General features: G+C 38.2%; 2 protein-coding genes across 2 annotated transcripts; one reads left to right on the forward strand and one right to left on the reverse strand.

Moving 5' to 3' along the window:
- The first annotated feature begins 29,994 nt into the window (after positions 1 to 29,994).
- On the forward strand, positions 29,995 to 56,153 carry LOC117291799 (transportin-3-like). The gene is made up of 21 exons (XM_033773715.1): positions 29,995 to 30,174; positions 33,912 to 34,001; positions 34,855 to 35,042; positions 35,838 to 35,994; positions 36,526 to 36,669; positions 38,014 to 38,189; positions 38,972 to 39,047; positions 40,434 to 40,643; positions 41,702 to 41,809; positions 43,543 to 43,640; positions 45,174 to 45,313; positions 45,936 to 46,127; positions 47,154 to 47,245; positions 47,520 to 47,602; positions 48,170 to 48,371; positions 48,716 to 48,832; positions 50,318 to 50,412; positions 51,310 to 51,466; positions 51,629 to 51,796; positions 53,791 to 53,903; positions 54,573 to 56,153. Exons 1-21 carry the CDS (start codon positions 30,058 to 30,060, stop codon positions 54,631 to 54,633), a joined length of 2,784 nt encoding a protein of 927 aa, XP_033629606.1. The 5' UTR covers positions 29,995 to 30,057; the 3' UTR covers positions 54,634 to 56,153.
- A 7,993-nt stretch (positions 56,154 to 64,146) lies between these two features.
- LOC117291360 (ras-related and estrogen-regulated growth inhibitor-like) lies at positions 64,147 to 68,571 on the reverse strand. The gene is made up of 4 exons (XM_033773008.1): positions 68,379 to 68,571; positions 66,514 to 66,570; positions 65,770 to 65,846; positions 64,147 to 64,712 (listed from the first exon to the last, which is right to left on the reverse strand). Exons 1-4 carry the CDS (start codon positions 68,569 to 68,571, stop codon positions 64,278 to 64,280), a joined length of 762 nt encoding a protein of 253 aa, XP_033628899.1. The 3' UTR covers positions 64,147 to 64,277.
- Between the last annotated feature and the right edge of the window lie 3,518 nt (positions 68,572 to 72,089).

The raw sequence follows: 72,089 nt of genomic DNA on the forward strand, positions 1-72,089 counted from the left end.
CCAGTGCTTTAAAGTCCGAGTACTTTCACTGGAGACGGTTTTTGCTCGGAGAAAAAAGAAGAACAAGAAAAAAAGGCCCAACTCAAAGACTCCCTCCGGACGAGTGGAGAGCGCGGGAAAATAACTAGGGTACTTCAAGTCCGAGGGCTCTCCAGCTCTGAATAAGATAGTCTAGTGTGACTGGCTGATCTTTTAAGCCGATGCGACTGTGTCTTAAGACATGTAAACAAGTCTCTTCCCAAAACACAAGATGAGGGAAGGAGCAAAGAAAGTGTAGCCCGAGGAATATGAGTTGTTTTATTTTGATGTGAAACAAAATCCTTGAGGGTCTTTGGGTTTTTTTGGACAGTGCGCGGATGAGAGTGATTAATGGTTTATTCCTTATTTCAAAAATATCAAAAGACTTCTATACACAGTCAGAGGATTCAATTGCGTTCAGGCAATACAATACTTGCAAAAAATCATAAGAAATTTACAACAAGCTTAAAGAACACAAAGCGATTAATGAAATACGTGGATACACTTATAAAAGACACTTACGTACACTAAATTACACAAGTCAGTAAAAGACAAGGAAAATTTAAAAAATTGAATCGAAGAATTATATAGCGCCCATGTCTACCAAACGAGGTACTCATGGCGCTGAGTTTATTCAAACTTTCAGGAGGATAGGTTATTGCAGTGATGACATGGACATAAAGGCTGATCAAAGGAAAGGCAGGAGAAGCAGGGAAGCTAAAAGCCACGATGAATGGCTAAAGGGTGAAGGGTACTACCCGCATTGAGAGATTATCTCAAATGTATTCCTTGTTGGAGCCTCCTTATTGTTCAGCCTCCACTTTTTTTCTTTCTGGTAATAGTTCAAAGACATGGATTGAAATCAAGGCTGGAAAGAGAAATGTCAGCCCATAGCTGTCACCATTCATGCACGAGAGTCCAAATTCTCACAGATTTGTGATTGTATGCATGTTGTGCGACACATCAAGTGAGAATACTGGTCTTTGACAATTACCAACCCGCGTGCCCAGTGCCTTTGAATGACAGCTCTCCAGTGTATACTAGTGCACTGTGCACTGCTGCCAACGATTCATCAACCAGTGATCCCACTCTGAGAGTACAACTCTACAACTTTATTTATGTAAGGATGTAAGGCACAAACATCATCATATAGTACCAACCTCATGTCTTTCACCGTCACCAAATGAATTCAACCTATAACTGTTTCTGCAATTGGGGGGGGGGGGGGGTGGCTTGTCTCGTTAGTGTGTAAGGTTTGCTATCAACAAGCAGGGAACTAGACGGTAAATAGCATGTTATAACATCATTGGTAGGTGGCAGGGTCATCAGATCGGCTTAACACGTCAACCGATGTGAATCTTTCCGACTGTAGGCGCGTATGAATTAAATTTAAGACTTCATTAGGTGTCCTACATCCCATAATCTGCTTAAGAAATCACCTTAGTTAATAATACAGAAAGTCAAAGTCAGTCAATATTAACTACATTTACTCTCACTCGATGTTAATCAGTGACGAAGTGTGTCACTTTGTGGTATAAGTAATTTCTTTTTTATCAATGTTTGTACATCAGACTCGTAAAGGCACATACCCTCAGTAAATAACAAAGACCAGTTTTCTCACTTGGTGTATCCCAACATGCATAACAAAAACTGTGGAATTTGAACTCAATTGGCAAATAAAGTCGCAAAAGAAAAATGATAGAAGAACAACCTTACTGCACGAATATGTTTGGTTAGAAATGACCTCTTTCCCCAAAAAAGATGTTACTTCAGAGGGAGCCGTTACTCAAAATGAGTTCTAAAAAGCTCTCAATTATTCATTACCGACTTATTTTGTCATGCTAACAATAACTGTATTTCCAACAAATTATCTCTGTATTTTAAACCCAGTTCAGCTTGTAGCTGCGATGTTTGAGTGTGTTTTTATAAACCAATAGTAATAATAATGATAATAATAACAATAAAAATGCCAGTGCCTTTAATGGTTATCCACTTTACTATTTTTGCAGTCACTCCACGGCTTTATGTTTCTATCGAATAGGGCAATCACCCTTCGTACTATATACCTGCCAAACGAATAATGGCATCGGTGTAGACCCACACGTAGAAATCACATCCCTAGGCATACTAATATAGCGAAATGATGTGCTGTGAATACTGCACCTGACTAGTAAAGACGCTTCTTTCATATCACATAGAGGAATGAAGACACAAGTCTCCTCAATATTGGCTGATGCGTTGACGTATTTGTGTTTGACACCCCCCCCCCCTTTCCGTTCGTCTCACAAGTGACGTACAAATAACACCGCGCTAATTAAATGATTTTGACATAATAATACAACTCGCATGGGTTGTATATACAAAAACACAACGGCTCGCTCACTCCCTCTGCGTGCACACACGTACACTCTTGACCCCTGCAAGTCAGGTTATATGGACGAGGTTGTTGTAGTTTTATTAGATTTGTTTCAATTTGCCCGGGTCGCAGCGGTGAAAGGAAAGAGGAAACAAAATAGAGAAAAGCTTTCTGTTATTTTCTGTCCACGGATTCAGATCTTCCCAGTGGGTAAATTTTACGAGGAAGACGGACAAATAAATGTGTTTTTTTGTTCACAATGCTGTCTGGTGTAGTCGGTAACAAATTTGAAAATTTAATTATGATAATTCAGAAGACTGTCCTGTTTGATACATATAATTTACAGCATTGATCTAGGTATTTCAGGCCATTGTGTTATATATTTGTTTGTTTTGAAAAGAAATACTATTTAGGTATCAGTCACAGTTGCTGATGACAGACATAATCGAAATAAGGTCCATTCAGGGGAACTTTGCTTCTTATTAGGTGTGTAAAAATGAAGCTTTTAAAAAGACAAACACATTTCAGAAAAAAATCACAATTGGGTGTTTTGTTTGGTTGAAACAGCGTTATGGTGTTATGGCGAGGTTTTAAACACTGCACATTGCGTTTTATACAATAAGAAACAAATACGCTATATATATCGACGGTATCTAATGGTACTACATACACTATTCTGATGCCGCTGATTCCCCTAACATTGAATGTTTTATGGATAATTCATTATTTTAATTTTTAAGACAAATAACCATATTAAGTAAAAACAGCCGTTGAGCTTTGGATTGTATCCTGTTAAAAGATATACTGTATAAATAAAATAAAATACATTTCTAGCAAGTGGTGTTTAAAAATGGCAAACTCATCCTAACACCAATGTGTCATCATCAAATACTCAAAATCCCTCTCGAAAATTTAAGTAAACAACTTAGCTCCTTTTCAAAAAACTAAATCCTATAGGGGCTCACCAACCACCACACACAAACACTCACATAGTCCAAATAGACCATGATCACGTGTTATTTGATCCAATAGTTAGGGCTGACAGTGTTTCCCAGATTGATCTTTTTGATTGACTTTCGGAAAATGTCATTCCAGCATGAGCTGACCCATGAATGCATTGGTGCCCGTCCCTCTCTGTCAAATACACCCTCTCCTCATGCCCTTTCCAAAAAGGTAGAGGAAAAAAAAGTATCGACTCTATCAATCGATCTTTTCTTCCCTGTCCGTGGGGGAACCTGCTTAAGTTTCCAGGCAACAAAGGCCTTCCAGAGTCTAAGGCCTGTCAAGCCTTCTCCTTGGTTATGTGGCTTTGTTCAAGAGATAAATATATTTTTCTTAAATGAAAGCCTCAAAGATAATGATGCTTCGATGAGGCTTGGAGACAATTACACAAAAGGTCAACGGAGGTATAATCCCCAGTTAACCTCATTTCACATCCCTACTACCTTCTTCAAGGAATGTCAAGCCTTCTCCTCAGTGCAGTTTTGTTCCAGAGATATTTTGTATATATTTTTCTATGAGGCATGTATTGGCAAATGAAAGCATCACGATAACGATGCTTCGATGAGGCTTGAAGACAATTACACAAAAGGTCAACATAGTTATCATCCTCAGTTAACCTCATTTCATATCCCCACTACCTTCTTCATAGAACATCAAGCCTTCTCCTCGGATGTGCAGTTTTGTTCCTGAGATAATGTTTGTATATATTTATCTTTAACGAACAGTGGAGAATGAAAGCCTCGAGATAATGATGTTCAATAAGGCTTGGGGAACAAATGACATAAAAAGGTCAAACGGAGGTATCATAACCTATTAAGTTAACCTTATTTTAAATCCCAACTAAACATTATATTCAAGGAGTGTCATGCCTTCTCCTTGGTTATGCAGTTTTGTTCATGAGATATATATTTTTCTTTTACGAATAATGTCAAATGAAAGCATCAAAATAACGATGTGTCAACGAGCACAAAAGGTCAACCGCGTATTATATCCACAGTTAACCTCAATTCATATACTCACTTTATACAATATAGTCAGGGAATGTCACGACTTATCAGTGCAGTTTTGTTCCTGAGAAAAGTGTTATGTATAGTTTTCTTTTACGCATACAAACGGTGGAGAATAAATTCCTCAAGATAATGATGTTTCAATGAGGTTTAGAGACAATTACATTAAAGGTCAACGGATGTATCATCATCAGCAAACCCCATATTATGTCCACAGTGCCTTATCCTCAAACAAAAACCCCAAGGTACTCAAAAGAAATATCACCAACGAGCGATCCTTATACAGCACGGAGTAACCACGTACACCTTGTGTGTACGATTCAAACTCAACGGTCGGCGCCCAAAACTTCAATGTATGAAATACTACACCAGCAGATCGATAAGGTCGTATAAAGGGCGGATTACTATAGGAAACGTTTGACCATCAGAAAACTTTCGGATTATCATATGAAGAACTTGCGATTCGAAGTTCAGAGGGGATTTTTTTTTTTACCTTCGGGGTAAGTGTTGATTATTCAAAGGGTTACGTTACCAATAATGTAAAGTGTAGATATATCCTTTTAAACTTGTATATGCTTCAGCTACCAAAACTAAAAATGTATATATGTGTAATTATATTTATATGAAGTCTTTACAAAAATGGATTGCACATGACGTCATTGACCGCCATCTTGAAAACAAAAACAAAGAACAAGTGCACGCTTTTACACACTTCCACGCGTGCACGTTTCATCAAAGGTAGCGGTCAGTTAAAGGGGTCCATTCCATGATATACAGCCGGCCGCAATCTGTTTTATGTTGTGAACAACTTCCATCCTCAAAAAAGTCCTCATTTCTTTTTTCAAGGATTCCCTTTTTTCGAATCGATTTAGAAGAAACAAAATTTCCTATTGAAAAGCACCACGACATTAGCAATTTTGTGTACAGAATTTGTTTTAATTGCCAGTTGACCACATGCCATCTTTAATCATGACGTCACCATAATGTTGCGTACCTTTCATAATTCCTGAAACAAACTGCACATTGAATGGTACTAGACAGACCCCTTGAGGTATAAAGCACCATCACTGTCTAGGGAATGGATCAGTTTAATATATATCTTCCATTACAGGTCTTATACTACCGCCAACCGATGCACTTTTCTTTTGTAACATATTTCTCTACTCATCCCCTGCTCTCTAATGAAAGTTAAACCAATCCGGTTCTCATATGGCCTCCGCGCTAACCGTATACAATGACGACTCGTATAGTTTCACAATAAAAATTACCTTGTGCGGCAAGCATCAGAGTTAAAGAATTCATTTTTTTCTCAGGAGATTTTTTACCCGAGAGTTCATCAGACACGAATACAATTGGCCATAAGAGACAGAGAGTCAGTGCTAAGGGATGGCTTGAATGAGAAATGCAATCTCCCTTGTCGCAGGGTCTTAGACCGTATTTACGCGGCTTACTTGAATACAGATCCATAGTGTTCAAGCTCAATGGAAGGTTGCGTGCAAGCCTTTGCCGAAGGGGGAGAATGATTATTTAGTCCGGCCGTAATACAACGTTATATATACAACATATGTTTTCATATGAAATGGAATAGCCTATACTTTTTAATAAGGTGTATTGGTTCAATTTCAATATTAAGGATATTAAGCTCTTTGCTGAGATACCGAGTCGAGGAGTTTGGAATCAGGGATGCGGTTTAATTGAACTGCTCATAAAACTGATATGCACATGCTTATTGTTTTTTCAATTTTGTTCTTCGCATTGTTTGTATTCCTTGTAATGCGCAGTATATTTAATATAGGTAACTGCGCAATATAAATGTCCGTTCTATTTGTGATTTATTATTATAAATTCAGCAATTTGATGTTGAATGCTGCCTTCTTTTCTTTGTCCAAAATTATCTGATATTTATTCCACATTTTCCACTTGAAACCTCAGAAGGAAGTCCAGTTTGGATCGAATCAGGTAGTTTGGAATCAGGGCTGTGGTTCAATTGAAGTGCTCATGAAGCCAATGCGTGCGCGCTCAAATAAAATGCAGCCATTTTAGGCTTCTTCTATCATGTTTTAATAATGCTACCTTCTTTTCTTTGTAAATATTATCTGAAATTTATTCCATATTTTCCAGTTGCTCATGCATCTGAAGAAGGTCCGGTTTGGATCGAAAGCGAATGCCATCCATCCTACTCATTTTATAGTATTAAAACATGCAAACATATCCACACAGAAGACAGGTTTTCAGATTGACATGGTATTACCGATATGCCAGTCGCAGTGTGTCCTTCCCAACCTGTCGTTACCTGTTTAGAGTAACGGGAATGTATTGATGTATACTTCAACCTCTGAGAAGTCAAGTTACTCTCTGAACTGAACTGAAATGCATCGACCGTTAGACTTTCTAAGGACTTTCATTCTCTCAAGAGGCTTTTCTCCACCACACTAAAAGGTTACAGGGCATGTACTCTTCACGTGCATGGTGCCTTGTAATATTACACGTAATGGGCAAACATGGCAGCTGAGCTAGACTCGCTCCAAGCTCCAAACTCACTTTAGACTTGCGTATTTGTGTACCTCGAGTTCAAACTTCAAGAGAACACACATTTTTGTGTGCATTTAATATGTGGAGACATCTTGTGTTCTTCCCTTTGTCCCTGTAGTTAAAGACACTGGACACTATCGGTTATTGTCAAAGACCAGTCTTCTCACTTGTTGTATCTCAACATATGCCTACAAAAATAAACCTGTGAAAATTTGAGCTCAGTTGGTCATCAAGGTTGCGAGATAATAATGAAAGAACAAAACACCCTTGTCACACGAAGTTGTGTGTATTCAGATGCTTGATTTCGAGAGCTCAAATTCTAAATCTGAGGTCTCGAAATTAAATTCGTGGAAAATTACTTCTTTCTCGAAAACTACGTTACTTCAGAGGGAGCCGTTTCTCACAATGTTTTATACTATCAACCTCTGATTCCCATTACTCGTTACCAAGTAAGGTTTTATGCTAATAATTGTTTTGTGTAATTACCAATAGTGTCCACTGCCTTTAAGAACGACCCATAGACTTCGAACATAAACTTCTTTGTGGAGCACTGCATTGTCTTACCCATTGTTTTCCCTTTTCTGGTTTGTTCTTGGTCCCAATAAGGTATAATAGATATAAAAACGCCATCCCCTGCAAGGCATTTTTCATGATATTACAAACTCGGTTCCATTTGGCTCGGCTTAATGTCTGTAAGTGTCTCAAAAAGAACATAATATACCTGGCAAGTGTCACGGCAAACCAAAAATGTATTGATACATCACCAAGTAAAAGCCTCAAATCCCATAAACTTCAAGCTAGATTTAGTTTTCTCTTTCCCACTTCCAGCTGACACAAGTCCACTAATCATTCTCATCTAAAGAACTATTCCCAAGTGAGCCATGGATCTAACTTCTTACAGACCCTCCTCGACGCAAGCGAGCCCATCGCCCATCAACCATTTTGCATGTAGCATGTTGGATTTTCAACAAAATAATCACGTCTAGTTTGTTATCTCTTCCAGACTTGGCAAGTCCTCGTTTTCTAGCGAGCCTCGCTTGCGACAAGTTTTTGAAAATGGGCGCCAAATAAATTATATGTTCCTTTAGGCCTCGTTCCTTCAACCCGACCAAGTTTTTGTTGCAGAGTATTGTATAGCATGCCTTAAAGGCACTGGACACCTTTGGTTATTACTGAAAATAAGTGTAGCGTAAACAAAACTTGGTAACGAGTAACGGGAGCTGAATAATACAAACTTTGTGAGAAACGACTCACTCTGAAAAAAAAGGATAATAAAAAAAAAAAAGGTTCTTACTCAATTAATACTATTCTTATAAAAAGCTACAGGTCTGAAGTATTTTTATATTTGATAGGCATCTGCTGGAAGCACACATTTTTGTGCAGCAAGGGTGATTTTTTTTGTATTACTTATGACCAATTGCGTAAAAATTTCCACAGATTTGTTTTTTATGCATTGTTGGGATACACCAAGCGAGTACTGGTCTTCGACAGTTACCAAAGGTACCCATCATTGCCCCTAAACATCAATTTGCGTCAGTTTGAGATGTAGTTGGTTTGGATTTTTCTCCATTTATTTATACAACTTGTCTTCTGTGTACTTTATTTCTTTATCTGAAAGGGGGGGGGGGTAATGAAATTATCATAATTTTCACTGATGCGATTACTGACGCAGGGAGTTTCCTCCATCGGTCAGATAAAATTGTTACTATATACCTTAATAATGAAATTATGAATCTTACTTCACTGCACTGCAGATATTTTGACCCCTATAATAATGTTGATGAATTATTATTACATTCTTTTCGATGAACACGCTCGGGTTCAAACTTTGTTCAAGGTTCAAAATTGGCACAATGTACTTTCATTTCAATGAAAGGCAACTGCGAAATATTTATAATAAGGGAATCAATGGGTGGTGAAGAGGTTTTCAACTGGTGGTTTAAACCCGCCGAGGCCTGGTTCTTTACCGAGACGAAGTCGAGGTAAATTATCAAGAACCAGGCCTCGGCGGGTTTAAACCACTAGTTGAAAACCGATTCAAAACACTTTGATTCCCATTTATAAATGCCTTTTAGGTCAAAAGACATCAACACTTTTGGGTCAAAAAGTAAAATAAATGCAAACAAATATAACTGTTCAATGATTTCTTTCAACACAACACCCCTCGAGCTATGAAATGGTAAGGCCCTCGGGTAAACAACTCCTTATAAGGGAATGCTGTGCGCGTATCGCGTGATGTGGCACAACTGTCTCGGCCGTTGCTCTCGGCCAATAGGAATGAAGAAGCTGTCTTATAAGCACAGGTGCAAGCTCGCGTGTCACGCCCATGTTATATCATCCGTTCAAACAACCCCTCGTGATGCCCTCTCGATCAATCAGAATGGATAAACTGTCTTAGTGTTTCAATATTGCATAGAATTCTTCAAATATTAAAACGCAATTCATGAAATGACATTATATTACTGTGCTAAGGTCTGTATAGTCCGCAGAGGGATAGAGTTCAAACCTGGTTTTGTCCCTGACACGGAAGGAAACTGAATGATCCGTACACTTGATTTTTTGTTTTTGTAAATAATGTGGGGCTAAGTGTTGTATACTATTACTTAGGTTAACCTCAAAAAGTTATACATCGCTCTTTAAAGATTACAAATTTGGTAGATAAAAACCGAAATGGTTGTATAGTTAACGACGTAATTGTGAAGTGATTACCCATTATTTAACTTCCTTTAATACTACACACCATTGTTTCCTTCTGTTTGTAATTGTCTCAATATGAATACGCACTATAATTTCGACGTAGGCCTACCAGATGTTAATTTTTTTTGTTTTGATTTATAACAATCAGCGCACTTGACGTGGATTTATTGCAAACACTTACTGTACATTATTGGTTGATAAATAGGTTTTTACATGTTTTATTTTGTTCGAATGTGCAGAAGTATAATACAGATGAATGTAGCCCTTATCACGGTATTCTCATGAAATGAAATCTGCATTTCATCATGTATGACCATATTCAGCCATATGTCGATAACCAGTTTTATGCGTATCGTATTTAAAGTAGATTTATGTGCAATAAAAACCAATGCAGAATCAGCATTTTTATTTTACTGAAATACCAACATATCAACGGCCTATACATAAAAATAACCAACAATGACAATCCCAATCTCACGTACCTAGAAATGAAGGTACCATTTTACCATAATTTCATAATTTAGTTGTTATGGCAGTGGTAATTATGAACTGTCTTAGCGCTAAACATTTTAGTCAGTTGTTGTCTCCGACAAAGACCATGCTCTAGGATTGAAAGGTCTGGCCACGAACTATGTTTTTGCATTTAAAGATGCTATGTCAGATTTTTGCCCGATTTGACAAAATCTAATTTAAAATTTAATAGGTGTTTTGATGGGGGTCGAGAAAGTTACAAGCTTTCATTTGAGCCATTGCTCGAAAAAGTCCGCCAATTATTAGAAGCAGTGAAATAAAGTGCTCAAAATTAGTTTTTGTATATCACGTGACCAATTCTTATGTGTTTTATAAGAAACGTTTTAAATTTTTGTCATGGTTCTTGACCATTAAAAGTAAAAGTTAAAAAAAAATTCGTTAGAGCGGGTGATACTCTTTCATATACCGTTCACTCAAAAAAAAAAATCTATTTTTTAATGTTTGGGGCAACAAATCTGACATAGCATCTTTAAACCATGTGCTCTTTTAGTAAGTTGTTTGCAACAGCTAATTCTATTTTCTACAGCATTTTATCTCGTCAGCTATACGCATAATTTGGCGGGAGCCGCGGGTTATAACATGAACTATTTCAGCGTTTAACACTTAAACCACTTTTTAACCTTCAAAACTGGGTTGAAACGTCTGCTTATTAACTGTATTTTTGCATTTATAGAATTGTGTTCTTTTAGTGAGCGGTTGCAACAGCTACTTCTATTTTGTTTTTACAGTCTGATTTTTGTCTGGTCTGCTAGATGCATAATTTGGCGGGAAATGCGGGTTATCTAAATATCAATGTACAGCGGCACCTGAATCAACATTTACGCAGGTCACCAGTGAAGAGATGATTCCTCGAGTGGATGTGTTATTATTGGAAATTGTCTGCTTTTGTGCATATTTAAAGGAGATAGAGGGGTGGAGAAAGAGGTAAAGTTGAGCACAGATATAAATAGACTCTTCAGTCTATCTGGTGATGTATGATGCACTGTGATTATTGTGTGTTTGAATGCTACAAACCATTTGAGCTGGTTTCAACTGATATGCAGTTTTATCATTTTGTTTGAAAAGTGGTTTCATATATTTTGTTTAAGAATAAAAGGAACCCTACAGGATTGGTAAGAACGAAATCGTAATATCACAGATTTAGGCTACATAAACTTACACGGTCTACTACCTAATGATGATGATGGTAGAAAACTTTCTTTGAAATATATCTGTATGAAATGTCATATTTGATGAGAAATAAATAATAATAATTTCCCGTTTGGAGTTTATCGCGAGTGTTTTATTCGTTTTTTGTTTTAACATCTCGTGACCCACGGGCCGATCGATCTCAAACTTCTACAGGTTCGTCAGTTTGTATAAGGTGGATTACGTAAAGTGCTAACACTACCAGCAACTGTTTGTTAGCAACAACCAACATATTCCTTTAAAATCTTAACATTCTTTTTACCGTGTGGTTACTGAGAGTGGGGTAAAAAAACCTATACACCATGATAATGGATTGATATTCGCTATCACTCATTTTAACATAAATATCTTCCTTTGTTATGCATGATTAAAAATGCAGTAATTTCGAAAAGACAATAAACAACCATTGTTTTGTTTGGGCCGAATGTTGAGCAGACGGATTTCTTATCAGCGCTCAATGCACGACCACTAATGACTTTTCTAAAAATAAATTTAAACAAGAAACAGCCGACGCGAATGTTTAGAGTGTTTCGCAAGGACATCGTCGGATGGGGAAGAATTGTGTTTTGATTTATGGAATAGTGACGTCCGGCTTCGAATATAAAATTTGAAATTTCCTTTGTGATAAAAGACACTCACTTGAATTTTTTTCTCTTGTTCTTTTCTCAAGAATCAAATAATATCTTTATCAGTGACGTCCTTTTAGTTATTAAATTATACTCTTATTAAATACAGCACAATAATTTCACCGGAGATAAAGATTGAGTTCATTGTGGTTTTCGAGTCCCTCTGATCCTAAATCCATTGGCTGTCTGGCTATAAGGTAAATTTATTGGAGTTCTCCCAAGCTTTGACAGTCTAAAAACCGAACTGGAATTGCTGAGTCGTAAGTAGACGACTCTCAAACTGTTTTTTTTTCTCTGTGTTGTCCTTTATCAACTTAAAAGGCTATAAGCGGTGTATACTTTTGGTCAAATACAAGTTTCACAACTTGTGTAACCAATCAATGCACTATTGTAAGAATGGTCATCGAAATTGCAAGAAAATAATAATTTAGAGTACAAAAAAAAAACACATTGTTGCATACATTATGTGCTTTCAGATGCCTGAGAAAGGCTTCGTGCTTGAAGACTGTCTCAGATTTAAATGTGCTGATGAAAATGTACATCCTCCTCTAAAACTGCATTACTTCAAAGGGGTTGTTTCTAACATTGTATCATGGTAGTTAGGCCAAGTCTCCCCATCCCATTATTTCGTGTGCAGTGGTAACAACAATTAGTAACATTACAACATTGACCAGAAAAAAATGTGTAAGATCACAGATTTACATAAAATTTACACGGTTTAATGATGATGGTAGCGGGAAACATCACTTGAAAAATTCCTGTCAGAAAAGTTATATTTGATGAGACATAAATAAAACTAAGTTCCTGTTTGGCGTTTATCGCCCAGTGAGCGTTTTATTAAAAACAAATTTGAATCGATGTCATGCATAATGTGTAATCGGTTTTTCACTATTTTCTCGTGACCCAGATGGCCGATCGATCTCAATACGTCTACAGGTTTGTCAGCTTATGTAAATGATGGATTACATTAGTGCTTACACTGCCAGCAACTATTTAGTTAACTAAAAGGCAACTATGAAAATATCTTGGGAAAGGCGTAATTACAACATTTGTTTTATGATCCTGTTATGGGCGGTAAACACAATATACTGGTACCTCTTGATGAGTTCACACAAAAAAATGTGCATGACTTTGGAGATATCTGTTGTTCTTTCCATTGTCCTTGTAGTTAAGATTTTCCAATACAATTCCTCGTGGATAACCCCGATCTTTAGAATTTCTCTTTTTTAGTTTTTCCTTGGTCTCCAGAAGATACAGGATATGAGCACATTCTTCATTAACATTGAAGTGTCGTGTGTTAAGAGCACCGAAATCAAACTCTGGTGTTTCTGATCAGCAGAGTGTGGGGTCGAATCCCCAGCCGTGACACTTGTTTCCTTAAGCAAGACACTTAGCCATTGCTTCGTCATTCGGATGGGACGTTAAGCCGTTGGTCCCATATGTTGTGTAACGCATGTAAAAGAACCCAGTGCACTTTTCGAAAAGAGAAGGGGTTCGCCCTAGTGTTCCTGGCTGTGGCTGCTGTATGCGCCGGAGCACCTTGTAAACCCTTATAAGGTGCTTAATAATTTGGTCTCAGAATTCACCACTTCAATAACCTATCGTTCTGAAAGTTTGTAGATACTCAGCGCCTTGAGTACCTTGTTTGGTAGATACGTACGCTATATAAGACTTCGATATTATTATTATTATTATAAACATACTATCATCAATTCTCTATGAATTGTTTTTACTAAAACGTCTAGCTCACTCTAAAATCATCTTGATCAGAATTAACTCGAATCCTTGGCACTTGGGGCCTGACTCTTTTTGGGTCAGATGATCTGGACTCTGACACAGTTGGTGCGAGTTACAAACCCACTTGTCAACCACTATCCGGGTCAGCTCGACCCAGATATGGGTCAGGACCCCTGACATATATATGAGTTTTAAGACTGTAGACAGAATGTCTGGGTCAGAATTCTGTGGTCTGACTCATTTCGGGTCAGATTCCCTGAATTATGTGTCAAAATGAACAGGAAATGGGTCAGAGTTACAATGGTACCCCCACTTTCCCACGACTGTCCGTGTCAGCTTGACGCGGATATTGGTCAAGACTCCTGACATGTCTGGGGGTCTTTAAAGAGACAGATGTGAAACCTTTCCACATGCGATAATATTTGCCTTATTTGCTACTGTTTGTACAAAGGCTAGCAGTATGTGTACATTCCCAAGTCTGCAGGCACACTCACTGCAGACTTTGGGCATAATATACACACATTATTGATCCAATCTATCCGGAGATTATTATTGGTACTTTACCTCAAATAAAACTGTGTCAGCTTAGCCCGCCTACTGGATGGAAAATAGATTTCCCTCGAGAGACAGGCTGGTAGAAATTTGTTTTGTAGATATCGAAGAGTTATTTTATAGGGGGAAAAACAAAACAATTAAAATACCCCCATCTACTTAGTATTGATTCCCTCTACCTTTAGTTTTCAATTTACAGTTCCTAATTCAACATTGAATTTAATTTTTCAATCTGAAAACGTCTGCTCTGGAATTTCTATAACTGTAGCTGCGCAAGCTCCGGCTTATTGAGGTTCTTCTTTTTGCTCATTTTCCCTTCAGTTTGCCTCCTCATTTTCCTGTTTCCCTCTCCCAGGCTCACTCAACCCCATCCCCTTTCCCCAACCCCATCCCCTTTCCCCAACCCCATTCCTTCCCCTTTAATTGTGGTAGAAAGATTCTTGAATGTACTGGCAAAGTATACATTTGGTTTTTTAAACCGTTCGAATGGTTCAATCCAGGCCTCTTTATAAATATAATAAGCAATAAAACTTACCATGAAAATTTCATTTTTTGGTCGCGTTTTTGAGATATCGACAGAAATCTGAAGCGAGTACTGCAGGAGAAAAAATAATCCCCATTCTGAATACACAGGCTCAAAAGCGTTACCGCGGTAACGCACCTTCTTTTCATTTTTAAAAAGGACGAAAAGTAATATCTTTTTCCATAACCACACATCTTCGAAATGTCACTAAAAATGAATTATACTATACCAAAGCTGCTTTTTCCACGTTAGTTGTTATTACCCTCAAGAGTCAATAAACGTAAACAGACCTTTAAAGTTATTTTCGGTTTATAATACCCTGGTTAGACCTTCGGAATCGCTATATATGTCCGCAACAAAACATTTTGAATTCATCCATAAAAATTGCTGCCTCGAAAAAAACTTAAACAAAACTGCTGACGTAAACGAAGTAAATTGAGTCCCCTGAAATTGACTGATCTACTTCTGTGTTTTGAAATAGACACTCATGCCCCTGCACAAAACTGTCTTGATTATTCATGATTCCAGCGGCATGACGGTTCTATAATGAGTAGCTACTTCATCAGTTTGTTTTCTATCAATGCCTAATCCCCACCCCCCCCCCCCTTCCTTCATAAATAATGTATTATAGCGAGCAAAGAACAGAGGCACCAATCCGAGAAAGATCAAGAGTAGATCATGGCGCAGCAACTCTTTTGAAACAAACATTTTGGCGCGAAGGGGTGAGCTGACGACAAAATCCGTATTCCCGCCAAAATATGAAGGGGATATTTAATCCGCGATTGCCCGTTGGTTACATCCACAATGCGGATTCGCGCCCGGGGTGTCCTAAGGGCGTCGATTTTCAGTTCATCTGGTGTCATAATCTTAACCCCCCCCCCCCGCCACTGCCACCCCCTCCTCTTCTCAGTCAAGGACTTTCCTAGCCTCAGAAGGATAAGGAAGAAACACAAGGGGTTGGGGTCTTGGGGGACTGGGAGAAAGATGACGTGATTAGAAATATCAGAGCAGTGTTCAGAGAGACGGTCATTCGTAGTGAGCGTTCGTCTTTGTGTTTCTTAGATACACATTATTGCCGAAGGGGGTCAAGGGGATTCCTTTGAATCCAGGAATGATCATGTTGCTTTGTGGGCATCTTGGGAATATTATTATTGACTTTGTACATACGACAGCGCTTTATTAGACTGTTATTATCAAGTCTTCGTTATTGCATGTTTCTCTGCGGGGTATGCGTGGTTCTTGGAATAACTTAGCAAAACAAAAAATCTGGACTATACATGCATGTTTTTCTTTTAAAAATGTGCACATGAAGTTGTTACTAATCCTCGTCGATACACGGGTCTTAACATCCAAATCCGCAGATGAACAACAAGAGCTTTGCCTCTTTTCCACATTGCCCATAATAGACGTACCGGAGTGTACGCAAACACACTGCATGTTGGTCAAGTCGACCTTAGTCAACAATGTCATGGCGCGCACTGGCGCCTATTTATATTGAAATACATTCAAGACGATCGCAGGTAGTTACTAGTGTTGTCCAAGGAGAAAATTGGGTTAGAAAGAATACTGCATTTTCCAAATCGAAGAACAGAACGGACATTTGGGAAATATAGGTTAAGTGCTCTGCTGTTGCCGTGTGCAATGATGCAAAAGCCTACAAATAAAATAGGCCTATATAAGTAATTACAGCAAATAACAAATTTGTTATCATCAGATCGTTGTAGCCTATAACTTTAAAGGCACTGGACATCTTTGGTAATAATAAATATTGTCAAAGACCAGTATTCTCACTAACTTGGTGTAGGCCTATCCCAACATGCATAAATAACAAATCTGTGAAAATTTGGACTCAATTGGTAAGAAGTTGGAAGAGAATAATGGAAGGAAAACATTCTTGTGCAAAAAAAAAAAAATGTGTGTGCTTTAAGACGCATAATAAAAAGCTTCAGGCCCGAAGTCTTTTAGATTATTTGAGTGAGAAGTTACCCCCTTTCTCAAACGTTATGTCATACGGAAACGGTTGTCACAATCAACAGCTCTCCGTTGCTCGTTACCAAGTAAGTTTTTAAACTCACAATTATTTTGAAGTCCATCAGTGCCTTTAAAGAGACAAGCAAAACTCACCGTAAGCTCTCTCTTGTGCCGTCCACTCCTCCCACAGTTACCTAAAAAAAAAAATTATTTATCCAGTATTTTGCTTTTTGTACTTTTATTTCATGCCGCCCCTTCAGAAATGAGCGGCAAAAATGGGAAAACTTTGTTTGGCCCTCAACAGGCTATGAACCTAAAAATGAATCGAGTTTTTACACCGAGTTCTGTCTGTGACGTGATACTCAGAATAACGCCCTCATTTGAATATTAATTCGAGTAAATAAATTTACCTTGTAAAAACTAACACACTAAGTCAGCTCCAACATAAATACAGCCCCCTAAATTAACTCATTATCAGAGTGAAGAGGCTAGAAACGAGGTTAAGTGGCAGAGGAGTTTGTTGAGGAGCAAATCCACTCGAGACATGAGAGGGAATTGAACCCTGGACCCGTCGCTTGCGTCATAATTTAGAAACAGGTTTAAAGAGATCGGCACATGTCATTTGTTGAGCACCGCTCTTGTTATAATACTATGATCATCCTCAAATGGAAGGTACACGTTTGGGAATTGTCAAAGACCAATCTTCTCACTAAGGTGTATCCTATCATAAGCATAAAGTAACAAGCCTGTGAAAATTTGAGCTCAATCGGTCATCGAAGTTGTGAGAAAATTATGAAAAAAATAACACCCTTGTTGGACGAATTAGTGTGCTTTCAGACAGGAATAAAAAACTTCTAGCTAGAAGTCTTTTATTAGTTTAGTGAGAAATTACTTCTTTCTCAAAAACTACGTTACTTCAGAGGGAGTTGTTTCCAATTATGTTTTATACTACCAACAGCTCTCCAATCATGCTCGTTACTAAGTCAGCGTTTAAGTTAATATTTGTTTTGAGTAACTACCAAACGTGTACCTTCCCTTTAAACTTGTCTAGCGCTGAAATCTGCTCAAGGCGCTTCAAATAGGTACAATTCAAAAGCTATGGCCAACAGAAAATTGTCTATAATAAACCGAAGTAGTCTACAAGAACTCTAAAACAACATCTAAGATCGTAATCAACTAATTAAACAGTTTTAAAAACATCCCCCAAAACCTTGGGGCCAATTTCATAGAGCTATTAATTAGCACAACAAAGAAGCTACGCACAAGAAAATTGAGCTTATCAGAGCAGGGTTACCAGCCGAAGCAGCTAATAGCAGAAGCAAACTCTGAGCAAGGAAGTTTGTGTACTCATTCGCACTTACAAGTAATGGCAAATTTATACGATAATCCTGTCACATCGATAATACGGCGTGTTTCATGTCAACTCAGATCCGAGGGACAGCTTGGCGCGCCCTACCTAAAATCGGGATTCCGTAATTGTATTTTTCCATCAGATTCCTGTTATTTTAACAGGAATCTTGGTCTGTGTGGCCTCTTAAAAACCTGATTCTGGGTCGTTTTTGAGCCGGAATATTTCAGATTAAAGGTACAAATCGGTTTCCACACAACTAAAAAAAGAGCATCCAAATTTCAAGTTATAGAACAGCCCTTTGGTGATTTCAAGCTTTGATTTGTTGACCTATATCTGAGTTATAGTTGAGGTTTTTTTTTGAGCCCCAAAGTCTTATCATTCATCTGTATAATGACATTTTCTTTCGATGCATGATGTACTTGCAGCCTGGCTTGCTTGCATGTACCTCAAGGCTCCCCCGAACGGATTCGCGCCAAACCGTAATTGCATGTAATTGCAAAATGCTGACTCGCTTCAGAAGAAGAGGCAGAAGACAAAATACCTTGGACAAGATGAGTGTGATCATTTCACGGCCCGGTGGCTTTATACGGCTCTTGTTGAAGGCTGACCAAGCTGTGTGGAATTTGCAGCCTAAAGTCCCTTTCACACGAGAGCAATTTAGCAAGGGTCCCATGCTAAATTGTAACACGGTTGTAAAATTTTACAAAATGTACATCGTGTGAAAAGACAACAATTTGTTTTGGAGTGCTCCTGTTGAAGGCTGACCAAGATGTGTGGAATTTGAAGCCTAGGACGAAAAGCTGTCTTGAGAGGTGTAGCTAGATCCTGTCATCAAAATTATTAACTCGGCCGAATGAATATCGGCCGTTGCAGTTATGCAACACCGAAATAATGCATGTGGTTTGCGGTAACACCATGTGTATCTAATATCTAACCCTTGTTGGATGGATTACGTTCTTTTGAGAACTTGTCTTGCTGGGTAAAATTTGTCTATGTAAAATTTTAATCTTTGTACACAGATTGTGTATCCAGTAAGGGCTAATTCTTCTAAGTGGATATGATTATTCGCACCGGATTTTTGGCAATACCTACAGACTTTAAAAAAGAAAAAAAAAAAAAAAAAAACTTGACTCATAACACCAATAAATACAGTTTTTATGTTAATAACAGTTTTTGACGACAGTAGTATGAATTTGACATCATACGTTTCCATGCATAGCTTACCTTAAAATGAAATTGCTTCTGCGTCAGCCATTACTATGGGGTGCACTAATGTATGGACACTTATTTGTTGGGTTTCGCATTTATATCAAAATATGAATTCTGTATTGAACACCATAAAAGTGTCCATTCATGTGTAGCTTGCGTTAAAGTGGAATTGCTTCTGCGCCAGTCATTGCAAAGGGGTGCGCTATTCGCAAACGGACTTATCACGTAATGGACACTTACTAAAAAGACCGGTTTTTGGTTTCGCATTCATTTAAAAAATGATTTCTGGTTTTGACACATAATAGTGTCCACCCAGACATGGCTTACGTTTAAAGGGACATTGTTTCTGCGTAAGCCATTTGTAAAAAGGGATGCACTATTCGCACAACGGAGTTTGAAATGTATCTGGACACTAATTCATAAGAGTAGTGTTGGGGTACGTTCGCATTGATTTTCAAAATATTAATTCTGATTTGGACACAATTAAAGTGTCCATCCATACATTACGTTAAAAGGATAATGCTTCTGCGTCAGCCATTGCTAAAGGGGATGCACCATTTGCAAACGAGTTCGACGTACTTCGACGCTCACTTAAAAGAACCTTTGGTTTGGCATTGATTTCAAGATACCCACCTTCGGGTTGCGTTCGGGTTAGCACAACCCGTGAACTTGCAGTGTAACTCTACCGGGGGTGCTCCTGTTCTAATGACCGACCAAAAGGTAGGGCTAACCCCGGTCATGTTAAGGTTGAGAGTTTTATCTCAGCACACCGTGGGATGGGGGAGAGGTAGGATCAAAGGATACCGTCATCTTGATAAAATAATGTCTTGGGGCATTTCAGAATGGGAGTTGTAAATCCTTCCCGCCAAAGGTGCAAATAGAGCTTTATAGTGCTACGACATGCGCATGACACTTCGTGTGTAGAGAACTGTACATGACGCTGATATCTATTATGCAGAGGCATAAATAGGTAATTGCGAGTTGCTTTTAATACGACCCGAAAAGGGAAAAAAAAACTGATTTCTGAAATCGGTGTTGACAACCTGTTTCGCTTCACCTATCACCAACACTGGATTTCTTGGAATGTTATAGTTTATTCGATTCAAGTTCTTTGGTGTACACGGTGGCCATTACCTTTTGGAATAAGTACAGATTATTACTATTACAACTTATTAATTATTTGCTTTTTGATTCGGATGTTTAATGTATATTTTCCTGTAATTTCCTGAAAGCTGATTAGCTCCCATCCTCATTCAGAATTCTTAACCGATACAAATTCCCTTAAAGATTGCATTCATTAAATAGAACCCACCCCAAAGTAATGTCTTTGCCCCTTGCTTGCCCTTCAAACATGAGCACGATATTGTTACGTCACTGATGTGACTACTTAAGTTACTGGAATTTTGATAGCTCTGCTTTCAATATTGTGATGCTTCTATTGAAACTGTGTTGCTACTAGAATTGAATGAAGCGATCGTTACATAAACACGTCTGATATTTGAAACTCAAATACAAAGAAATTGAATGGCTCAGGTTTACTTCGTAATGAGGTGAGGGTGATAGTAACAAAGACAAACTATACCGTACTCACAGGCAATGTAAATGAATGTCTAGATCAAATTTCAAGAATCAACGTTTCAAGGCATATACCCGTACCGTGTTCTGTTTCATTATCTTCTTCTACTTTGTGCTCATGTTTTTGTTTTGATACACACATGGTGTTACCACAAACCAATATACATATTTTTGTTGTAAACAGAACATTAGTTTCAAGAGAACGTATCATCGTCTCCTGACGATGACTACAGAGCAAGCTAGTCGAAACGTGTACGGCAGTACAGTTAAACACGATCATATAAGCTAAAGTGGTAGTCCCAGCCTATTTCTATACCATCCGCCCAGGTAATAGTTAAAAAGAAGGACAGTTCTTTTCAGAACTGAGAAGTCTCCCGAACCCCGACGATGACTATACAGAGCAAGCTAGTCGAAACGTTTACGGCATGAGTACAGTTAAACACGATCATATAAGCTAAAGCAGTAGTCCCAGCCTATTTCTATACCATCCGCCCCGGGTAATAGATAAAAGCAGGACAGTTCTTTTCAGAACTGAGAAGTCTCCCGAACCCCCGAACATCTGCTCCGCGGTAGTAGAATAAAGCAAGACAGTTCTCTAAGAACAAACTCTACCTGGTAAGTAGATACACACATGGTGTTATTACCGCAAACCAAATTATTATACATTTATTTCTGTTGTAAACAGAACATTTAGTTTCAAGAGAACGTATCATTGTTGAGAAATAGTCTCGTCCAGCGTTGCACCACATTGGAATAGTCTTAGTAAAACTGTAAAATCTGCACGTGGTCAACTTTTTGTTAATAAACTTAAAAAACACAATTGCCACTTTTTCAGAAAATGAAAGTAAAGTTATGACATATATTTCTAGATTGTCTTGTTAGTTGGTCTTGTTAGTCCGTTGATGTGTTTGTTTGTTGTAGTTTCTGTCCGTAGATACGGGGGACATAAGATACTGCTTCATCCTATAAGGTCTAAATGTGGTTCTCTTGTTTGGATTATTTATCCAGCCCCCATGTAAATTATTATCAATTAAAGACACTGGACACTATTGGTAATTGTCAAAGACCAGTCTTCTCACTTGGTGTATCTCAACATAAGCATAAAATAACAAACCTGTGAAAATTGGTCGTCGAAGTTGCGAGATAATAATGAAAGAAAAAACACCCTTGTCAAACGAAGTTGTGTGCTTTCTGATGCTTGATTTCAAGGCCTCAAATTCTAAACTTGAAGTCTCGAAATCAAATTCGTGGAAAATTACTTCTTTCTCGAAAACTACGTCACTTTAGAGGGAGCTGTTTCTCACAATGTTTTATACTATCAACCTCTCCCCATTACTCAGAAAAGTTTTATGATAATAATTATTTTGAGTAAATACCAATAGTGTCCACTGCCTTTAAGTAAACTTTTCTTTTTCGCATTGAATATCTGTTATCATTTACCCAACTACTTACATATGCATCTAATCATGCGGCAACATTGGAGTATTATCTATCTATAGGGATATAATTATTAATGTGTGCCCTACAGCTTTGCTGACAGAACATTGTAACACGAGCATTGTCTAGTGTATAATTTGTACAAAGAGATAATTACAAAGTTTAATTACCTCGATAATTAACTCCGCTCATGTGTTTTTTCCCCCAGAACGTTTGGTCACGAGCTGCTTCACCTGAGGGTAACTTGTGATTTTTACCAAAGCATTGCGCATTATAGAGGTCAATACGCTGAATTAATTACATTTCTTTGCAACTTCAGTCTTTTTAGTTTTCAAAGGAAATTACGGATATAAAAGGAATGTTCTGAAAGACAATGTTTAAATAATTATTTGTACGTAAAATATTATAAACCACAAAAGAAAACTGACTGCGTAAATGATTTGGGTAAACAAAATCGCACAACTAATGTATGAGGTCGTATGTTTCAATCACAACTCAACATATGCATAAAATAACAAACCTGTAAATAAATGAGCTCAATCGGTCATCGAAGTTGCGAGATAATAATGACAGAAAAATTCTTAATATGAGGTCTCGAAATCAAACTCGTGGAAAATTACTTTCTCGAAAACTACCCCCGTCTTCAGAGGGAGCCCTTTCTCACAATGCTTTATACTTTCAACCTCTCCCCATTACTCGTTACCAAGTGAGGTTTTATGCTAATAATTATTCTGAATATAATTACCAATAGTGTCCACTCGTGAGCAAACGTGCTCCAAGTGTTATCAGTTACCAATATCGATTCTTGAATTTACTTTTTTTCGTCGGCTGACATGTTTTTCGGGACAAATTAAGAATCAATATTGATAGATTGTGATCAGCTTTACGTGCATAGTGTGCGTGGTCAGAATCATCAGGAAATAAATCAGAATGATTTTAATAACTTGTAATCATATCATAGTGTAATCTCAAATTGCACTGTATCAATTGAGATAAATCTTTGTCTGATACTCACTTAAAAAAAAAAGCTTTTTTAAATTAAACATTTCAAACTGACGTCTATCTTAAATGAAATATTATTCTCAGAAAATATATTGTTACAAATTTTTCATCATTCGTCTTGTAGATGTTGTATGTCGCAACTACATCCATTGTCAACGGTATGCTCTCATCTCACATCAATAAATTAACAGAGGCTATAGAATTACGAGGTGTATGTCGCGATATTCCTTCTCTTTTTGTTCCCTTTTTTCATTTTTTCTTTTTTTGACAGTCGCTTCCGGCGAGTAATGAGAAATGGCGCGACTGGGATGAAAAACGACTATTGCCTTTTTAATGAAAACTTAATACCATGAAGATTGAACGCTGTTTCTTCATAATCGTGCTTGAATAAAATATAAAGCGCATGACATTATAGTAGTGGCGGGAAAAAACACAGATAATATTATCTTTTAGGTGCGCCCATATTTGGGCTCAGTTCTATGAAGTTGCTAAAAGCATAGTGCTAATTAGTTTTGTATGCTTATTTTAAGCAAATTAATGGGTAGATTTAAAGCCAAATTTTGGGTGTTTTTTCGGGGACAAGAATCAAAGTTGTCTATTCAATCAACAGGTTTGTGGAAAATCAAAGATTTTTTTATCATTACATTTCAGTTAGTGTCTGAATGGCATGGTCTTTTTTAAGGACAACACCCCTGAAGTTTTCATTAAAACAAATTGTTCTGGGTTAAAGTTGACTTTCCTAAAATGTCACTTGGATAATCAGCAAAGTTTAACCATACCGAGTGCAAAATTTGATTAGAAGGCTTGCCCTTTCTTAAGGGTGACATAATTGGATCCCCCCCCTCAAATTCTTCTCTTTAATTAACACAAAGTTTTTGTTTTCTTTATTGGGGTGTTTGTTTGTTTGTTTTCTTTTTGTCCTTGTTTTTTATTTTGTATTTATTTTTTATTGTCTTGAAGGCAGTGGACACTATTGGTAATTACTCAAAATGATTACTTGGTAACGAGTAATGGGGAGAGGTTGATAGTATAAAACATTGTGAGAAACGGCTCCCTCTGGAGTAACGTAGTTTTAGAGAAAGAAGTAATTTTCCACGAATTTGATTTCGAGACCTCAAGCTTAGAAATTGAGGTCTCGAAATCAAGCATCTGAAAGCACACAACTTCATGTGACAAGGGTGTTTTTTTCTTTCATAGTTATCTCGCAACTCCAACGACCAATCGAGCTCAAATTTTCACAGGTTTGTTATTTTATGCATAAAAAAAAATATGTTGAGATAAACCAAATGAGAAGACTGGTCCTTGACAATATTACCAATAGTGTCCAGTGTCTTTATAAGTGACAATAATCGTAATATTGCTTCACTGGTAAATTTGAAATTAATCAGTGTCGAAAAAAGCCGTATGCCCTACTGATTAATATCACTATACTCAATCACAATACTTGCTGAAGGATTGCGGTAACGGCTACAATACACAGTTAAGTTTAGCCTTGCCTTATTATTAAGAAATCACAATAATGGTGCAATCGAATGCTTCACAAAAACGCACTGCACACCAAAGTCGACCTTCTCATCACATAAAACAAGATGGTTTATGCTGGTAGAAAGTTTTTTTGTACAAAACATTATAGCTAGACAGCAGATGTGAAAAGAAAACGAAACATTTACAACGTTTTTTACATTTTTGTAGGTAAGAAAACAAGAATCCATATCCCATTTGTCATACTTTGCATATTATTATATGTCCTTCAATCTTTTCAAAATGCTAAATAATCGCAAAACCAAATTACTCAGTGAGGCAGAACGTAGAAACATACATAATTTTGTATTTTTAAGCGTAGGGCTGTCCATCATTGCAATTATTATAATTTAGTTTGACGTCGTTTCATGATGGATTGTACATACAATCTGAAATACGATTGATTCGATATAAAATAAAGCTAAAAGCGAGAACTTTGTTAAAACCAAACCAAAAGCTCACACAGAACAATATTTTGTTTAAAAATAAACTGGAAAATTTCTATAAAAAGTCTTACCTTTTTGGACGAGTGACTCGAGTTTAATGCCAGAGCAGACGACGTCGCAGGAATCCAACTTGCACCGTCAGCATGAATTCCCGCCTAGCTATAATTTCTGTAATTCCATCTGTGTCATCATCTTCCAAGTGTATGATGGCCCCTGTTTGCTGCAGAGTCATCTAAGTACGAGTTGCAAGTCACTTGGGTTCCTTCTTTGCGCGCGTACGGACTACACACAAGTGCGCATCATGACAGAGAATTAGAAGTCTAGTCTGATGCACAAATCACTATGGGTTTTTTTTATGATAATTTTTTTCTTCTCAGACTCGCGGGTTGATCGTGAAAGCACGTGTTGTTTACCTACATCAATCTCCGTCTGTGTTGGCATCAATATCTGAGTGAATACATAATACTACTATATTATTATTCATCAACCAGCACTTTTTTTAAACAGTGGGTTAATGATGAGTAGGACTACGACACGGCGTGGTTTTGTTGTCTGGGGTGAGAACATTAATAAGGAAGCGAAAACACTATTAATGCACATTAGACATGCCATCCTCCAAAAAAAGTTCCTTTATTTTAAAGGATTCACTTTTGTAATCGATTTAGAAGAAAACGAACAAAATGCCCCATTGAAAAGCATATACAACAGTGGCAAATGTGTAGTGCAGAAACAAATTGCCATCAGGAAGCCAAAATCCAAGACGACAGAAGCCAGTCTGGGGGATGGGACGTCAGGTCTCGGGTGATTAAAGGCACTGGATACGTTCGGCAATTGTCAAAGCTAAAGACCAGCATTCTCACTTCGTGTATCTCATGTATCTCATGTATAAAAGAACAAATCGGTGAAAAATTTGACTCAAAATTGGTCATCGAAGTTGCCAGAGAATAAATTAATGCGAAACAACCTATTCTTGCCACAAATGTGTGTGTGCTTCCATTTATGTTTATAAAAGCTTCAGACCTGATGTCTATTTGAGTTAGACATCACCTCTTACTCAAAAACTATACGTCACGTCAGAGGGGGTCATTTCCCACAATGCTCTCTGCTATCAGCAGCTATCCATTGCTCATTCCAAGTAAGTTGATGCTGACAAGTATGCTGGGTAATTTACGAATTGTGTGCAGTGCCTTTAATGACCTAAAATCAAGGATGATAATACGTCTATATAAATTTTATTGCAACACTGAGACAGATTCATTAGTGCGTATGAGTCGCCCTCAGTCAAAATAGAAAAACCTAGCTACAGATGTTACCCGCATTACCTTTTATAACGCTAATTTATGCAATGCTTGAAGGTGACAATCTATATTACGAGGTTGAAGGAAACTGCATAATATGTGAATTGTACTGAAGATCCGGCATTTTGATAAAGGCACTGGACGCCTTTATAAATTTCATGGACCAGTTTTCTCACTTGGTGTAGATTCTATCCCAACATATTGCATACAAAAAAACAGATCTGTACAAATTTGGACTCAATTGTGTCATCAAAGTTGCAAGAGAATAATGAAAGAAAAAAACACCCTTGTTGCACAATAAAAATGTAGTATTATAACAACTCGTTTGTGTTATTACCTATTTGCCCAGTGCCTTTAATTATTTCATACATACACCACAGCAACTGCGGTGTTTTGACACCCTAGGTATAAGCTATATTATAATCTATATTATGTGACAACACCATGATGTCAATTTGAACACCCGGGTTTTCGCAGTGTATAAATCGAGGTGCATTAAAATACACTTCCCCATCTTTTTGAAAATAATTATGATAATACTGTGGTTATCAACGTCCAAAAGGTAAAAGGCCGTGTAACTGTTTCCTTCGTCGTTATTACTTGATCACTTTAAAGGCGGTGTACACTATTGTTAATTACTCAAAATGTTTATTAGCATAAAACCGTACTTGGTGACGAGGTTGATGGTATAAAACATTGCGAGGAACGGCTCCCTCTGAAGTAACGAAATTTTCGAGAAAGAAGTAATTTTCCACGAATTTGATTTCGAGACCTCAGATTTAGAATTGGATGTCTCGAAATCAACCATCTAAAAAATAATGCACACAACTTCGTGTGACAAGGGTATTTTTTATTTCATTATTATCTCGCAACTTCGACGACCGATTGAGCTAAAATTTTCACAGGTTCGCTATTTCATGCATATGTTGAGCTACACCAAGTGAGAAGACTGGTCTTTGACAATTACCAATAGTGTTCACAATGCCTTGTTTTCCATTGTTTCGTAGACAGAAAAATTATCTCTTTTTTTAATGAGATTTTTGAACCCGTCCGAAGATTGCTTTGGCAGTGCCATCAGGGTTGCGTTCCACTTATGTGCAAACATAGCGCAACCAGTTCTGCTTTATGCTGGTACCCGCGCAGGAAGACTTGACAGTACAACAGTTGTTTGGGTGCCTCTATTGTACGGGTGTACATAGTAACCACATCGTTTATGAGCATGTGCAGATTCGAGCCGGGGACCATAAACCGCCGCATACAGACATCTTGTCTAATCTTGATCAAAAAGTTTTCCATTGCTGTCTGTTATTAGATCTCCGGGGAACTCTTTGTCTTTATTTTATGGGTTTCCTTTGTCATTTTGTATGAGACAATGGAAAATATTATCATTGTATAGACCATGTGAACCTTGTTTTTACAATAAGTGTGACCTTGTACATTATTTGAGTATTCTGGCGGGCAAGATACTACACTGGTCCTATAATTATGGGAAATTTGACATTTTGTGTCATAATTTCAACAAAAGAGTTATGAAAGTTAAAGCTGTTCAAGTTTGGAGATAATATAAAAAGTTGATAAGAATTAAACAGTGCAATATCAATAAAATACAAGATTTTATTTTTTCTTCCATTGAGCTGTGTTCAAATCATGCCTGCAGGAAGTCCAGGCTCTGTGACTGTTTTGTAAACACGTGATGTCATAGTTCACATCGTCTATTATTATTATATAAAAAAAATTAATGTGTACGTTGACTGTCTCTCGCCGAAGACATAAATCTTGTCCAACATTTATAGCAACTTGAAGTTCCGCTGATGTATGTTATTTAATTGGATCTCCAGGGTTGCGTCTTAGTTTTTTGGGTTTTTTTCATTTTGTATGAGAATTGAAAATTGTATTTTTGTATACAAACAGGAAGTGTATCATTCACATTGTTTGTATACAAAAATACTATGTTCATCAATTATTGTCTCATACAAAATGAAAAAAAAATTAAATATGCGGATTGTGTCCTTGTCGCATGATTCGCTGCATGATTATCATGAGTGTTATTATAATGTGTATCAATTGGGTTTGCTACCTGTGTACGCAGGTTAAAATCAGCATCCACAAAGATTAACATATTCAACAAAATCAGATTATTTCCATCGAAATGAAACAGAAAACGTAATTCAACGAAACAAGGTTTTGGTTCTATTGGCCGCTAGGCCTAGTAATAAGTAATAATTATAGGCCTACCCAATTCTTGTTGATAGGTTATGATGAAAATAATAATTGTGTGTAATTCAGCATCTAAAATGCTGTTTTGAAATGCCAGTGATTTTCAAGGCCCCTGGTTCTGTTTAGTATCTACGGAGTACGTCACGATGACGTTAGTGAGTTTGTATAGAAACCATCCGCGACGATGAAACACTGAGATGAACCAAGAGAGGGCGCTATATGAAACAGAAAACGTAATTCAACGAAACAAGGTTTTGGTTCTATTGGCCGCTAGGCCTAGTAACAAGTAATATAGGCCTACCCAATTCTTGTTGATAGGTTATGATGAAAATAATAATTGTGTGTAATTCAGCATCTAAAATGCTGTTTTGAAATGCCAGTGATTTTCATGGCCCCTGGTTCTGTTTAGTATCTACGGAGTACGTCACGATGACGTTAGTTAGTTTGTATAGAAACCATCCGCGACGATAAAACACTGAGATGAACCAAGAGAGGGCGCTATACAAGAAACTAAGTTGTGCAGATCAGAAGCCCGGCGGGTCGCCGGTAGGCCGACGCCGTAAATTGAGACTGCTATGAAATAGCTTTGAATTTTTGTTTTGTGTGTCATGTTATTGCACCTCCATGGTTATTGTAAACTCAGTTTCCATTTAGGTATATGCTACATATTATTCTACTCCATCCACACCACCACGCAGTATACCCCCCCCCCCCCCCCCCCCCGACACTAAAACATGTCAGAGCACTGCTCTAAAATAATTGCCAGTGACAACTGAGTACTGATTGACGAGCCAAAAGGTTAATGCTGCACATTATTTGGAAAGTTGACCTCGTCAGCAAAAAAAGACAAGAACATGTATTAATTTTCTTATCTGCATATCAGGGTCCAATTTTATAAAGTCTGTAAGAACACAAACTTGCTAATCAGGGAAAATGTAAATTACATTAAGTTTCCATTGTTTTGAATGGTGCCCCACTCAAATTGTTGCTTGGCAAAGAAGTTTGTTAAACGATATTTTCTGCTAATAAACCGCTTACGAAATAATGGGCCCAGAATTAACACACAGCCCATGAGTTGTGACGAGGTTGCACGCTGAACTCGCCACCCGGGGAACGAGGTGACATCCTTGCGTAGGTACGGTACGTTTGTTCGTATTTAAACAACTCCACAAAATGCGCATGTTCAGTGGAGAACCTTGATTGCAAAGAACTCCTGTCAGATTATTTGGAAGGGGTATTCCTTCTGTAATTTACTACAAAAATGGAAACAGCACCGCCTGTAGATACTGTGATTCGAGCTGTGACTGCCTTGTACCATAATCCAGATGCAGCAGAGAAGGAAAGGGCGTCTCGATGGCTGCAGGAATTCCAAAGATCGGTGAGCTTGCGAGTCCACTTTTTTTTCCCGTCAATAATTTTCAAAATTAAGAAATTTGCCCACTTTCCGGACATGATTTAGAATTAAGGTAAAAATTAAAACGCTCGCCATTTTCACGATTAAATATTGAGTATTGCAGAATATAAGGTGTTTATGATAACTGTTGACGATTTAAGTTATTGCTGTGTCAAAGACTTTCTTCCAAATAAATAGCAACAAACGGATGACAAAAAATGACATGATTCCATGAAAATGAATGTAAATTTGATCTGGATCTTGTTTTAGTTTGTGTTGAAACATCTGCATCTGCATCTGTTAGCTACTGTACAAACGCCTGGTGTGGCTATCCCGTACAGAACAAATTGTGTGATGTTTCAGATCAGAGAAAAAACAGATATGAAAACCTCCCACAGAATCGGGTAGGGATTGAACAAAACACTTTAACACTAAATGCAAGGCAGCGTTGCAGGATTCGAACCGGTGTCCACAGTAACTAACAGACAGGTGGCAAAGATTTCAATTATTCGGCCACCACTTGGTCCATGCCACCACTTTTTCACTAGTTTTTTTGGCCAAAACTTCCTTGTTCCTTCCTTGGAGTTAAATGATCCCTCTATACTATACACACACACACTTACACACTCACAGTGCACAAAGGAATCTTAACTGGATTTATACAAAAGGAATGTCTCCTGAGTATTAATTAGAAATTGTACTTATTTATTTTATAATTTCACATTGGATGAAAATGTGGTGGCGTAGGATACAGACATTTTTCCAATTGCTCTTCTGGTGTGTTTCAAACAAAAAAACCAGGAAAGCTGCTGAAGTTATTATTTGTTAATCGTAGATTCTTCCAAAAGTTCCAGCCCCTTAGCAAAAGCCATATGTTTTAATTAAAGTTTGGCTGAAAAAAATTCTGAAGATCTGGAATTATAAATTACACTTTAAAGTTTAGTACCCAAAAAAAAGGGTGATTTTCACCATTGCTTCCAGCGCCTTTTGTCTCTGTCTGTAGTCTGTACCTGGCCACTACATACAAGTGTACTCCTAGAACTAATTCGGTTTCGTCCCGCTATCGGCTCCCGTAACGGGAGACGAGACGGTAGCCGGACGAAACCAAAATAGTTCTATTTCTAGTAACTCTAGGAGTACCCACTAAAAAGCTCAGTTTCTGCGCAAATTGAGGCCTGGATTTACGTGCATGCTCAGGAGGCCATGGTCTCTGTTGGTCTTGGCCTTGGTGCCCCTTCATATAAGTTTGGAAACACATTATTTTTAAGAGTTTCTAATGGAAGTGCCCTTTGTAAAATGAAAATGGCCTTGCCTTTTCAATATGTTCAGAGATGAATTTGCAGGCCTACATGTATGGTCCCGTAGGCAGAGGAGTATGGCATAGGTCAGTTGGTGGACATTTGCAGAAAACTATCAAGTCCCTTTTAAGTAGGATTTGAAACTTTGCATGGTGGAAATATGATATAGAAAGGTTTGCGGTAACACCATGTAATGACTATCTCTAATGAGTTGGGGTGGTTCTGAAAAGAAACGTTGGTTTCAACTCGGCGTTTTTATCAGTATGTTCTGATCGTCTTCTGGAGAATAGTCTCTTTTACAAGTTTATTTCTGGTGCGCTGCATCCTCTTACAGTACACAAATAGAATGCACTCTAGCAAGTCATCTAGGAAACTCTCTATTTGTAAACAACTAGGGAATGCTTTATCGCGTTATTTTATATTAACCAATCCACTAGAGTAATCAGGGGATTAACAAACTGTAATTGCTCAAAGTCTTGTTTTCTCATTGTAGAAAATCATGACTAAGTCTGGTCTCAGGAAGTGTTTGCTGGGAGGGTATACAAATCACAGGGGAGTAGAAACTGTGTGGGGGTCATGTGGAGCAGTTTCGTCAATCGCATACGGATGCCAGCACCTCAGATTAAGAATTTGGTGAACTTAATGATTTCCTATTAATTGAGCAACTGGAAGGGGGTAGGTTGTTGCACAGATTAAGGATTGCCTGTTTGAATCCCAAGGGGGCTGAAATGTGTGTTTCTTGGGAGCCCTGTACAGGTTGTGGAAGTTTATAGACAGGAAGTTGTCCGTCGACAACCCTATTACCAAGGATGTGTGAACTGTGAATGTGCTTGTGTCTTTGCAAAGTGGAGATTCTCTGAATTTAGAATTGTTTGGCATACAGCCACACTGGGCAATGCTGACAGAACTGACAAATTTCGCCCAGCACTCTGAGCAAAATACATGTACACCTTGCTGCCCAGCACAGATTTCCCCCAGATTGCACTTCAGCCAGTCAGCAATGAGGGCCCCTTATCTACTTCGTAAACGTGAATAGTTTTGTTGATCTGCTCGCCCTTGATGAATTTAGAGCTGACCACTACAATTGGTCAAGCTACAATGCACAAGGTACATTACATGTATGTACATAACGTGCATCATGTGCATAAAAGAGCCCGCTGTATCAATGGGTTTTTTTTTAATTAGTCTTAAAGGGACATGTTGCCTTGGATCGGGTGAGTTGGTCCATGAAAACCGTTTGAAAACCGTTTGTTATAAAATGCGTATGGTTATAAAAAAAACGATTTAAAAGTACGTAGAATATAATAATCCACACAAAAATACCTCGAAATTGAACAGTTTTCCTTATTATGTTGTGAATTAACAGGACACGCCTTTATGTGGAGTCAAATTTTTTGCTCCACAAGATGGTTGACCGTGTTTGATCGCATAATGAAAGGAAAACCATGCAATTTCGAGGCATTTTTGTGTGGATTATTATGTTAACTATTGAAACATCTTTCTAACCATGGCTTTCTAACCATACGCATTTCAAAACAACTGGTTTGAAATACTTTTCATTGACCAACTCGCCCGATCCAAGGCAAAGTGACCCTTTAATGTGAAAATGTAAAAAAAACAGGTAAATTAGATTAAGTACAGTCCTTACCTTTTGTTTAACTGGTCAGCTTGATTGTTAACTGGTCTGCTAAGTTTTTGACTGGTTCGTCACACTTGACAACATGTATTAAAAAAAACAAACATTGTGTAGTATGCATGTGTTATGCACCAATCGCAATTCAATCAAAAGAGCTGCCTTATGGTATTCAATTTTACAGCTGTTATGCTGTTGACCCCTTGCTGCTGCAAAGCGCAACTTTGCAGAATGTGCAACTACCATTTTCACCACTTTTGGGGTGTAAATTACTTTGTGTACATTTTTGCTCTAAAAATGGCACTCAAAATGGTGGGGGGGAGAAAGGTAATGTAGAATAACGAGCTTTTAAAGTGAGGTCACTGTTAAAACAATAACACAATTTAAACATGCTTTGCAATGTAAGTTGAATAGCATTACATAGTTTTTTCACCTACATCACATGTACAAGTACATGTACATGTAGGCTACTTTGGGCAGTAGGGTTGGTGTACATGTAGTGGTACATGTACATGTACCGCCAGGGACACTAAGTGGATTGGGTTTTCAAATTTCAAACCCTTTGATTGCCTAAACTTTCCCTGTGTGGGTTTTGCCCCCCACATCTTAAACTGAAACTTCCTTCCTTGTCTTCTCTCCATTGGGTTCTTGGCTACATGTACGTAGTTTAATGATTGAGATTGATTTTCTTAAAATTATTGCCTTCAAAACCGGAATATTTGTAGCTAATGAATGAATAAGTAAATAAACAAATAATAAAGACTCGTGTATGAATTTGTTTTGAATCCTAGGTCCATTCGTGGCAAATCTCTGATCAGCTGCTGAGGATGAAGCAAGATGTTGAAGTTTGCTACTTTGCAGCCCAGACGATGAGATCTAAGGTAGGTTTAACAAGCTTCAGAGCATGACATATTATATGGTGAGCAAGGCCTTACTTCATGGCTCTGCTTACCCAAAGCAAAGAATCAGTGCTTATTTGAATAGCCATAAGGCCAAGTCACACTGCAGCGATAATGAAAACGATCACGACGCAAAAAAAACAGAATGGATTCTACTGGTTGAATTGGTCCACGCAGCTCCACACGTCCAGGCTTACTCAACCAATTGAGGGCATGCATTTTTAACGCTCTCATTATCAAAGCCTGTGTGACCCGGCCTTTAGACAAGATTTGATTAGAAATATGGAGGAAAAGCTTCATTTTGTGCGCAATAAGTGACAGCACTTTTCCCCGCTAACTTGAACATTTAAGATTCTGGTAACTCTCATTTGTACTTCAGTAGGTACACATAAGTATCTACATGTAGTACATTTAAACCATTTGGCTGTGGTACATTTGGTTTAAGGAAATTTTTCAACTAAGATCAAGAAAATCTTTGGCATTTCCTTTTCACAAGATGCGATCGATGGGTTTGTCCAACAGTGTCAAGCTCATATTTAGTATCGTTCAATTTTGTTTATACCATAAGTTTTTAATGCCATTTCCATACCATAAATGAAAGATTTTGTCCTTGTATTTTAAAAACTACATCCTTAAGATTGTAAAACGATGCAAAAAAGTGAAATGCGAGTGAAAATGGAATCACCCCTAAGTGCATGGTGATGACAACCTTCTTATATTCAGATGTATTATAGTTTAATGATTTTGTATACCGGAAGCCTTTCCAGTCTAACATGGTACAATGTATATACATGTATTCTCCTCGTTCACCTCTCACCAACCTCTTCTCCTTCAGATCCAATACTCATTTCATGAGTTACCACCAGACTCACACCAAGCTCTCCGAGACTCACTCATCATTCACATCGAGAGTCTCAACGATCCAAACTTCCAGATCATACTGACGCAGTTGTGTTTGGCGCTGTCCGACTTGGCCTTGCAGATGGTTATGTGGAAGAACTCGCCAAACTTTCTGATTCAAAGGCAAGTAATATAATGACTGTCTGGCCTGTACAATGTATGCTTTGTATTTGAAAGGGCAAGGACACAGATGCATGTTCTCCTTGGTAAAGGGCACCCTTTGAGGAAATTGTAAATTTCGATTGAAGCATTTTAAGGGCATTAAGGCAATGACCAGCAGGCATGGGGTCGATTGCCTTAGTTGCCTCCTCCGTCAGGCCTGAATTTTTTTTGACAAGCATTGGTAAAAACATTTAATAGAGTTGTCATTACTAGCTGAGCTCATATTTGGTCTTGAAATATCATCCTTTAAGTATATCAAACACTGTTATAGTTTTATAGCACTTTAGAGGAAATAGACAAATCCTGAAAACAAGGAGGACATAATGGTGTGTCATGGCCTAGAGGTACTCAGCAGAGTGTGGGATCGAGTCCAAGGCGTGACACTTGTGTCTTTTAGCAAGACACTTAACCCTGATGCTTTGTCCTTCGGCTGGGGTGTAAAGCTGTTGGTCCTGTGTATTGTGTAACACATGTTACAGAACACAGTGCACTTTTGGCAAAGAGAAGGGGTTTGCCCCGGTGTTCCTGGTTTCATGGCTGCGTAATGCCCCACAGCAACTTGTAAACCATTACATGGTGCTATGTAAAAGGAGTAGGTCTTACAATTCAAACATAGTCCTACTTAAACCTTGCAGAAAAATACTGTATGTTGAAGCGCCTTAAGTGTCACTGCGTGTGACGGACGTGTATATAAGCGCTATGTAAGATATTCTTGCAGAAGCAGTCATTTCAAAACTTTGATGTTTACACCAACAGGTTTAGCACGGATGCATCTCAGATTCCCATCCTTCTTGAGTTGCTTACCGTCCTGCCAGAGGAGGTCCACAGTCGCTCTCTACGTCTGGGGATGAATAGAAGAGAAGAGTTCACACAAGAGTTATTCCAAGCTGCTCCGACAGTAGTGCGCATTATGGTGAGTTGTCCTGAGGTCTCGAATTCAAGCATCTGAAAGAAAGCACACAACTTGTGCAACAGGGGTGTTTTTTCTTCCATTTCTATCTCGCAACTTTGGTGGCCAATTGAGCTAAAAGTTTTCACAGGTTTGTAATTTTGTGCATGTTGAGATGTGAGAAGACTGATCTTTGACAATGGGAGACTTTCAGGACGCTTGGTGGCAGCAGACTTACCAGGTAAAATCCATTGTTCTCGATAATGTGTGCATGCTCAGAACTACGTAAACAATGGAAATTTACCTGGTAAGTCTGCTGCCACCTAGCGCCACAAAGTCTCCCATTACCAAAGGTATCCAGTGCCTTTAAACAATGCCCTGCTCTTTTCTATACATGTACATGTACATCAGTAAAACTATCATTATTACATGTACATGTACTCTGTATCCTTCTGTGTTGAAACCTAGGGACCTGCAAAAGTGACTGGCCATTTATTTTTCATTGACCAATGGAATTAATATTAACTGAATATTGTTTTTTTTTTGCATTTGCAGGCTGCCTGCTGTGAAACGTCAGTCAGTGATCATCGTCTCTTAGGTAGAATCTTCAAGTGTTTAGCAAGTTGGTTTTATCCTGGGATTATTCCAAGTGTAGATGTGGCCAGCAGTACACTGTCTAACCTACTGTTTGATGTTCTGGTGAGTAACTATGCAATGATAGAGAGGTTTGACAAGCGTATGGGTATAGATATTGATCTGACAACCCTATCAGGCATTTTCTCCTTTGTGAAGTGCACCCTATGAGGAGCTTGTAAATTTCTACTGGAGCCTTTCAAGGGCACCAAGGCAATGACCAGGGGACTTGGAGGCAATCGCCTTGGTTGACTCTGTGAAGTATCAGGCCTGGTTGAATGTATGTAAGATTTTGTTTCTCGATAATAAACCATTCTTAAATAGCGCATATCACTGTGACGACCCTCAGTATTTTATTTTCCTACAAGGTATATGTGGAACCACTTGTTGAAGTACTGAAGTATGAGAGTTATTCTTTTTATCAATATCAACCACAAGGGAAACTGACTGGGTAAATTTGGAAATGATTTTGGGGGTTGAACAAAGAATTGACTAGAGTGGGATTCGAACCAACGACCTGCGGATTAATCTGCTGGCGCTCTACCAACTGAGCTATATCTAGCCTTATATTGGCGGTGTCCCTGTTTTGTCAACATCTTTGTTCGGGGTTGCCAGTCAGAAGCCATACAACCGTTTGACTGCCGTGTAGCCAGGGATCACACCCAATTTACGATACAACCTGGGAAGCGGCAGCTAGGGGATCACCTTAAGGGGATGCGACTTTTTGTTTCAGATATCAATATAAACCACATTCCTTTTAATACATAGATGTACATGTAGTGCCCTGTATTGGTTTACAAGGTGCTGTGGTACAATTCGCAGCTAATCGAGAATACAGGGGCGAACCCCTTCCCTTAATATTGACAGAACTGGGTTCTTTTACAAGCTTTACACAACACACAGGGCCTAGGGTGGATTTCACAAAGAGTTATAGGACTAGTCTTATCTTGAGTTGTCCTAACTTAGGACTAGCCATGCGTTTGTTATCTCCTAGGACTAGTCTTAAGTTAGGATTAGTCCTAACCCTTTGTGAAATCGTCTCTTGGGGCTTTATGTCCCGTTCAAAGGATAAAGCAATAATGGTAAAGGACACAAGTGTCATGACCGGGACTCAAACCATCGCTCTGCTGATCAGAAACACAAGAGCTTGAGTTTCAATATAACTGAGATGCAATTTTTTTTTTTTTTTTTTTTTTACCCTGTCATTAGCATGAAAAGTCTATAAAGCAAACACTATGTGAACATGTGGGTCAGGCATTATGCTAAAAAAATGTTCATACTTTTGTCCAAGGACCCAATATCATGCCTGCCACAGTGCCACAAAAACGTTTCTTTGCACCTAGAACAAGCCCTACCTTTGAGGCCTTCCCTTACTGATAAATTCTTATCACCAACCCATCTATTCTTTAGAAGAAACATGATACACCGTCCATGCTTCATGAAGCGGCCAGCGATTGCGTCTGCTCAGCTCTCTATGCCATGGAGGATATAGAAGAACATCTATCACTAGCCGAGACGCTGTATAGAGGAATCATCCAATTGCCTGAATCGTATGCCATGGTTGTCGCTGCTGAAGATGTAGATAAGTAAGTCATGATAATAATAATACAATAATAGGCGCTATACAAAGAACAGAGCGCCTAACATTAACAAAGGGAGGGCAACACAAGAACAAAACCAGACCAACGACAGGCTAATAGAGAAACAAAAAGAGGAGCAAATTAGGATGGTTCTGGAAATAAAAATGTCTTGAGGAGGCGTTTAAACACAGCCAATGACGCAGCCCCTCTCAGACTCGCTGGCAGCGCGTTCTGTAATGATAATAATCCACAGAGTTAAATTTTGTCCGGGCGTAAACCAATCCTGCTCAATCTTTTAAATGTGCAAAACATTTTCTGCACGAGCTTCAAATTGCGCCAAACATTTCCTGCACAATCTTCAAATTGAGCAAACCATTCCTGCATGATCCTCAAATTGTGCAAATTGCTCATGCATGATCGACATATTGTGAAAATCATTCCTGCACTGACGGCAAATTGAGCAAACTCTTCCTGCACAATAAGCCGATTGCTCAAACCATTTCTGCACGAGCGTCGAATTGCACAAACCATTCCTGCACGATCTTCAAATTGTGCAGACTATTCCTGCTACGGTAATGCTTCATTTTATTCCGGCAGTGCTTCTCATAAAGACTGTCATCTTTTTACATATAACCACATTACTTCAAAATAAAAATGTTTCTCAAAATGCTGTGTACAATCAAATGCTACTGTAGGCTTTAACCAACAGTTTTTGATTACCAATTGTATAACATTCCCTTTACAGCATGTTATTTATTTTGTCTGATCTGTTTTCATTGCTGTAACAGGGCCATTAACTACAGCAGGATTTTTACAGAGCTTGCTGAAGCTTTCATGGAGGTTATGGTAGAAACACCAGGTCAAGTACGTGCAAAAGTCTCTTACTCAAAACACTTAAAGACACTGGACACTCTTGGTAATTGTCAAAGACCAGTCTTCTCACTTGGTGTATCTCAGCATAAATGCATAAAATAACAAACCTGTGAAAATTTGACCTCAATTGGTCGTCGAAGTTGCGATATAACTATGAAAGAAAAAACACCCTTGTCACACGAAGTTGTGTGCTTTCAGATGCTTGATTTCGAGAGCTCAAAATCTAAATCTGAGTTCTCAAAATCAACTTCGCGGAAAGTTACTTCTTTCTCAAAAACTACGTCACTTCAGAGGGAGCTTTTTCTCACAATGTTTTATACTATCAACCTCTCCCTATTACTCGCTACCAAGTAAGATTTTATGCTAATAATTATTTTGAGTAATTACCAATAGTGTCCACTGCCTTTAAAGCCATTGGAACCTTTCGGTAAACAGTGTTGTCCAAGGCCCACACTTTGTGTACCACAACTTCTATATCAAATAACAAACCTGTGAAAATTTAGGCTCAATCGGTCATCGGAGTCGGTAGAAAACAACGGAAAAACCCACCCTTGTTTCCGCGCGTTTCGCCGTGTCATGGCATGTGTTTAAAATAAATCCGTAATTCTCGTTAACGAGAATTTATATTGTTTTGCTGTTTTCTCAAAAAGTAAAGCATTTCATGGAACAATATTTCAAGAGAAGTCTTTCACCATTGCCTTCTGTAAACCCTGTAAGTTATTTGTAAATCTGTGAACTTTTATTTTTTTTTTCTGAACCGAAAGGGTCCAATGGCTTTAAAGAGAGTCTCCAAAGTCGACTTAAGTTTTATGATTCACTTAGTTTTCAGTAGATGGAGTCCACATGAAAGTTACAAATCTCTAAAACTAAAATGTTGTAAAATGCTATTTATTGGTTTCAGAGGGAAAATTTAAACATGGTGTCATCGGACATGAAGAAAATGAGTCTTTACGTTTCAAGTACGAGTCAAATTCAATGCCATTTTGATTTGAGTATCATCAAAATACAGGAATAAAAACTATATCTGTATAAAAGTGTACAGACCATGTAAATATGATGTCATCAAATGTTTCGGATAAACAAATAACAATATAGAGAATTGTATAATATCTGGAGGAACAATCCCCTGTGTTTGTTAACTTTGGTTTACCCTTACACTACTCAGTACTTTCCAAAGTTTTGTGAAAAAAGGCTACACTGGCATATTACTCGGGTGGGATTCAAACCTACGACCTTAACAATTCTAGAATAGCATCTTAATAGACCAAGATTGCCCAGTAGCAAGAGGCAGTTCCATCTCCTATATTTTAGCAGCGGGTAGATGTATTAAGTCCCCTGTGTTCACGATTATAAGACTCACTGATTGGTTGGTTTCAGGGTCTTGGTGATCTAAGCATACTTGACGCTGTCTTGACGTGCGTCGGGCACAGCCAGTACGAGGTGGCTGAGATCACCTTCAACTTCTTTTACCGACTGTCGGAGATACTGTACAAACGGGGACAGGACGACCTGAACGAGATCTACAGGCCGTACATCGAGAGACTAGTCAATGCTTTGTGTACTCATTGCCAGATGGACACAGACCATGTGAGTATTTTCGGTCTTTTTGATACTTTGAAACACTAGGTGGCAGCAGACAGGCTACATGATTGGCAGTTGTTTACAGAAATAGACACCTGTTTATGCGTTGTGTACTCATTGCCAAATAGATACAGACCATGTGAGTTTTTTGGGGGGTCATTCTGTGGCTTTTGGTAACACTTGTATTTGTACACAGTAGATAGATTTTGTTCTTTTGAGAAATTGTCTTGCTTTTATAATCTACTACAGCGAAGTAGATTTTTTTCGGAATTCTTGACACTGTTCAATTCTAAAAAGAACTGTCCTGCTTTTTAACTACTACCTGGGCGGGAGGTAGCAAATGGACTGTGACTACTACTTCTGCATTAGTGGATCCAGGAGACCTCTCATGATTAACTTCACTCCCAGTGGCTTTTTCATAGACAATATCAACCTCTAGCCCCGCAGGCATGGCAGGTACCAATTTATACCTTTGGGTAAAGAGAAGCAATTATAGTCAAGCATATCGCTCAAGTACACTCAAGTGTCGCGACTGGGATTCGAACCCACACTCCGATGACGTGACAACCAGAACTTTAATTCAATGTTATAAACCACTCGGTCATGAGTGCATTTCGTAGCTGCATTGGTCTCTAAAATTTGAAAGAGCCTGTGCTTTTTTATCATACCTGTAGAAACCTATTGAAAAAACGACCAGTTATAAAGTGAAGTTTATGTTATACATTTGGTTTGCGGTAACACCATGTGTGTATCTACTTGCCAGGTAGAGTTTGTTCTCAGAGAACTGTCTTGCTTTATTCTAATACCGCGGAGTAGATGTTCGGGGGTTCGGGAGACTTCTCAGTTCTGAAAAGAACTGTCCTGCTTTTTTAACTATCCGGGCGGATGATATAGAAAATAGGCTGGATCTTATGGGATTGTATCTACATGTAACTGTACTGCTGCGGAGTGAGTTCTTAAATTGGTCTCAACGTTTCGACTAGCTTGCTCTAGTCATCGTCAGGCGACTCACATGTTGAAGGAGAATTTTATGTTGTTTTGTATTTGTTAATACCTATTTTCAGGAAGGAATACCTGATGAGAATGACGACTTTGGTGACTTCAGGATTAGAGTTGCTGAGCTCATTAAGGATGTAATCTTCCTAATTGGGTCAACTACGTGCTTCTCACAGGTGGGTTTGTTTGGTTTATTCTGAGAGACTTGTTTGAAGATAAAGGAACATTACAAAATTGGTTTTTGCTAATAAAACAGTTGCTTGAAATGTAAGCACTGTACACGTATGTAATCCAGTATCCACTATATACATACACTGACAAACCTGTAGAAGTTTGAGATCGATCAGCCATCTGGGTCACCAGGGAATAGTTAAAAACCGATTACAAACTTTGCATTGCATCAATGCCAAAATAAAAATGAATAAAATGCTCACTGAGAGATAAACTCCAAAAATTACATTTCAGACAGAAATATTTCAAGGGATGTTTTCAACTATCATCATCATTGGAACGTGTAATTTTTATATGTAAATCTGTGATCTTCACGATTTTTGTTTCTTACCAATTCTGTAACGTTCCTTTAAAGGCAGTGGACACTATTGGTAATTACTCAAAATAATTATTAGCATAAAACCTTACTTGGTGACGAGAAATTGGGAGAGGTTGATAGTATAAAACATAGTTTTCAAGAAAGAAATAATTTTCCACAAATTTGATTTTGAGACCTCAGATTTAGAATTGGAGGTCTCGAAATGAGGCATCTAAAAGCACACTTTCGTGTGACAAGGGCGTTTTTTCTTTCATTATAATCTTGCAACTTCAACGACCAATTGAGCTCAAATTTTCACAGGTTTGTTATTTTATGCACATGTTGAGATACACCAAATGAGAAGACTGGGCTTTGACAATTACCAATAGTGTCCGGTGCCTTTAACTGAGTCTGTTGGACACCATAGGACAGGTTGGACCCTAGTGTTGAAAGTAATGACCACAATGTAACAATAAGGAGCGAACAAAAATTAAAACAAATTATTGCCCTTTTTCTGACCGACCCAAAAAGTTGGAAATACTGATACATTATCTTATCCGAAGGAGAAATATTTCATTCTGTGTACTGCCAGCAATCAAGCTAGTCAATTTTGTCTGTGTATAATTACAGGGAAGAAGCATTGATGGTAGTTAAAAAACAATGCGTGAAAAAACCGCATTAAGAAAACGACACGCACCTTTAGCCAAAAGGGCAATGAAAAATATCTTTTTTGTATGCCTAATAATAATAGTGGCTTCTTTTATAGGGCTTGAATCTGTCACTCAGTGACGCTAATGGTGCTCGTACATGTACATGTACGTTATTACCCTATGGTCACAGGGCCATTTGGTTCATTCCAAACGCTTTGGACACTAATGGTAATCTCTGTTAGCATAACAACTTACTTGTTAAGGATCAAATGGAGAGCTGTTGATACTATAAAACATTGTGAGAAACGGCTCCCTCTGAAGTAACGTAGTTTTCGAGAAAGAAGTTATTTTCCACTAAAATATTTTAATTTGATTTCGAGACCTCAGATTTTGATTTTTAGGTCTTGAAATCAAGCATCTGAAAGCACACAACTTCGTGTGACAAGGGTGTTTTTCCTTCCATTATTATCTCGCAACGACCATTAATTTTGTGCATATGTTGAGATACACCAAGTTAGAAGACTGGTCTTTGACAATTACCAAAGGTGTCCAGTGTCTTGAAGGCATTCCATCTCCCTGGGGATTATACACAGCCTGTGCTGCCAAGTATGTAGCGGACTGAGCTAAATCAATCACAATTTACTTTTAAAAGGACATACTCAAAGAGTAACTTTGAACTTGTAAACAGGTCATTTACGTATTATTATTTTTCTGTTGTTAATAATTTCAGATGTTTAGAAACTTAGCAAGCCAGGGGTCAGCGGTGACGTGGAATGTAACAGAAGCTTCGCTATTTGTGATGTCATCGGTGGCAAAGAACGTTCTCCCGTAAGTTTGTTCGTCATCCTGTCGTTGCAACAACAACATATCTCAAATACTAGTTTGGTTTTACCCTTTAAACATGTTAAACACGGATGTGTGTTAGCACTGTATACTCGGTACTTTCCCCGAGTTCTATTGAAAAAATCTCAGGCAGAGTACTAGAACCCATCATTTCTGTTAACAGATCTCGATTTTGTAATAACTTTGTGTCCATGCAAACTCATAGTCTATAGCTTTTGTGTGTACATGCGGTACATTTTAGGCTAGAAGAATTTTGAATTTTAAATTGAATTTTAAACTCTAGTGTAAGCATAAATGCTATTGTAGGAGATATGACGTTAGTTAACCAACCCAATAATTTGATAGAGTTTTTGGTTAACATCCCTACTATCTGAATTAATTGCAGAGTAGGGCTTTTAAAGGCAGTGGACACTATTGGTAATTGTCAAAGACTAGTCTTCACAGCTGGTGTATCTCAACATATCCATAAAATAACAAACCTGTGAAAATTTGAGCTCAATCGGTCATCGAACTTGCGAGATAATAATGAAAGAAAAAATACCCTTGTCCTACGAAGTTGTGTGCGTTTAGATTCGAGACCTCAAGTTTAGAACTTGAGGTCTCGAAATCAAATTTGTGGAAAATGACTTCTTTCCCGAAAACTATGGCACTACAGAGGGAGCCATTTTTCACAATGTTTTATACCATCAACCTCTCCCCATTACTCGTCACTAAGAAAGGTTTTACGCTAATAATTATTTTGAGTAATTACCAATAGTGTCCACTGCCTTTAAAATCGAAGATAAATGTACGTAAGGAGGCTTCGCAAGCTTACATGCTTTGCGCTCAAAGTTCAGGTTCTTCACAAAGCCTATCACATCCGTGATGAAAGCAAATTAAGGATGTCCTCACTGTTTCAAACAGTACACGCAGGTCCCTTTTGTTATAGGCAGTGGACACTATTGGTAATTACTCAAAATAATTATTAGCATAAAACCTTACTTGGGAACGAGTATCGGGGAAAGGTTGATAGCATAGAACATTGTGAGAAACAACTCCCTCTGAAGTGACGTAGTTTTTGAGAAATAAGTATTTTTCTACAAATATTTTGATTTCGAGACCTCAGATTTACAATTTGAGGTCTCAAAATCAAGCATCTGAAAGCACACAATTTTGTGTGACAAGGTGTTTTATTCTTTCATTATTATCTCGCTTATTATCTCAAATTTTCACGGGTTTGTTATGTTATGCATATGTTGAGATACACCAAGTGAGAAGACTGGGCTTGGACAATTACCAATAGTGTCCAGTATCTTTAAAGGCCTCAGTTTTAATTGGCAGACACCCCAAGTAATGGTCAAGGACATCCACATTCATCATGCTGGTCTGTATCAAGGTTACTTGGTCCGATAACGGAGCCCTTAGGGTGCTTCTAAATTCATAGTGTAAAATTACAGTTTTAGGGTTTTGACCAGTAGGGAACTTGGGGTTTTGCTTTTAGCAAATGTATTAAGTAGCTTTTTGGTAATTTTGTTTCAGTGATGAAAATGAAGTTGTCCCATCGGTCATCCAAGCCATCCTTGGCCTTCCAGAGGAAACTCATGTAGCTGTCAAATACACCAGCATTCAGATGCTGGGAGAATTATCCGAGTGGATAGACAATCATCCACAAACGCTTGGTGAGTAGCTTGTAACCCTGGGTGAAGATAATCAATGCAAAGCATCTTGCTCAAGAACACAAGTGTCATGACCGCGATTCGAACCCACACTCCAGTTACATAACCACCAAAAAATTGAATTCCTTGCTCTAAACCCACTCGCCCACTTCTATCCACAGAGAGCTATCCAAAAATAGGCCTGGGTGACTAGTGAAATTTCGACTCATCACGCCTCAAACAGTTGTGACTTTGACACTAGTCGCGACCAATTTCAAATTCCCAAGATGCCTTTCAGCTAAGTGTTTGCCGTAGGTGCAATAGTAAGGTTAACACTGAAAGGATTGAGGGATTGTGTCACTGCTGTCTGATTGTGTCACTGCTGTCTTGAATAGTCGTGAGCAACATAATTGGTTCACCAAACATGTAGTCATGACTATTTTTGTAGTACTTGTAACTATTTTTGTAGTAGGTGGCAGCACGATTAACCGAGTATTTGAATATCGGTAGTCGCGTTGCGACTAAGCATTCAATAGTCGCAACTTTGACGCTAGTCGCACTGGTCACCAAGGCTTATCCACAAATACTCTGGGTTTTTTTTTGTGTTTGTGTACTTAATTTTTCCCTTTTATTCCTGACTGTCTAGAACCTATCCTTAACTTCATCACCAATGGTCTTAGGAATCTCCAGCTGTCCTCCGTAGCAGCCACGTCGATCCAACGCATCTGCGCCAAGTGTCAAGACCACCTTGTGTCCCATCTTGACGGCCTCCTTCAGATCGCACAAGCTGTAGACGCCTTTAACCTCTCACAGGAAGCCGCAATAGGATTAATCGAAGGTGAGGGTCAAAGGTCATAGGTCAACTCTTGGTTTCATGTCAATAAGATGGTGGAAATTTTGGGGTAGACAGGGCTGCCCATAATTTTTTTCTGAGATATGGCGGACACCTTACTACGACACTGTTTGGGTTTGGGTGAATTTGTCTGTATACACCCAAACCAATGTACTCCTATAGTGTCCACCTTACCTCTAAAAGGCTAATAACAATAGCTCAGCGTACGTTGTTTAGAGATGTTTTCTATAGGCCAGTAAATACACACTTGTCAACTTTCCCTGTAGGCTACTAAAAAAGAAAGATTCTCCAATAGAGTTTTTTTCTTATTAACCCTGCAGACTTTAAAGTCCTGATGCATATTGTTTACATACATGTACATGTACATGTGTATTGGCAATTGACTAGGGCCCAATTTGATAATAATAATAATTATAATAATAAAAACAAGACTTGTAATGCGCACGTATCCACCCTGCTGGGTGTTCAAGGTGCAGTAAAAACCAACAAACAAACAAAACAAAACAAAGAAAAACAGACACAACAAAATTAGTTCTTGAAAACCTGTGACTTAAGATAAGTTTTGAGAAGAGATTTGAATGTTGTGGTACAAAGACAAGATCTAAGATTAAGTGGTAGAGCTGCGCGGGCAGAAAATATTGCTGAACATTTTTTCTGCTGGGCAGAAATGAGCAGGGATACCAGTCAAAAATTAAATTATACATGTGACTTGCAATGTTTAAAAAGAATGATGTTGTATGCGCGCAACATCGTTGACCACCAATATTGTGAAGCACTGACTCTGATTTATGACACATTTCATTCTTGAAGTTCAATCATGATGTTTAGAAAAGTAAACCATCCTGTATTCAAAGTGCTCTTTCTCTACTTTTGGAAGTCGTGTCTTTTTGTTCTTCTTTCTTTATGTTAAGTTTCAAACAAAGATTCTCCCGCATCTAATTTTAAATACTCACAAGATCTAACCAACCTTCATTCCACTGATCAACCTTGTTCCCGCTGCTCTGTTTGCAGGTACAGCGTTAGTGTTAACCAGAATGCCCCTGGATAAGATCCAGGAAGGTTTGAAGCAGCTGATGTTAGCTCAGGTCACCCCTCTTAGCCAGGTACACTCATCAAGTAATCAATGTGTTCATTATACTGCGTAAATACTGAGTTTTAATTTTGTTTCAATAAGATTGAACAAATTATTTTTGTGATCTCATATAAAAGCGGAAAAAATATTTCATAAAAATTATAATGAGTATTTTTATTGTTCACATTTCTACAAAGATACATATTCAAACAAACATTTGATTTAAGAAGGAATTACATGTTCTTCGTTTGACAGTTTTCTTCTGTATGTCAACATTATGGATTTTTTTAAATTTTATTGGACAGGTTTTAAAAGGAGAGAATGAAGGGAAGCCTGGTTTAACAAGTGACCCAACAGTTTGGCTGGATAGAATAGCTGCAATATTTAAGTAAGTTTCAGCTTTTTTTTGCCAAAGTAAGAGATCTTATCAAGTTCGTTATTCAGTACCCCTGAATTGTACGCCAAGTTTGCACAACTGCTGTTCGTCCACTTACAGCTGATATTAATTGGTACTATATATGCTCTAAAACATATAGCCCTAAGTCCACAAATGGTCTTGAATCGTTGTCTTTTGCAAAACCCAGCCCAGAAATAGTTGAGCGTTTTGGGAAGTAATGTTGGAAATTGACGTTGGCAAGCTAGAGCAACCTAGTAAAAACGTTGAGACCAACTAGAACTCACTCCGCTGTAGTGAGGCTAATAACGAGAAGTCCCCTCAAAAGTAGTAGTCCTGGCCAATATTCTACCTTCCCCACATATTAAAAAGCTTGACAGTTCTTTCCAGAACTGAGAAATCTCCCGAATTTCGAAAAATCTACTCTGAGGTAGTAATATAAGGCAAGACAAGTTCTCAAAAAGAAAACAGAATTTAACCTAGCAAGGAGATACACACATCATGTTAAAGCAAACCAAATATATTTTATTATTATTAATAATACTTCTTGTTGACACACAGAAATACGAATCCTCCCATAACCAATGGGCAAGCGCACCCCTGCCAAGCCATCCTTCAGGAGATCTGGCCAGTACTATCCAATACCTGCAATAAATACCAAGGAGACATCCGCATCATTGAACGCTGCTGCAGATGTATAAGATTTGCCATCCGCTGTGTCGGCAAAGGATCCGCTCTTCTACTCACCCCACTAGTATCTCAGGTTGGTGGCAGTTACTTTCAGTAAAGGACTTGAAATAACCCCGACTGATGGATTTCAAAGCCAGAAACAAAGCACACACACACAGACTAGGAATGAGTCAGGACTTATTGTAGGTGTTCAACACCAATGTCAGGCCTCCAAATAACCAGCGGCACCCACATTAGTTGCCCTGGTGCACTTTGGTTTTGCTGTGGTGCCCTCTGCAAGTTTCCAGAGGAAATTTATTGCACCCCTTCAAGAGCGAAGTTTAAGGCCTGCAGCAAAGTGTTGACCTAAAGTAATACACGTTTTTTGTGACTGAAGTTATGTTTTGTATTTAAATTGTTCTTTCTGTTCTCTCTCAGATGGTAACCATATACCAAGCCCATCATCATTCCTGTTTCCTGTATCTTGGTAGTATATTAGTACATGAATACGGAGCTGATCCTAGCTGCATACCGGGCATCATAGACATGCTTCAGGTAAGTGTGGGTGGTTGAATAGATGGATTTCAATCATAGAGTTATATATAAGAACTAGAGGGCACACTGGCCTATATATGTGCCCTGGCAAGCGCGCAGGCGGCCATTTTTTAAGTTGAACAAACAGGCATTGCTTAGCGTGTGTTTGTGCGGCCATTTTGTAAGTTGTAAAAAAAACAGCATCAGTTCAGTAAACACAAACAGCAACAGTTCAATAAACACAAACTCCAACGTGTACTGCAACGGTTTCAAGACGCATTATCGACAGCCATCTTTGATGTATTAACAAGGGACAAGTGTTAACTTTTCCCTTGTTAAAGCCATTGGACACTTTCGGAACAGATTTTTTTTTTTAAGTTCACAGATTTACAAATAACTTACAGGGTTTACAGAAGGTAATGGTGAAAGACTTCCCTTGAAATATTATTCCATGAAATGCTTTACTTTTTTAGAAAACATTAAAACAATATCAATTCTCGATATTGAGAATTACAGAAAAACACATGTCATGACACGGGGTGAAACGTGCGGAAACAAGGGTGGGTTTACCTGTTATTTTCTCCCGTCTCTGATTACCAATTGAGCCTAAATTTTCGCAGGTTTGTTATTTTATATATAAGTTGTGATACATGAAGTGTGGGACTTGAACAATACTGTTTACCAAAAGTGTGCAATGGCTTTAATACATCAAAGGTGTCGGTCGATGATGCGTGTTGCAATCCATCTACTGTAACTCACTGTTGTATGACAATTCCATGCTTGTATCATCAAAGGCACAATCCCATACTGCCATACCTGCCATACTACAGGCATGATTTTCTTCCTACTTAAAGGCAGTGGACAATATTGGTAATTGCTCAAAATAATTATTATTATAAAACCTTGCTTGGTAACGAGTAATGGGGAGAGGTTAATAGTATAAAACATTGTGAGAAACGGCTCCGTCTAAAGTAACATAGTTATCGAGTAAGAAGCAATTTTCCGCGATTTTGATTTTCGCGATTTTGAGGTCTCGAAATCAAGCATCTGAAAGCACACAACTTCGTGTGGTAAGGGTGTTTTTTTCTTTCATAGTTACATGTATCTCGCAACTCCGACGACCAATCAAGCTCAAATTTTCACAGGTTTGTTATTTTATGCATATGTTGGGATACACCAAGTGAGAAGACTGGTCTTTGACATTTACTAATAGTGTCCATTGTCTTTAAGTTTGATTTCCAATTTTTGTTGTAATTATGAACATCAAGAAAATGGTGATTAAATATCTTGAGAAACTGTATATCTTGCATCGTAATGAACAAGTATGGGTCAGGCGTTGTGCTTAAAAGTTATTGTCCTACTTTTGTCCAAGACCACAATATCAAGTCTGAAAGAAAGCTGATGTGTATTTGTTAAATAGTAACTTTCCAACTGCTGGTTTACATTCTCGGTGCCTGTTGCAATGCGTTTTTTTCATCTCAGTCTTCTTGATTTGTTTTTCATCAGGCATTTATAGTACCAACCTTTCAGATCCTTCGTCAGCCTCATGGCTTGAGGAATCATCCAGACATAGTAGACGATTTCTTCAGACTCTGCTCAAGGTATGTTGTCAAAGTCTCCTAATGGAATTCCCCTCTGAATTTCTGTATTGAGCACCACTGGACACTATTGGTTATAACTCCAAATATTTGTTAGCATAAAAACTTATTTGGAACAAACAATAGGGAGCTGTTGATAGTATAAAACATTGTGAGAAACGGCTCCCTCTGAAGTAATATAGTTGTTTAGAAAGAGGTGATTTCTCACTCAAATAAAAAGGCATTTTGTTATAGACATCTGAAAACACACACATTTGTGCAACAAGGGTGTGTCTTATTTCATTATTCTCTTGCAACTTCCAATTGGGTCAAAATGTTCACCGATTGGTTATGTTTTGCATTAGTTGGGATACACCAAGTGAGACTACTGGTCTTTGACAATTACCAATAGTGTCCAGTGTCTTTAAATGGCATTACCTTTAAAGACACTGGACACTGTTGGTAATAGTCAAAGACCAGTCTTGGTATATCTCAACATATGCATAAAATAACAAACCTTGAGCTCAATCAGTCATCGAAAGTGTGAGATAATAATAAAAGAAAAACACCCTTGTCACACAAGGTTGTGTGCTTTCAGATGCTTGATTTCGACACCTCGAAATCTGAGGTCTCAAAATCACATTCGTGGAAAATTACTTCTTTCTCGAAAACTACTTTACTTCAGAGGGAGCTGTTTCTCACAAAGTTTTATACTATCAACAGCTCCCCATTACTCGTTACCAAGTAAGGTTTTATGCTAATAATCATTATGAGTAATTACCAATAGTGTCCTCCGCCTTTTAAACAATTTTGCTAAAGTAGCTGTTAAAAAACTTCAGTGCTCGTCTGTAGTGTAGTTCATTCAAGATACACAGGGTTTATCTTGTTTTTAAAAATGTTAAAACTTGTTATGGTTTCCAGATTACTACAGAGGTGCCCAGTAGCGTTCTTACAATGTACGTCAGTGGAGGCAATCATAGAGTGTGCACTAGCAGCATTATCGCTGGATCATCGGGAAGCCAATGCATCAGTCTGCAAGTTCTTTCATGAACTCACGCAGTGTGTTATATCCAAATGGGTCAGTTGCTTTTTACAAACAGCTATTCAATTTTCTATTTTACTTGCTTTTGTTTTATGAAGTGTCTGTCGTGTCAAGCCAGTTGTGGTTGTTATGGTCTGAAAATCATTAAACATTTTTTTTTTATATCCACATTTTTTTATTTCTTTTTTGTGTCTTCAGGAGAGTCCAGACTTTGAGACGAGGAAAAACCTGGTGCTGGCTCTACTGGATAAACACGGCCCAGCAATCACCAAAGGGATTCTCCATGCATGTGTCTTCTATCTTCCATCTTACATGATGCCAGATCTCTCAGAGGTCTTGTATGAATTAATGAAAGTCAACAGGGAGGTAAGTTAATAACCCAGTGTGCTCACCCTTAACACTAAAGCCCGGGGTGCGCTTTGATGGCGGTAACCAATAACTGGTTCGATCACTGATTAGTGTTTAACCAATTGGCAATTAAACGGAAACAGTTGTTGGTTAGGACTGCCAAAACGCACCCCAGGTATACACTGTCTGGTAAAAAATGCTGTTGGATCATACACTTCACTTCTCAACTTGTCCAACACCACTTCTAATTTTGCCCTGTTTTTCTACCAAAAATTGTTGTGGGCTAGAAAACACCAAGCCTGTAATAATGCGCAGGCCATGGCTTGTGTTGCCCCTGGTCTTGGCCTTGGTGCCCCTACAAAAGTTTTCCATTGACTTTAAGATTTTCCAGTGGATGTGCCCTTTGCAAAACATAAAAAGGCCTTGCCCTTTCAAAGATGAAATTCCAAGCCTGAAACACCACTTTTTCAATTTGCCCCGTGGGCTACCGAAAACTTTTGTGGGTCGGTACTTGCCACTTCTCAACTTGACCTGTTGGCTGCCAGAAACTGTGCCGATCCATCTGTGTGTAATGCCCATATTTCTTCCTTTTTAGATGTGAATAATACATTTTAAAATGTGTAAATTTAATTTTGGGTGTGTACATTTTTACCTTGAACCTTATTTTGTCATGTTTTTCTGAGTGTCCTTTTTATTTGCATTTTTAATATTTTGAAGTGCCATTACAATTCTTTATGTTGTTTGAATCTACCATTCTCTTTATGTTTGTGAATATACTTTTTTAATTTATTTTTTTCTGAATTGAATTTGAATTTAATTGAACTTTATGCTGTTGTTTTTTCCACCTTTCCATGATATTGTGAAGTATTTTTCCTTGACTCCTCTTCTCTTTCTCTGCCTAACTAACTTTTTTATTTATTTTATACTTTTGTATGGGTTTTTCTGAAATGAATTGAATTGCATTGAATTTGAATTGAATTGAATCAACATTGAATCTGTCATGTTTCCCACCATATGATACTGTGAAGTATTTTTCCTTGACCCCTCTTCTCTTTCTGAGCCTAACTAACTATGTTGAGTACCATTGCATTGCTTAATGTTGTTTCAATCTATGCGTACAATACATATTTGTTTATCTTGTTCTTTTGTATCATGTTTTGCTTTGTGAATTTATTTGAACTCCACATTATTTACAATATTAATTATTGTATTTGTTTTATTGTTGTTTTATTTGCAGGTACCCGTTATTTCAATTCATTATCATATACATGTAATCTACCCCTAAAGCCCTGTATATAAGGATTATGAATTTTATATTTAAAAAAAACACATATATTTACTGTAATTTATTCAATAGATAATTAAGTTTGATGCTCCCCTTGTAGTGTTTTTGTTTATCCCTACATGTAACCCTTTGAAACCCTCTGAAATCCTCAGGAAGTTGCTGATTATTGCTGATTTGAGTTTGAGGGAGTAGGCCTAAATAGCAATTGCATAGGTAGTTAGGCCTAGACCATTATTACAAGAATTTGCGATCTTGTTTCATTGGCCAATTGGGGTTCTTCTCAATCCAGTTGTACACATTTCTCAGTATAGTTGTCGTTATCCAAGTTTAATTAAGGGCGATGTCACACGAGGCAATTTACAGGCAACCAGTTCCAGGCAATCTCCAAGAAGAAAAACCATTCACATTTCAACATTTTTCTTGTTGATTATAAAATAATGCTCGAATAATGACTCTTGTGATACCAAAGTGGTCATGGAGCATGCACTACAGTTGGTTGCCTCAAAGTTGCCTGGAAAGGTTGCCTGGAAAGGTTGCCTAAAGGCCCTTTAAGACACAAACAAAGAAACCATTAAAGAATAAGAATAAGAATTAGAATGTTTTACTTTCCACAACGATATAAAGAAATTTAGTTTTCATTGGCGCATAAAAATAAAACAATTACTAGTTAAAAACGGAGACAACAAATTAAGTCCTTTTGATATCAAGATTCCTTTTTGTCTTCCAGACGTTGTGTACATGGCTTGAAGAGGCGTTAAAATCACTCCCTGCAGAGACGCAAGACGGACGAGTCAATGCAACCCAGAAACAGCTCACTGACTTCCACAAGACTGTAACAAGGTGAGTATTGAAGCAACTCGCTATATTCACTCTCTTACAGGTTGTTCTTGTAAACAAAGCATTGGACCACTCACACTCTCACAGGTCCCGTTGTCTCTTAAATCATTGGTGCTGGCGGCAGTGATCACTGTTCATTTGATTTTGGGACGTTCTAACTCCTTCTGTGGTCCTCTCTCTATGCTCTCACCTACAACAAGCTGTCGATTTTGTTTTCTCTTTTTTTCTTCCTAGAGTAACATTTCAGAATAACATCAACAATTATGTATCATTACCAGTCAAATGTCAAAGCTAAAGGCTTTGTGGGGAGTGTTCAAGACGCAAGCTCTGATGCTTCTGTTCAGCAGAGTGTGGGTTCGAATCCCGGTCGTGACACTTGTGTCCCTGAGCAAGACACTTAACTATAATTGCTTCTCTCCACCCAGGGGTAAATGGGTACCTATGAGGGCAGAGATGGTTCTTGTGATTGTTTAGCCAAGTAGCGCATACATTGCGCACAGGCTCCCCAGGGAGCTGAGATGGTTTAAGGAATGATTTAAGGCCCAGTGACTAGGGGTAATAATGTCGGAAGCGCTTTGAGACACCCCTCGGGCGTGAAAAGCGCTATATAAAAACGGTCTATTATTAGTATTATCACTCATAATTCTCTGTCTTTTCCCTTGTTTTCACCAGCGCACAAGAGCTGATCACTGTAACCTATGCCATGAGGGACTTCACAAGGCTCTTCAGATAATACTAGCGTCATTTTCCTTCTTCCCCCATCATCAACCCAGGGGGGTCGACAGCCCCACTAAACAGTCTTTACATCCCCTCCAAGTATCATTTCCCGCAGCAGAACGACCGGACGACAAACAAACAAGAGGCAAGAGTTTGGTCATTACAAAAAAAAGCCTGAAAATTCTCCCCTTAGTGCCAATAATTAGATGCTCCATTGCCAGTAACGATCCTTCAATGAATGTGAAACAGTTTGTATGTTGATGTTTCTTCGTTGTTTTTGTTGAGGGTTTATGTGAAGGTTTTTGGGTTTTTTGTATTTTTTTGTATTGGTTTACAAAAAATTATTGTTTTGACAATCAACCTGGAGCAGTGAGTTGGATTGCTTGTGGCAGGTTGTTACTTGTATCTTTGAGCATTTTGATCAACTTGAGCATTTTGTTTTTCCAAAATGGGGGAAGGGGGTAGTTGGCGGTGGTCGAGGAATTTGCCAGGAGATTCACTCTCTTTGAATGTTTTTTTAAATATTTTTCATAAATGCATTAGTTTTTAAAACTGTTATGCAGCATTAAACAAATTTTTTTTAAGAAACTTTGTATATTTTTGTTGTTGCATTTGGGAAATGGAAAAGGCCAGCGATTTGCCGTTTCGGCAGAACGTAATTCCTTGATCATGAACTGGCTCCCTCACCAAAGACACATAGCTTACAGATTTTGCTGGTACAGGTTAACTGACCACTGACATCTGTTTACATTTTTTTTTATATTCCAATCATAATGTAAGAACATTATCTACCCAGGAAGTAGATGTACACATGGCGTTACCGCAACCAAATTTACATTGATACCTCACCTTGTTATGTCTCAAATCCCACATAAACTAAATCATTTATCAGTCTGGCAGCTTCTGATGTATTTGATTGAATCTTTTCAGCACAAACCATTGCCATAGAAACTGACTAATGAACTGTCGTTGTTTGTGTGCTCTTTCCACTGAAGAATATATTGCAGACTTTCTTTTCACCCTGAATCCTCTGTCATGGTTCCCTTAAGAGTGTATTTTACAGGACACGGGTGTGTTCCACTCGCGCAAACGTTGGCGTTCGCCAACAATTTCAAGTGGAACGAGTTGTGTCTGAAAGCTTACTGATTGGGAAGATCATAATAGAACAAAAATTGTCTGTATATAAGTTGCCTCTGAACTGAAGTCATATTTGAGAAACCTAAATTAACAAAAAAGAACTTTTAAAAATGCAACAGCTTATTTCAGTGGTTGGTACAACCCAAAATCAAGGAACATGTGTATACATGCTGAAAATTGTGCATGGTTTTTGGCTATCTTCTCCTGATTTTACACAACGGATTAAACCAACATTTTCCCAGGTTTATTATTCATTTTTATGGTTGATCACTCAAAACCTAAACACTGTCGGTGACTATTTTGTCAGTTCTTCCAACCCTGTACCATACTGTTAAAGGCAGTTAACACTATTGGTAATTACTCAAAATAATTATTAGCATAAAACCTTACTTGGTAACGAGTAATGGGGAGAGGTTGATGGTATAAAACATTGTGAGAAACGGCTCCCTCTGAAATGACGTAGTTTTCGAGAAAGAAGTAATTTTCCACAAATTTGATTTCGAGGCCTCAGATTTAGAATTTGAAGTCTCGAAATCAAGCGTCTGAAAGCACACAATTACTTCGTGTGACAAGGGTGTTTTTTCTTTCATGGTTATCTTGCAACTTCGACGACCGATTGAGCTCAAATTTTCACAGGTTTGTATGTTTATTTATGCATATGTTGAGATACTGATCTTTGACAATTACCAATAGTGTCCAGTGTCTTTAAATTCAGACATGATATTTTTCCTACTTTAGTCTTCTGCTTTTTTTTTGCCCTTGGATAAATCAGAATATTTTTTAAATAAGGCCTGAAATTGAAAAGTCTATTGAAGGCACTGTCCACGTTCGGTAATTGTCAAATATCAGTCTATTCTCACTTGCTTTATCCCATCATAAGCATAAAATAATAAGCCTGTGAAAATTTGGGCTCAATTGGTCTTTGAAGTTGCAAGAAAATTGTGGCTAGAAGTCTTTCATTATTTTAGTGATAAATTACCACTTTCTCAAAAAAGTTCCCACGTTGTTTTATACTATCAACAGCTCTCCAATGCTCGTTACCAAGTCAGTTTTTAAGTTAATATTTGTTTTGAGTAATTACCAAACGTGTACCTTCCCTTTAAAGCCTACACCATGGTTATATGTAGGTCAGACCTTGTCTCAATAAAATGCTCCTACTTCTGTCCAAGCACCAGTTTAATATGCCTATAAATAGAAACTTGACATTGGTTAACTCCAAGATCAATTTCTTTTAATTCCAGATAGTAAACATATTCCTTCAGGACGGATATTTTGCAAAGGTTTTAACACCACCACTGTTTTTTTTTTCTTTCTGTGTAGCAATCACTGACTGAAACAGTACAAAGCGTCAGTGTTCAATGGCCTTGCTTATGAAACAAGTCAATTTAAACAGGTTTTTGCACACACAACAAAACAGTTATTGGCCTGGCGTTTCGACCCTAGCATGGTCTTTCCTCGAATGAGTTTTTAAGAATGTTTTTAAAATATGTTTACGGCCCTGTTGTTGCATTTATATGGGAGAGCTCGGTAGTAAATAAGGGGGGTGCAGAATTTTAAAATAAGTGATCATGCTTAATAGGCAATATTAATACATTGTCATGATCATTTGGTTAAACTACCGATTTGTTTGTTTGTAAAAAGCAAAAATATATATGCAAATATCATGTTGCTAACTGAGAAATATGAAGTTTATACCAAAGATCGACATTGGATAACAAACCAACTCTGTGAACCAATGTTCTTTCAAAGAACCACTATGTTTTGCTGAACTTGTACAGGCCTGTATGCTTCGTTTTTGAAAGGGCAAGAGCACCAAGGCATTTTCTCCTTGGTAAAGAGCACCCATGGGGAAATTGCAAATGTCTACTGGGGCATTTCAAGGGCACCAAAGCAATGATCCACATACTGGGAATGTTACACGCTAGAAAATGAATGATGCATGGGACGAATTTTTTGTTCAGTCAAATGCTCAAAAGTGTTTCGTTTGAGTAAAATAAATTTGCAATGTGCGCTTCTTCAAACGGTGAAACCAAATAAGTTCCAATAAATTTCACATGATGACTGTATAACACTGCCAGCTGCATTGAAGCTTGTTTCACCTCGTTCCAATAAACCTCTCCGCAATATTCCTTTTTTATTTTGTACATACAACACCCATATTTTGTCACTTCCCTGTTTTGTTTTTTTTTTTTTTTTTTTCTTAATTGTGGAACATGTTTTCTTTATATGGTTTATTGTGTGTTTACATTGGGATTTTTTTTTACATAGGGGAAGGGGGGGGGGGTTCTCGCTACTACCTGTTTGTCTTTGCTGGTTATTCTCTCTGCTAAGTTCCTATGGCTCTGATGAGACAATTTCACGAGGCATTTACAAATTCATTTTGAATATTTCCGTTTATTAGACGCAAACAATTCACAGATATTACCTTGAAAAAATGTACACAGTTTTTCCTATACTTATTCTTTTCTCATACGCGTTCTCATACATCATCTTCCATAGGCAAGGAAAAGTCCACATTTCAGTCTTAAATAATAAGTAAGTCCCTTTCTTAACTTAAAGGAGAATATTTTTGGTCAGACTAAGGCATAATTAATTACTCAACAAATTATGTCTATAATTATAATATTGGTTTATACAATATGTCATTAGTATCAGATTTTAATGAAAAAAAGCTTGGCCAAAAGCTACAATGAATACAGAAATGTAAAGTGCATAAAGTATGAAGAGAATTTCCAATGCCATTTTTACAAATTGTTGTTCATTTTTTTCTTGCATAAAATGTTGTCCATAATGCCTAAACTCAATAATGTGTTCTACTTGCTGCAAAATTCATCACTGAGGAAATATACTACATTTAAAGGCAGTGGACACTATTGGTAATTACTCTAAATAATTATTAGCATAAAACCTTTACTTGGTAACGAGTAATGGGGAGCTGTTGATAGTATAAAACATTGTGAGAAACGGCTCCCTCTGAAGTATCGTAGTTTTCGAGAAAGAAGTCATTCTCCACGAATTTGATTTCGAGACCTCAAAATTAGATTTTGAGGTCTCGAAATCAAGCATCTAAAAGCACACAACTTCGTGTGGCAAGGTTGTATTTTCTTTCATATTTATCTCGCAACTTCAACGACTGTTTGAGCTCAAATTTTTACAGGTTTGTTATTTTGACAATTACCAATAGTGCCCAGTGTCTTTAAGTCTGTTTTCCGATTTGATCAATCAATCAATCCAAGTTGCTTCAGCTTCGTCTCTCTCTCACACTCTCTGATTCTCTCTGATGTGTTTTTGTCTGTGTCAATTACATCGTCCCCTTTCAGTGGTAACATAAACCCAGATACACAAGTATCTATTTCACACGTGTCTAGTCTGGCCATCGACTCCCCAAGGGTGTTGGCCTTCTGTCTTTACGTACTGTAATAAATACATCCATTTCCCTCTGGACGGGGAGGCAAAGCTCAGACCTTCAAGATCGGTTACCCATCCTAGCCATTCTCTTACTCCATGGAACTTGACCTTTATTTGAATCAGAATGTCTCCTGAAATTACAAGGTGTAAACTCTAAATGCTTACCTTTTAGAAGGCAACAGTAAAAAAAAATTAAAAAAACATAACTGGCATTTGATATTAGACTTGTGGACAGTGAACGGCTTTCTTACAACTATAGAACTTTCCATTGTTGACAAACAAACCTTTCTTGGTTGGCTTAGCTCGGACAATTCAAATTAAATAATTTGAACATATACATACACGAATTCAACACTTCTGCAAGCTTCCATTTAAAATAATTAGAAGATGTAGCTACCTGTTTTTGCTTTGCCTTCTTGGCTTTCCATCGTTTTCCAACCTAGGTTGGCAAAAACTCATTGCAAAAGAAAGGTCTATACGCTTGCGACGCAAGCACCATTTCAAGAGTAGTCAGGAGCCAGCCATATCGCATGCACCACGACAAGTTTTAAAGACACTTGACACTATTGGTAATTGTCAAAGACCAGTCTACTCACTTGGTGTATCTCTACATGTGCATTAAGTAATACTTGTGAAAATTTGAGCTCAATCGGTCGTCTAAGTTGCGAGATAATAATGAAAGAAAAAACATCCTTGTCACACGAAGTTGTGTGCTTTCAGATGCTCGATTTCGAGACCTCAAATTCTAAATCTGAGGTCTCGAAATTAAATTTGTGGGAATTGCTTCTTTCTCGAAAACTACATCACTTCGGAGGGAGCCATTTCTCACACTGTTTTATACTATCAACCTCTCCCCGTTACTCGTTCCCAATTAAGGTTTTATGCTTATGTTTATTTTGAGTAATTACCGATAGTGTCCACTGCCTTTAACGACTTGTCTACAAGTCTAGATTTAAGCTAGTAGCCTGTCTGTTTTCGCTAAGTGAATCTTACCCGTGATCAGCTTAACTGTAATATGTTGCAAAGCACCTTCAACTTTCGGCACCATGTGTAACATTTCAATATCAAACCCGTTTATTATTTGTCCTAGGTAACAATAATGTGACCAAAATCACAACTCGTAAATTTTGGTCAAATCTGTCTGGAAAGCTGTTTTACTTTGCTGCTTTTTGTCTTTACTGCAATCAAGCTTGACTGCAATGACACTATGTGCAGCATTTGCTTTGCATTTGATGTCAAAATTAAGTTTCAACGATTTACTTGAAAATGTCTTTTTACAGTTTAGGAAATACTTGTCCGCGCGTTTCAATTCGTTTTAGGCTCAGTACTAGAAGATTTGAAAATATTTTAAAGGGATTTCTATTCCAACTTGATTTGTTATTTCCAAATGTATTATTACTGACTTTGAACCATTGCAATGATGGATATTTGCTAGGGTTAACGTGGTATTTCATATCATGTCTTGATTTTAAGAACTTTGGGGACTGTTTCCAGAATTGGTTTTGTGATGATGCGACGGTCCGTTAAGTTTTTTGTTATTGTTTTTTTAATCATGACTTAATTTTTTTTACACTGCAGTTTGTTATTGCTTTACTAACAATCCTCAAGAACACTTTTGATCGCGTTCCATGCGTACATTGGACACGGATGCACGTTGTATGAATGAGGGTGCCAGACTTTCCTCCCACTTTCGATATGGCTTCCCAGTTTAATGGGGGGGGGGGGGGGTGGACAATGGCGGCAGCATGGTTCAAGTAATATACCCAATGATTCCAGCTATCGCTTGTGTTCTTGAATGGCAATTTTGCAATTAAATGTATAATAGTGTGGATACGTATAGAAATATAAGTTCGTTTTTCTACATACAAGAGTTGTCCAAGTCCTTTGCAGTCTATACAGACCTTCCTGCCCTAGCACCCCCTCTGCGAAGCGTCTGTAAATGCAAAGGTGACTAGGAAACTATGTCTATAATATTTTGTTTTTCCTTTATTTTATACAAAGTCCTTGCTCTTTTTGTTAGTTCCTTTCTAAACTTGTAATTATTTCTGCTGTAATTGTTGTTCTTTTACTTCTGATGATCTTATTTGGTATACAAAAATTAAACTTTTTACTCTAAAAACAATTAATTATGTAAAATAATCAATGCTAAAAAAAAATGAATTACAGAATATGTGCTGACGTTTCATTTTGTGAAGCCCTAACTGACGTAAATAAAATGGCGATGGTTTGAGGAATAAAAATAGTTTTTTTTTTAATATTGTGCTGTGTGTCATAAGTATGTCCGTCTTGTGAAAATATCTAAACCGACGCAAACCAATACATTACCTTTACAAATATTATGATATCTTGTAAAAGTGAATGTTTTCGCCTGTGATGCGAAGTGTTTTTTGGTCTTGCCGTTTTGCTTTTACTCATTTGTCACACAGCTCCTCTGGTCCTTTCTCGGTGATCATATACGGGTCAATCGAGGTCAAAACAAATTGGAAAACGTTGAACCGTCTGTGCGCACACCCGTTTTGTTTTCGTTTTGTGGACCCAAAATGGCTTTGGCGTTCCGCAACTACCTGTTTACGCAGCTCCGGTAATAACTGTATTTTTCCCACTTGTCTATTTGGTAATAAGCATTACCTATTTAGGGTATTTATATTGCCATTGCTAATGTATTTTCCGCTGATGGCATTACAACAGCAGACATTGTGAATAATACGATGCAGCGTTCTCATAGGGGGATTTCCAAAATCTTTTCATAATTTCATTTATTGATGATAGAAACAAAAGCTCACTAAGAAGCATTTTGGACTGAAAACAAATCACTACATTGCTATGCAGGGTCCTCGCGCTCAAGTTAATTGTGCTAGCGACTGCTTCAAGTGTGCCCAACGAAATCTCCTGACTACATCTAATAATCACCTGGTACATTGTGCTTCTTGTTATTGGATACGTCTTTTAAAGATTTTTAATTTATATAAAGCCGACGTCTTGACGCTGAGACAGGGTGTCTCAAGGGTCCTTTGACTAGTCGCTTATCACTATGACATCTCAATATTAATGATCCAGTTTTTGTGTCTATAGCTGTTCGGGGAAATGACAGTCGTTTTTGATGATTGTGAGATGCTGATCCTGGCTTTTCATGAGCTGAAAACTATTACTTATAGTTAGCTACAACCTCTACTTCTGAGCAATGGAGAGCTGTTGATAGTGTAAAACATTATGAGAAACGGCTCCCTCTTACTTAACACAGTTTTTGAGAAAGAGTTATTTCTCACTGAAATATTAAAAGACTTCATGTCCGAAGTCGTACGTTAGTCATCATCTGAAAGCACACAAATTTGTGCAACAAGGGTGTTTTTCCTTTCAGTATTCTCTTGCCACTTCGATGAACAAATGCTCGCAGATTGCTATTTTATGCATATGTTGAGATACACCAAGTGAGAATAATTTATACGCGTGCCTTTGACAATTACCAAACGTGACCATGCCGTCGATTTCACCAAACTCTTCCTAACTTAGGATTAATCTTAGGACTTCGGGCGGGTTACTCGTCCTAACTCGAGTTAGGATCAATCCTAGAGTTTAGTGAAATCGTCTGCAGTGCCTTTAAAGCACTGTATACTCAAGGTGGTTTTGTGTAGTCAGATTCGATTCATCCAAACCCTTGTAAGATCGCATCCGTCTTCTCGGGGTAAGAGATAAAGTTTTGATGTTTCCCATTCAGACTGTGGTGATAAAACGACCCTATCGCGGTATGGTTGAAGCATGGAGGTTGAAGGGCTGTTCACACACCCAATGGCTCACCGTTTACGGTCTAAAAGCTACGAGTAATAAATATGGTTCAAAGGGTTTCCATTGCAAGACATTTCAGACCATAAAACAAACCCGTTTTATACACGTCGCCTAATAAATTAATATTGCCAACGCATGAGTAATGACAGAAGCAGTTCCACTGTATGATACAACTTCAATTTAACCATTTAGCCACTGTACCGCCCAGCCGCATATAGCGATACACCGTATGCGGTAAAAAATTGTGCATACACATTAGCAATGGCTGTCTTTTAAAATTTGAACTACGATTCCAGTAATTTACTGCAAGAATCTTGAGAAATTGGATTTCAGCAAACTCGGGCGGTGCAGGGACTAAAGGGTTAAACATTCCTGGTCAAAATTTAACAGGTTTTAAGCATAGAACAAGGTTAGGACCTTGCTCTATGGTTTAAGGGACTCATGTGGGGTGGCTGACCCATTTTGGGATCAGAGTGACCTGGAATCTGTATCAAGATGACGCAAAATCCGAGTTTACAAAAACATTTTCAGGTTAGTTTGGGTTTGAACAAAGAAAGGTTGACTGGAGTGGGACTTGAACCAACGACCCCTGGTTTGCGGTCTACCAACTGAGCAACAGCCTATGTTGGCGGTCTCCCCTCGGGTTTATACTTGATATCACAATTACTAGTTTAAAACTATTTCCCGGGTCAGCCTGACACAGGAAAAGGTCAGGCCCCTTGGGATCCGGAAACCGGGTCAACTGACCCGAGAGTCCGGGTCAACTGACCCGAGAGTCTTTAGACTGTAGGCTACACGACGGTTGACAACAAGTTTGCTCATTTTTATAGGTCATACGGTGGCCAATGATTGAGATGGTTGAATGACATAGGGATAAGATAAGTGTTGACCACTTTACTTATAAGACGCGGGGCATGGCGTCTTGTTCGGAGCTCTGTTAATTAAACAAGCAGCAGGCTACAATAAAGCAATAAAATTGTCAATATCTTGTCCTCATCACCTCACCGCTCGTGGATGAACTGTGTCCACAACAGGAAGCTGCGATATTTATATTGTGATAAAATTGAATCGTGAATATTATACTAAACTCTTCAGAAATATTTATAAGATGATGACATGAACTTCTCCAATGGGAGACTTTTAGGACGCTTGGTGGCAGCAGACTTACCGGTAAACTCCATTGTTCTCGGTAATGTGCGCATGCTCAGAACAACGTAAACAATGGAAATTTACCTGGTAAGTCTGCTGCCACCTAGCGTTCCAAAGTCTCCCATTAACGAATAGATGTGTACCTCCTTAAACTAAAACAAACACTACAAGTATGTACCGATGTTACAATGTGTTTGTTCTTGATCTGTAAATATGGCGGTCTGTGAAATTCTTGATGGTCTGTCGCAGCTGTAGCCTCGCCGATATCTTCTTCACTTTGGCTCGCTTCTCAGCTCGATAGATTTCCCTGCATAAATCGTGGAGTGCATCCCCTATGTCTATATAGCCCTCACTCGCGGACAGTTCATAATACGGACAGCCGAGTTCCTTGGCGAGCTCAGCGCCCTCTGTTGACGCGACGGTGCGGAGATGGCACAAATCGGATTTGTTCGCCACAATAATGGCGGGTATTTTCTCTGCGTCGCGTCCGGGTGTTTTGACCAGAATACTTTTGATGTTCTGAAGGTAGTTGAAACTTTCCCGGTCGACCAATGAGAAGACGAGAACTAGACCGTCCGAAGAGCGAATCAGCTCCTGTCGCGTAGCACTTTCGCAATCCTGAGACAAAAAAAAAAAAAAAAAAACATTCATAAAAATAAAATATCCCTACCGCCCCTTGGTTCATTTATTCCAGACAAATTTAAATGAGCCGGGTGTTTAAATAAGTGCATTTTTGTTGAAACTGATGCTGGAAAATTCATCCATTATTACTACTGGAGCCTCCTATGCCCAGTAGACGTGCCAAAGGTACCCAAGGCGCTGGAACAAAGACAAACAGTTAGCAGGTGGGGAGTTGGTACTTTAAAGAAGTAATTATATTTTGAGCCACAGCTAGTTTCAACTGGGAAAGCGCATGTGGCTCGACTTGTTAACACAAAACGATACCAAAAACACCCGGGCAAGCCCTCTTTCAGGATATTTGTTGATCAGAGTATTTTCCTCTTTGGCGTGTCATACATTACATAACCTTTGGGACAAACGGCTTAAAGGCCCTGTCACACCATGGCGTATCGCCTGAACGTAAGCCAACGTATGCGAAATATCAAAAATACGTTGGTGTACGCTGATATAAGTTTGGGGTAAGTTGGGTATACGTCGTTTACGTTAAAAGCACGCTGTGATACGCTGTTAAAATTTTGAACACGTCGAGCCCGCGAATTTTTTTAGCATGTTCAAAATTTCTCGGCGTTCTGAACGTGTGCTTCATACGTTCTGCATAAATTCCCCGTAAGTTCATGGTACGTTAGACATACGTTGACATACGCTGGCATACGTTAGAGGAACGTTACAAAGCTGTAGTGGCTAAGTGTCCTGCTGATAGGACGTACCACGTCCGGGATTCGAACCTACAAAAACCAGAATTTGGGCCCAGTGTTTGATTCCACTCGTCCACAACGCTACAAGGTCCTGCAATGTTTATGATTTCAATCTGCAAAACCTAGTTCTCAATTCTACAAAACCTATACAATCATGGCATGACGTGTAATGAGGTAAAGCAACTTGGTGTAGGCCCTACCGTGTGAATTTCACACGGTGCAATTAATAGAATTAAATTTCCCCACTACAAATTCCTCCTATATAAATTTTACATAAATAAGAGGCTTCTGGAACTTACGAATTCTCCCGCAGTATCGACCAGGTTGATGTTAATAAGCTGGTCATCGATCTTTGCAGACTGTGTGTACATGGATTCTGAGAAAAAAAACAAAAAACATCAACAGAAACTTTAAGTCATAGAAAGGGAGGAGAGAGGGTTTAACCTTTTTAAAGCAGTGGACACTATTGGTAATTACTCAAAATAGTTATTAGCATAAAACCTCACTTGGTAACGAGTAATGGGGAGAGGTTGATAGAATAAAACATTGTGAGAAACGGCTCCCTCTGATATAACGTATTTTTCGAGAAAGAAGTAATTTTCCACGTATTTGATTTCGAGACCTCAGATTTAGAATTTGAGGTCTCGAAATCAAGCATCTGAAAGCACTCAACTTCGTGTGACAAGGGTGTTTTTCTTTCATCTTGCAACTTCGACGACCGATTGAGCTCAAGTTTTCACAGGTTTGTTATTTTATGCAATGTTGAGATACACCAACTGTGAAGGCTAGTCTTTGACAATTACCAATAGTGTCCACTGTCTTTAATGTTGATGTTAATTTCATGAGATCATGTATACAACATCTTTACAAAAAAAAGGCATTTTAGTCGTTGAGGTGATTCAAGCATTGCTTTGTACTGTCGAAAGTTGCCGAAGACCCATCCAGTGCGTTTTTATTGAGTATGTTGAATCAAAGCGAGAGCGTATAATGCCAGCTGCCAATCAAATATCCATATAGAATTATTTACAAGATAAAATACTTACCTAAATTCTGGTCGTAATCTCCGATGAAACGGTGCGTTAGATATCTCACCACCAGAGCTTTTTTTTTTAAAAGGTAAAAAAATAAACAATTAATAACCATGTCCACACAACAATAATTGTCTACAAAGTCAGTCATTAATATTTCAATATTATCTTGCTCTTCACATGTTTTTTTTTCTCTCGTCACAAAAAAAATAGCAATCGGTTCGTATTTAACGCAAATATCATATAGAACATCAAGGCGCTTTACAAAATGTATTACCCCTTTGCATCAGGCATACTTTTAGAATATTCTTCAAACTTTTTCAACACCCTCCCTGGTGGAGCATATTACACCCAAACTGTTTAAACCAAACACAATACTGTCTCAATCCTCCAAGGTTCCCATTTTGCATGGGTTTCAAGCAGCACAGTCTGGTTGAGTTCTTTGCCCAATGACGCAACTGTGTCATGACCGGGAATCGAACCCATACTTCCATGATTTAACCATCATTACTTGAGTCTGATGCTCGGCCACAAAGTCACATTTTACATGATCCCATCCTAAGTAAAAAATACTCAATTATAGAAGAAGAAACTATAAATAAATAGTAAATTTGGGTACAACCATGTGTAAATCTCTTAGGGTGAGTGTTGGCTCTGAAAAGAGCCGGTTTGGGTCTCGACGTTTCGAACAGTATACTCTGCTCGTCTTCAGGATACTCTGCTCGTCTATAAGGATGATTCGTTGGTATGGAGCTTTAACATGCTACCTCCATCTTAGTCATGTTCCTCGTATCGAATAACAGTAATGGATGCTAATAATCATTTTGCAAATAGGAACCAAACTATTTTGTTCTTCCAGCCTCGGTTTGGTAACATTGATATCAATAGGAGAAAGTCAAGATGGCTGCACCGTGATATTTTATGGCGTCAGATTAAACCCCAACAATGGTTCGAGTAATCTTGAGTACACATCACATTCACATGTCATGATGGATTATGGTGTTTGAAGCTTTGCATGGTGTGGAGAATTATACCAACTATAAATATAAGTATGAATAGTAAACTTGCTGGTACAACCATGGGTAAAAACTCGTTTGAAGGAATGGTGGCTCTGAAAAGAGCCGGTTTGGTCTCCAAAGAGCCGGTTTGGTCTCAACACTGGAGACCAAACCGGCTCTTTTCAGAGCCACCACTCCTCCAAAAGAGTGTTTACTCATGATGGTTTGTAGAATAGCTTGTCTACAATTTATAGCTTCGTAGAGCGATAGACAGATGCACATTATGCAAAGCATGAACAGAAACTCCCCACCTGACTTACCACTTTTTTTCTAAATTCCAAGAATTTGTGTAAACAAAACATGTTTATACCAGTACAGCCTACTCGCATGAAACTGGATTAAGAGAAAACACACTTTTGTCTACGCTTCAAACTCATTTATCCGTTAAAAAAAATAAAAAATAAAAGTAAAATCCATCTGCCTTTGCAAAAAATCGACAAGTTTTCTGGATTTTTGACATTGGAAACTCGGTCAGCCATGATAGTTATTGCGAAATATCTTCCTGGATTTTTTTATTTTGTATATAACATTGGGGGATTTTTTCTTTTCTTGAGAGGTCGTCCTCGGCAATCGTGTTCGGCCCCGGGGGCTTAACTGTTAAACATCCGCTCCTCGTGATCAAATAATATTAACGTGCACTTGGCTGTACAACCCACGATCTCACTCACAATCTACAGGGACATACCATGGCTATATATTTAATCATATTAAACTGTTTATAGATGCTTAACGCACCCATGGAGGTTCCCTTGTTTTCTTTCTTACTCTTTATATTCTCAAAAAAAAAATCTCAATCTTCTTCTTCGTGTTTCTGCGCTTTACAGGGTGACCCCGTTTCGTAGGTCGTTTGGGACTTGGCGAGACGCGTGCTGGAATTATCAACCAATTTCAAGTTAACGATCAAGTTGGACTCGAGCTCAAGCTTGGTCGTGGCAGCGGACATTTCACAATCAATAACAGCACTTTGGAGATTGAGCCGGACCTCTTTTTGTGTTTGTTTTTCTGTCCGACCCATACTCGCCGGACAACGACACACACCCGTGTCAAAAAGCAAACACTTTTCTTATACCCTGAAAACACATCGGCAGTGAAGGGGTATCTGTCACATCAATCCAAGATGAGTAAAGAGTAACACGCTCTCGTGACGTAATGATTACGTCACGAGAGAGGGTCACTCTTCAACTCAACTCCATTGCCCTCATATACGTTTTTCTGATAATGATAAAAACGATCATATACTCTCATAGTTCTCATAATTCCCCTGAAGACGAGCAGAGTATACTGTTCGAAACGTCGAGACCAAATCGGCTCTTTTTCAGAGCCACCACTCCTTCAAAAGAGATTTTACCCATGGTTGTACCCGCAAGTTTACTATTCATGTTTATACTTATAGTAACACTTATTCTCCACGCAATGCAAAGCTTCAAACACCATTAACTCTCATAATATTGACCAGGACCAGGGTACCATGATGAAGATGCGACCCGGAATCCGTGTCAAAAACTGACACTGAAATTGTTCAAACTGAGGCAGCATCTCAGCCAAGTCCCATTGAGATGCCATTTTCTTGAGTCAGTCTGACCCAGAAATGGATCAGGCCGGCCCCTGTGACGGGAACCTGGGTCGATTCTATACGGGTGCGTCCCTTAAAATCTGTTAAAATTATCCACCTCCTCTTCCACCTCCTTTGCCACATTAAGAACAAAAATTGTCTGCACTCCCGAGTTCATTCCCGCAGAAGGGCATTTCCTTTCTATTTCTTTCATTCCTTTTTGTTTTTAAAGCCATTGGACACTTTCGGAACAGACACAACATTAAAAGTTCACAGATTTACAAATAACTTACAGGGTTTACAGAAGGTAATGGTGAAGACTTCTCAAGAAATATTGTTCCATGAAATGCTTTACTTTTTGAGAAAACATTAAAACAATATTAATTCTCGATATCGAGAATTACGGATTTATTTTAAACACAGTCATGTCATGACACGGCGAAACGCGCGGAAAGAAGGGTGTGTTTTCCCGTTATTTTCTCCCGACTCCGATGACCAATTGAGCCTAAATTTTCACAGGTTTGTTATTTTATCTTTAAGTTGTGAGCCTTGGACAATACTGTTTTTTACCGAAAGTGTCCAATGGCTTTAACGTCAGCCAATTATACACTTTCGGAAAAGATAAAAAAGTTCACATATTTACAAATAACTTACAGGGTTTATAGAAGATAATGGTGAAAGACTTCTCTTGAACTGTTATTCCATGAAATGCTTTACTTTTTCAGAAAACATTAACACAATTATCAATTCTCGTCATCGAGAATTTCGGATTTATTTGGAACACATGTCATTACACGGCGAAACGTGCGGAAACAAGGGTGGGTTTTCCCGTTGTTTTCTCCCGACTCCGATGACCGATTGAGCCTTAATACACGAAGTGTGTGGGCCTTTGGACAATACTGTTTACCGAAAGTATCCAATGGCTTTAACGGTGCATGCTATAATTATGCTTATGAGTCAACTCGGTCCCAAGTCAACTCGGTCCGTATGGTTGACGGAAAGTTCTTTGACTTGGAAAACAAATAACTAAATGTCCTTTAGACCTTGTACATTAAACGAGATGAGTGTGTACCGATCTCAAGGGTATATTCGATACCTTCAATAGCATCTCATTTGTTTTTATATTCAACATGTGTTTGTTTCACTTTTGAATAATTGTGTTTCAACTGAAAAACATGAGTTCAATGTACGATTTATGAGAAAATTAATGTTTGGTTAAAGATAATAATAATAAACAAAACTTTCCAGTTAACTTACACGTAACACAAAAAATCAAAAAACTGGACCTACCAATAAAATAACAATGAAAAAACCACACATTACGGTTGGTTGAAAACAAAAAGTAAGTAAACTTACACGAACATAATAATATTATCAAGTTAACTTACACGAAACAGTACAATAAAATAATTTTAAAAACATGAAGGTTGGTCGAAGAACCGAGTTGACCTGGGACCGAGTTGACTCGGGACCGAGTTGACTTGGGACCGAGTTGGCTTGGAACTGTGGGACCTGAACGTGTGTACACAATACGTGGGCCTAAAGATCAACTGCACACTGCGCGAGCTGACCATTTATAACCTATCCCATGAATCACCGCGACTCCTTTCGACCTTTAACCCGCATGCTTTTCGTTTTGCCGTGGCTCTTTGCGTTTTGCCGTGGCTCTTTTCGTTTTGCCGTGGCTCTTTGCGTTTTGCCGTGGCTCTTTTCGTTTTGCCGTGGCGCTTTTCGTTTTGCCGTGGCGCTTTTTGTTTTGCCGTGGCGCTTTTTGTTTTGCCGTGGCGCTGTTTGTTTTGCCATGGCGCTTTTTGTTTTGCCGTGGCACTTTTTGTTTTGCCGTGGCGCTTTTTGTTTTGCCGTGGCGCTTTTTGTTTTGCCGTGATAGTTGTGGGCCACCGTACTCTTTTCAGTCAGCGGCTTTTAGCTGAAAGTCTAATTTTACGGTATGTGTACTTTAACAATGTGTACAATTTAACGCGCGGCAAGGTACGCTTAAAGCGTATGTAACGCTGATTTGCAACCGATATAAAAACCCCGAGCGTGGTTGTGGATTCCCTTTGAAAGTGGAGCAGGTCGGATTTCATGGTTGGAAAAAATATAATGTTTTCAAAAAGGTATGTTTATGAGATTTGAGGCATTGCATGGTGAGATTATATTTGTTTTTTTAATTTTACCTTCCGCCCGGGTAGTAGTTAATAAACAGGACAGTTCGTTTCGGAACTGAGCAGTCTCCTGAATTCCCCAAAAATACTCCGTGATAGTAGAATATAAAGCAAGACAAGTTCTCAAAAGAACATCTACCTGGCAAGTAGATACACACATGGTGTTACCGCAAACTTCAAATTTCAATACATTTCTATAAGCATATATTTTTTGTACCTATCTTTTCTCAGATGTATAACCTTAAATATGTTTAATGAGTAGGGTAGATGGCCTTAGCTTTCGATCCAAACCGGACCTTCTTCAGAGGCATAAAACAAGTACAAACAAATACATATCCATTTATAGAAAAAGAGAGGAGAAAGGGATTAAGGGAAGGATCCAGGAATACATATGTTTAGATTCATGCGTGTCTTTGAAATCTAAACACCATTTATAAATAAGCAGGTGTCAAATTTAATATAACATTATTCATCATTTAAACATAATAGTGAAAAGTGGGTACAACATTTTGTTTAAACTCTTAACAGATTGTTCACAGCGTATAGCTCAACTCTTACTCACGAGCTTTTAAAGTGAAAGAGTTTAGAGTAGTAGAATCTTGTTGAAAAAAATCATCAACCTTATAACTCTCCAATTACCCTTTAGTTTGCTCAAAACAAAATAACACTTTCCGAGAAAGCTCTCCATATCCCTGTTTTTCAAGCATCCCTGATCATGTGCCGCGATAAAGAAGTTCTTGAAATCTTCCGCAAATGGAGTCTTTAAATCGAAATTAAACTCTGTTTACCACCCGAGAGAGAAGTCATTTTCCTCCA

The sequence above is a fragment of the Asterias rubens genome, chromosome 6 (assembly GCF_902459465.1).
Source record: "Asterias rubens chromosome 6, eAstRub1.3, whole genome shotgun sequence".
Lineage (NCBI taxonomy): Eukaryota > Metazoa > Echinodermata > Asteroidea > Forcipulatida > Asteriidae > Asterias > Asterias rubens.

Excerpts from the sequence above, each read along its gene's own strand:
- LOC117291799 (XM_033773715.1), top strand. The coding sequence starts at position 30,058 with ATGGAAACAGCACCGCCTGTAGATACTGTGATTCGAGCTGTGACTGCC. Across the intron at positions 35,995-36,525 it reads CGACAGTAGTGCGCATTATG|GCTGCCTGCTGTGAAACGTC; the intron begins GTGAGTTGTCCT and ends TTGCATTTGCAG. Across the intron at positions 38,190-38,971 it reads GCTGCTGAAGATGTAGATAA|GGCCATTAACTACAGCAGGA; the intron begins GTAAGTCATGAT and ends TTGCTGTAACAG.
- LOC117291360 (XM_033773008.1), bottom strand. The coding sequence starts at position 68,571 with ATGGGTCGGACAGAAAAACAAACACAAAAAGAGGTCCGGCTCAATCTC. Across the intron at positions 66,571-68,378 it reads CTACGAAACGGGGTCACCCT|CTCTGGTGGTGAGATATCTA; the intron begins GTAAAGCGCAGA and ends TAAAAAAAAAAG. Across the intron at positions 65,847-66,513 it reads AGATTACGACCAGAATTTAG|AATCCATGTACACACAGTCT; the intron begins GTAAGTATTTTA and ends TTTTTTTCTCAG.